Source organism: Zingiber officinale, chromosome 6A, assembly GCF_018446385.1.
Source record: "Zingiber officinale cultivar Zhangliang chromosome 6A, Zo_v1.1, whole genome shotgun sequence".
Classification (NCBI taxonomy): Eukaryota; Viridiplantae; Streptophyta; class Magnoliopsida; order Zingiberales; family Zingiberaceae; genus Zingiber; species Zingiber officinale.
Window position 1 is genome coordinate 11,390,895 of NC_055997.1, and position 72,089 is coordinate 11,462,983.

The 72,089-nt window shown below is 37.9% G+C and overlaps 3 protein-coding genes and 1 long non-coding RNA gene across 6 annotated transcripts; all 4 read left to right on the top strand.

The window, feature by feature from the left end:
* Positions 1-10,507: 10,507 nt before the first annotated feature.
* LOC121995811 lies at positions 10,508-15,443 on the top strand. The gene is made up of 2 exons (XR_006115912.1): positions 10,508-10,651; positions 14,952-15,443. It is a non-coding gene; the product is annotated as an uncharacterized LOC121995811 (long non-coding RNA).
* Positions 15,444-16,377: 934 nt separating this feature from the next.
* Positions 16,378-21,701, top strand: LOC121995812 (SPX domain-containing membrane protein OsI_21475-like). 3 transcript variants are annotated; one of them, XM_042549590.1, is made up of 10 exons: positions 16,378-16,488; positions 17,292-17,359; positions 18,529-18,649; positions 18,964-19,275; positions 19,367-19,471; positions 19,575-20,020; positions 20,189-20,747; positions 20,860-21,050; positions 21,183-21,316; positions 21,429-21,701. In XM_042549590.1, the coding sequence occupies exons 2-10, from the start codon at positions 17,307-17,309 to the stop codon at positions 21,665-21,667; spliced, it is 2,160 nt and encodes a 719-aa protein (XP_042405524.1). In that variant the 5' UTR covers positions 16,378-16,488; positions 17,292-17,306; the 3' UTR covers positions 21,668-21,701. The 3 variants fall into 3 exon arrangements, with proteins under 3 accessions (XP_042405524.1, XP_042405526.1, XP_042405525.1); XM_042549592.1 differs by having other exon boundaries at positions 16,401-17,359; positions 20,189-20,487; positions 20,566-20,747; XM_042549591.1 differs by having other exon boundaries at positions 16,401-16,575.
* A 768-nt stretch (positions 21,702-22,469) lies between these two features.
* On the top strand, positions 22,470-24,057 carry LOC121995814 (transcription factor PCF2-like). Its single transcript, XM_042549593.1, has 2 exons — positions 22,470-23,556; positions 23,630-24,057. Exon 1 carries the CDS (start codon positions 22,606-22,608, stop codon positions 23,554-23,556), a length of 951 nt encoding a protein of 316 aa, XP_042405527.1. The 5' UTR covers positions 22,470-22,605; the 3' UTR covers positions 23,630-24,057.
* Positions 24,058-26,978: 2,921 nt separating this feature from the next.
* LOC121995815 (transcription factor PCF2-like) lies at positions 26,979-28,410 on the top strand. Its single transcript, XM_042549594.1, has one exon. It carries the CDS (start codon positions 27,284-27,286, stop codon positions 28,181-28,183), a length of 900 nt encoding a protein of 299 aa, XP_042405528.1. The 5' UTR covers positions 26,979-27,283; the 3' UTR covers positions 28,184-28,410.
* Positions 28,411-72,089: the final 43,679 nt, after the last annotated feature.

Here is a 72,089-nt window from a genome sequence, read left to right on the forward strand (position 1 = left end):
CGTCGGTGGATGATTCCCCGGAGAACTTCCGGCTAGCTCACGTAGCTCCTTGTGGGTGGAGAAACCTCGCCACAACCTCGTACAAGCACGCTAGATCACTTGGGCACTTGGAGACTCTAATTAGGGTTAACCACCACTAATTTCGTCAACTCAAACCAAGCTCCCAAGCTTTGGTTTTATAGCCCGCGGGTTGAAAACCCCGCCTACCAGTCGACTGCTAAAACATGCAGTCGACTGCCCTCTGTCACGCCCAGTCGATTGCTAAAACATGCAGTCGACTGCTACAGTAACGCTACAGTACTGCTACAGTAAACCCTAATTCTTATATTTTACTCCGAGTACAATCTCTCAGCACTCGTCCCTGCCCGACCAACCTAGACCTAGCCTTCTAGCCTCCTCCATCAGCCTTGCGTCCCTCGGATGCCTCCCCATCCTTCACGTCTTGCCTTCTGGAGCTTCCATCGGCCTTGTCATTGTTGTCGGGTCTTCCTTTGCCAAGAGGTCGCGCCTCCGGGACTTCATCCATTGCCAAGTTACACTTGGACTTACGTTGCCAAGACTACATGCTTGGACTTACACCGCCAAGACTCATCCTTGGACTTTCCTCCTTTGCCAAGATCACACTTGGACTTACGTTGACTGTATCCTGCACACTCACAATGCATATCAAATACAACAATAAAACTAACTTAAACCTTTGCCCAAACATCAAAACCTAGGGTCACTAGATTGCTCCAACAATCTCTCCCTTTTTGATGTTTGGCAAACCGTTTAAGTTAGGGAAATAATATATCAATAATAATGCAAATAAACATGCAATCTACACATGCATAAATCATGGAACCTAATCCTAGGCTCCCCCTTCACCTAAGCTCCCCCTTGAGTTAGGATTTATTGCAGAGGTAAACTTCTCCCCTTTTGCTAATAAATGAGCAATCGCTCCCCCTTCACCTAAGCTCCCCCTTGAGCTAGGATTTCTTGCAAAGGTATGTAAGTTTCCCACTTAAACCTAAACTTCTCCCCCTTTGCCATACATAAAAAAAAACTCCAACAATATCCCAATTATTGGAATCTTTGACCTCTAATGACTATAAACATCATGTATTAATCCCCCATAAGATTACATACATGTTCACCACTCTTTTGGTCATTTTCTAATGCTTGAAAAACATTTTCAGACCGTATCAGTCGACTACAAGAAGTACCAGTCGACTGCCCCCATGAAAACGAGCTTACAGAGACATTCTGTGCTCGTGAACAATGTTATCAGTCGACTGGTAACTGTACCAGTCGACTGGTACACTATTCATGAAAAAATCAGCCTTTTCTGGCCAACTTCAGAAATGCGCCAGAAATTCCACAGACCTCCAAAAATCCCCAAATTTTGTGGAGAGGTCTATTATATCAATATCTACTTGGGAAAAATATATATAAAAATATATCTATCACCAATCCCAAGATTGACACAAAACACAAAACTAGCTAAAAAGTTCAATTGAACCTTGACCTAAAGTCCTAGTTTTGGCTTCCTCTTGATGTATTTGCCCATACTAACCCACAATGCATCCCTAGCATTGGTTTATATGACATCTATACATCCAAAACCAATTATCATGCTATATGACCCCAATGTCATATTTTCAAGCATGAAACACAACCCATGTGTGCCAATTCCCTAGGTTTAAGACTCAAGTCCGTCTCCAAACCTCTTGGCACATTTGATAACCCATCTACCATGGGTCCCAAAGGCTCTTCCTAACCTTAGGATTCTTAACCTTAGTCACCTCCCTTGGTGACTCATCTACTATGGCTAGGCCACTTCGGTGCACCTCGGGTGACACTTGGCCTACAAAACTCACCTTCTTAACCTTAGACATCTTGTCTTTGGTTAGTTTCTTCTTTCCCTTCACCTTGGACACATCATCCTTGCCATAATTATATGCCACCCTAGCATATTCCTTCTTATTGGCCTTGGATGACTCTCTCTTGTCTTTGGTCACACCTCTCTTACCAATGTCATGTGCTACCTTAGCACTTGACCTCCTTTTGGTCTTGGAGGGACCTAATTTGATATTTTTGGGTTTTTGACCACCCAAATACATGTCAAGTCCTTTAGGTCCAATAATGAACCTCTCTAGGATTTTCTCCATTTCCTCAAGCTTTGTCTTCAAGGCTTGATTTTCCAATTCTAAGAAGGTTCTAACCCTAGAATCAACATGTCCATCATGGACATTCCTAGACCTACCCTTCCTAGGCATGTGTCTCCCCTTCTTGGGATTAATGCTTAGGTTTTCACCCACTTTCATTCCCTTAGGAAAAGTGGTTTGGGTCTTATTAGGTCTACCCTTAGTGTATGATTTCTTAGGATTATCTACCATGTTAACCCTATTTCTATCATTATACCTAAATCCATGATTATGCTTAGGTAAATAATCTACATTATTTCTAACAAGCATATAAGAATTGGAGATTGGATTAAACTTCAAAATAGGGATTACCTTCCCTTTTACCTTTGAAGCTCCCCCTTGACTTGTGCTCCTCTTCTTTTCCCATTTCTTCAAGTGCGCCAATTTCTTGAGCTCTCCTCTCCTTGGGCACTTTGTGTGGTAGTAACCCCACTCACCACATGTAAAGCACCTAATGTGCTTCTTCTCCTTCTTCTTCCTATAACTCACATTAGTTTCTAAATTAACTTTAGTGAGTTTAGGGTTTACCTCCTTTACCTTCTTGAGCGAAGGACACCTACTCTTGTAGTGCCCCATCTTACCACACTCAAAGCATTTGATGTGATCCTTTGTGCTCTTCTTGGTAGTTGAGGTGGAGGGTTGAGCTTCCAAGATATCCTCTTCCTTGGATTGCTCTTCTTCCTCTTCACTTGAAGATGTGGGCGGTTCCACTTCTTCCTCCCTTGAAGATGTGTATGATACCTCCTCATCTTCCTTCTCCTCCTCGGATGTTGAGCTCGTGTCAACATTCGATTGATCCTTCTCTTCTTGGATTTGTGTAGGACTCTCATGAAGTGCAATTACCTTTTTCCAAAGGTCACTTGCATTCTCGTATTCACCTACATTCAATATCGCATTAGGAGGTAATAAATTAATTAAAATTCTAGTTACCTCCTTGTCCGTCTCCGATTGCTCCCTTTGCTCATCGGTCCAATATCGACGTCGGAGACGCTTTCCCTTCTTGTCCATTGGAGCTTTAAACGGTTCCTCCAACGCAATCCATTGGTTCCAATTCATTTGGAACCACATCTCCATGCGCTTCCTCCAATAGTCGAACTCCTCGCGCTCGTATGGAGGTGGGATTCGGATGTCCCATCCGAGAGGTCCCTCCGACTCCATCTTCTTCCTCTAGCCGCTCTCTTGGCGATTAGTCCAACAAGAGCTAACCTGGCTCTGATACCACTTGTTGGGACCTTGACGTCCGCTAGAGGGGGGGTGAATAGCGTCTCACCCAAATCGTCACTTCCTACACTTGTTAGTACGCAGCGGAATACAAAAACAAACTAACAAATACGAAAGTTAACCTAAAACAAGAAGGAAGAAGACAACACACCAAACACAAACCCTAACACAAGGCGTTTACGTGGTTCGGAGATAAAGCTCCTACTCCACGGCTGTCCGTAAGGTGGACGATCCCGATCCGTCGGTGGATGATTCCCCGGAGAAATAAAGGAAGAGGGACTTCAGCGCCGAACAAAATACCATCATCCGAGCGGAAGGCCGTCGAGCTCCGACGTTAAAAATCGAGAGTCGATCCGGCGACTATAAACCCTCCGAGTGGAAGACCGTCGAGCTCCGACGTTAAAAATCGAGAGTCGAGCCGGCGACTATAAACCCTCCGAGCGGAAGACCGTCGAGCTCCGACGTTAAAAATCGAGAGTCGAGCCGGCGACTATAAACCCTCCGAGCGGAAGGCCGTCGAGCTCCGACGTTAAAAATCGAGAGTCGAGCCGGCGACTATAAACCCCCCTGAGCGGAAGGCCGTCGAGCTCCGACGTTAAAAATCGAGAGTCGAGCCGGCGATTATAAACCCTCCGAGCGAAAAACCGTCGAGCTCCGACGTTAAAAATTGAGAGTTGAGCCGGCGACTATAAACCCTCTGAGCGGAAGACCGTCGAGCTCCGACGTTAAAAATCGAGAGTCGAACCGGCGACAATAAACCCTCCGAGCGGAAGACCGTCGAGCTCCGACGTTAAAAATCAAGAGTCGAGCCGGCGACTATAAACCCTCCGAGCGGAAGACCGTCGAGCTCCGATGTTAAAAATCGAGAGTCGAGCCGGCGACTATAAACCCTCCGAGCAGAAGACCGTCGAGCTCCGACATTAAAAATCGAGAGTCGAGCCGGCGACTATAAACCCTCCGATCAGACGAAGGCAATATAAAGAGGACTCGTGAGCAAGTACCCAAAAGTACTCGCCGTCAACACCCTTCGACCGTCTATTCTCGCCGATCGGCCAAGTACCCAAAAGTACTTAGTCAACATCCAGCGAACAACCTCTTCTGTCGAAACAAGATATATTCATCCGAGCGGACTAGCTACGCAAAATACTTCGTAAAAATCCCTTTCGAACACAAGAAAGGTGGCAAGAAAGGCGAATAATGAGGAGAATTAAGGAAATACAAACAACGGTAGTTGGAAATCCGAGCGGCCAGCATACATACTGATTAATAAGTGAAAAAGCAAGTGGAAGGATAGCATTTAAGACATTAAGGCCGAGCGCCTGAATTACAAAAAAGTGATCGTTTTTAGCCGAGCGGCTAGATTACATATAAACTCCTATTCTAAATACTCGTAGAGATCCTTCGGGATGTTGTTGAGGAGTGTTGCCTGGTCCTGAGCGGGGATAACGGCGGAATCGGGAAGTTGCCCTTTGGACTTCAAATATTCTGTCGTGGCATTCATGGCAAGTTCAAAGGCCATGTACATTCGCTCACATACTTTCTCCGAAAATTCGGCCGAACGGATGTAATTCTGTCTCAGGGCAGCGACCCGGCTCGGCTCAGCCTCTTGATATTCTTTAAGTGCCGTTCGGGAAGCATCGGCGGCCGCCTGATGTTCTTGTAAAGCAGTCTCGAACTTCGCCACCTCATCCGATCGGGCAATCTTCTCGTTGCCCAGTTGGTCCGTCAACTCTTTAACTTTTTGCTCCAGACCCCGAGCCTCTACGTTCTTCTTCTCCAGATCGGAGATAGCCGTTTTCTTCCGCTCGGTGGCCAGGCTTATCTTGCGATCCAGTGATTTGTTCAGGCAATCAAGTTCGGCTAGATTGTGCGCCTGGTCGGCCGTCTTCTTCCACTCGACCTCCAGTAAATCTTGGGTCTTTTTGAGCTCTTTTTGCAGCTCGGCGTATGATGGACCTTGTGAGCCGGAAGGGCCGCCCGGAGCCTTCAGCCTCTTTAATTCTGCATCCACCATCGCCAGACGACTGCAAACGACGATCTCCTCCACCCATCTCTGTCACGAGCAAAGTTGTTAGAAGCCGATCGGAGAGAATGCGTAAAAGACTAGAGAAAACAAACTTACGCCCGTGGCCTGTTGCATGTGGCTGTTGGGCAGATTACTGAGGGGAATCATTGCGACGCGTGCCCGAGCGTCGGCCCACATTTCAGCTAAGGGCCTTTTCATTGTGATCAAGTGCTCGGGTGTTGTTGGTCGATCGGCTTCAGGCATTAATTCCTCGGTGGGGAGATGCAAGGAAACCCGGATGGTGCGGCGCCGACCGGGCGTGGTCTGGGCGGAAGCCGGAGAAGGATCAGAGGTTGGCGCCGAGAACTGGGACAAAAGTGTTGAACGTCGGACCTGGCGGGGAGCGGGTGGAAGGGCGCTGATCGGAACGGCCTTAAGGGGGTCCGCAAACGCGTCTAGTTGGGAGGGTATCCGATCGGATGAAAGCGCCTCCACCTCTGGCACTTTGCCTCGAGAAGCAGAGGTGGCCCGCTCGAATGGATGAACCGCAGATGTAGCTGAGCGGAGCGGTGTCTCCGTGCGGCGTCGTTTTTGACGAAGGGGACGCTCCTCCTCCTGAGCCGAGCCTTCATCCCGGACGGAAGGCTCTCGACTAGCAGTTGCGCCAGCCACTGGCTCTGGGAGAGAAGCCTGAGCGGCTGACTCCCCAGCATTTGTCTCGCTCTCCCCCTCATTAGAGCTGACCGGCTGGATGCCGAGCGTCTCCATTTCTTTGGCCGTCGCGGCTTCGAGCACCGCCGCCTTTCTCTTCAAAATGTCAGCCATCACCGACTCCATGACAATGTTTGCTGCAAAGGAAAACAGAGAAAATCAGTTAGCAATTAAAACGAATGCACAAAGTAAAATTCTTACCGAAGCCGCTCGGAAGGGGGGTCTTGATTGGACTCAGATCGAATATATACATCACCCCTTCAGGCAGGAATTTGTTGATGTCAAACCTCAGACCGGCCAGCATGTTGGCCGCATGAAGATAGTCCGGTCGGGTTTTGAACCTGTTAAGCTCTGGTGAGGTTGGTGGTCCGATCTGCCACTTCGTTAGGAAGGGGGCCCGCTCGGGCATACGAAGGTAGAAGTAGAATTCTTTCCAATGCTTATTGGAAGAAGGAAGTTTATTGAAGAAAACTAAACCGGGCCGAGCCTGGAACATATATGTGCCCAGCTCAGACTGTTTAGGGTAATAAAAGTAATAGAAAACCTCCGGTCGGAGGGGGATGTGATGGATTTTGAACAGGACAACGACGCCGCATAAAAGGCGGAAAGTATTAGGGACTAGACTTCCGAGCGGAATGCCGAAAAAATTACAGACATCAACGATGAAGGGATGAATGGGAAATCGCAGACCGGCTGTGAATTGGTCGCGGAAAACACAAAAGGCTCCGCGCGGCAGTTTGTGAGGCCGAGCGGAGGAAATGGTAAGATAATTTCGAAGTCAGATGGGATGTCAAAATTATCCATCAAAATATCGGCGTCGCACCGATCGAAGCGCGACTCCATGGTAGTATACCATGGGCCGAGAGCTTGGTCTAGAGGTTGGGAGGAGCTAGCCATTGGCCGAGCGGACGAAACCAAAAAAGACGAAAGGCAGAGGATAAAAGAAAGAAGATGGCAAACAAAATAGTGCCCCGAGAGCCAAAACTCGGGAAAGAAACGCAAAGAAACACGAGCCACAAGAACCAAAGATAGAGCAGAGGAAGAGCCTTACAGAGAACAAGGAGGATCGAAGAAAGATCGTCGGAGAACAGAAGAACAGGGTCGCTAGAATGCTGAGAACGAGAAGCTATAGAGCACGTGAGAGCAGAAATGCGGCGAAGGAAGAAAGCGAAGCCTTTATAGAGTGGAACCCGAGCGGCCTCCACCGTCGGATTCAGGTCGCGAGAACTGGAGCACGCATCGCACCATTCATTTCGAACCGCCTCGATCCCGTCAAAACACCACGCCACCGCCGTACAATGACGGCAGCCTCGACACATGGCATTCGGCCACTGGAGCGCATTTAATGAGCGCGTGCTCGACCTTAATGATGGAGATTGGCGAAAACTTCGAAAAGATACCGAGGAATGTTGGCGTTGACTGGCGTTTTAGCTGTCCCCTGTATCCGAGCGGAAGCAAAGATGCATATGGACGCCGCTCGGCACAACTGATGGTCCAGTCAGTCGGACTAATCGCCTCCTTCGACTAGACTTAAAGGGGAGGCAAGTGATCCGGTAGTAAGGAAGGGGGACCCCCCTTTAAGAAGAGTCAACGCCACGTGGAGGTTGAAAGGTAAAAGGTCAATCAGGGGTTTGGCCGAGCGGATAAAGATAGGGGCGACCGACCGAACGTTCCGAATGGAAGCAAAGACACCCCGGCGGGGAGTCGGGGTTCCGACGCTCATGTTGAACAGGGTTGTATGCCCGAGCGGGTAGCTCACTCGGCCGAAGGCATAAAGTAGTAATACTGCGAACAGTCTCCACAGAGCACACGACCGGGAATCTCCCGAGCGGACCACAGAGCATACGACCGAGAATCTCCCGAGCCGACCAGCACATATGACCGGCCGGACGTGAGGGGACGGTCGACCGGCCGGATGCTCAGCATGTGGTAAGAAGAGGCAAAAGGACAAGGGAACATCTTCTGACAGCGGGTATGTTCGACGACCAGGCCATACGCAAGATCTTACGACAGAGGGTTCCACTGTCCCATCAGAGATGTGCTCGGACTGTAGCAGTATGGTGTCAGGTAAGCTCTTCTAACAAGCCCATACTGAGGTATGGTTAGAAGACACGCATTCGCCTCGGTATGTGTGCGTGAGCCTCTTCACAACCCTATATAAGGAGCCTCACACTTCGCCGGAGGTACGCATTCTCCCGTATTCGAAGCCACTTTCTCGTCTTCCTCTTGCCTGACTTGAGCGTCGGAGGGTCGTCGTCGGGAACCCCCTCCCGGCCCGACTTCCTTGCAGGTTCGTCGGAGGTCCACACGACCGGTCAAAGATCTACGTCAGCAGTTTGGAGAGCGCCACGTGCCCAGCGTCCGTTGATTCATCGTTCGGACAGGATCAGATACTATAACCCAAAGCTTGAACCCTAAATAGTTTTGATACTATAACCCAAAGTCTGAATTCTAGAGGTAAAATCTAAAAAAAAAATAGCTTTGATACTATAATCCAAAACCTGAACCCTAGAAATAAATTTTTTTAAAAATATTTTAATTATTTTTTTTAATTCAAAAATTAATTATAAAAAAAAACAAAACACAGATATTTTGAATTAAAAAAACAATATTTCTTTATATAAGTAGCTATGTTAAGATATCCCCTTAACATATTACAATACTCCATAAATATTTAAATTTATTTCATTTTTAAATTTTTTTAACTAAATATTATAATTCAATTGGAAAATCTAAACCCTAGAGATAAAATCTTAAAAAAAAAATTAACTGAAAAATTATATCCCAATTAGGATGTCTGAACCCTACTAATAAAATCTTAAAAAATATATTTTATTTATTTTTATCAAAATTAATATATTTTAGTTATTTTTTTAATCAAAATTAAAAAAAAAACAAAAAAATCGTGCTATATTGCACGACGCGCACAGTCGCGTACTGTGCGTGTCGCGCAGTATAACAAAATCGTATATATATATATATATATATATATATATATATATATATATATATATATATATATATATATATATATAAGCATCAAGTGATAGTGTCCTTCGTCACTCGCTTGGATATATGGTTGATGCCGATTTGTCGGTGCGTAGGGATGACAATTTCATCCGAATTTGATGGCTAATCCGACATCTGACCTTAATGGAGGATATGGAGGAAATTTTTATATCCGAGTATAGTAAATGGGTATTCGGGTATGAGTATAGAGGCGGATATGATAAACCCTACCCGATATATATATATATATATATATATATATATATATATATATATATACATCTTAAAAAAAACTTGGTTTGTCTCTTTATCCGGTCTTCAACACGTATCTCATCTTTTTTTCCACGGGGAATGTTCATCCGATCGAAGGAGCACGAGCCGAGGAAGAGCTGACAAATACATTGAAATATTTTTTTTTTAAAAAATGAGAATGTTAGGGTGGTAGGGAGTAATAGGATGATGGGTAGGATATGAATACCCGAAACTCCGACAGGTATGGGGATGAGTATGAAAGTTAAATACCCGATTGGTACGAGGATAAGTATGAGTATAGATATAATAAATGAGGATGAGTACGGAGGATATAAAATCCTACCCATTGCCATCCCTATCGGTGCGTCAACTCTCAGTGTCCTATAAATCAAAGTTTGTCAGCTGAGGATTGACATTGTCGATATTACCCTCTTTGATGATCAAGTCAGTGATGAACTGAGATGTGAGACTCGTGTGCATGCATGAGAAAACAAAAGAGCTAGAAAAAATGAAGAAAATTTACCTTCGCATAAGAAAAGAAAACTATACATTCATCTATTTTTACATAACCTTATATAATCGTGGGCAAAGGTGAATCTAAAATTTTAAATTTAGGGGAAGTGAAGAAAATAATCATGATACATTATATTTAAATCGGAACAATGAAAATATATATTTTAAACTATTTAATTTTATTTTATTCCTATAATTAAATATTAATCTTTATATATTTTTGGATGTTACATTTTAATTAGTAAATTAGCAATAATATACATGTTAAAATTATCAATTCAAGCATTGAAAATTAGTTCAGATATCAACAGGAAACAAAGTAAAACTAAATTATCAATAAATTCAATATGATTTTTTTTTTCTTTTTAAGGTTATCAAAAAAAAATCAAAAAGATAAGGATATAATTATTTTTTTTCATATTTAATTTTAGTCAAAGGGGGTTAAATATTATTTTTAAAATATAGAGGGTAAAATACTTGATAGAAAATAGATAAGAGTTAAAGGTATTTTTCCTATGAAAATTTGCAAAACTAAACATTTGAAGCGTGTTTTAGTAAATTGCCCAAAGTATTCGATGGGCTTAATTAGGCCGAGTTGATCTTAATTGGGCCGGCCCGAATCTCTCTCCAGACGTCGGGCGGTAGGTTTAGGATCGGGATGGCGGTGGCGTCGGCGATGGCGATTGCGAGAAGGACGAATCTGGTGGCGAAGCGATCGAGCAAATACCTGGCGGAGGCGCTATACTCACAAGAGGTGCCCTTCTCCATTTCTCTCTCTCTCACACACTCTCTTACTGCGTTTCGAATTACGAATTGCTGGTCCTCTTCTTGTTGCTGTTGATTTGATCGGATGCGCTCGATGGATAGAAATGTTGTTGGTGGGATGGTGAAATATATAAAATAAAAGAGGGATTTTGATCATTGGTTGGCCTGGAATTGATTTCTCCGAACACTCTCAATCCCAATCCGTTGTCGCCTTTGATATTGACTGATCTCTTTAAGGTTATCCAATGTTCTTCGTTCCAGTTAGGTGGTTGATTTGAACTCGATGACAGGTGTTGAGGAGCTTGTTTTCCTCAAGCTCTCCATCCTCAAGTTTGAGATGATGAATTCGTAACTGAATGAGGACTCCAAACAATTGTTACATAATTGATTAGAGGAAAGGTTCATCAATATCGTGGTAGTGAAGCACTCAAACAGAGACGCAGATTGAGTGCATATGCATTCTCAAGAGTTTCTTTGAATTTAAAGGTCATTTGTGTGACTGAAATATTCAACCAATAATTTGATGATATTGTTATTCAAAACCAGTGTTTTACTCCTGCCAAAATGATCTTCCTGGTTATATTTAGTGTCTTCTAAAAAAACTGTAAGGCCCCTAGTTTTTTTTTTAATTTTTTTTATAATACATAAACTATAGACACCACATACTCATACTTCCATAACGGTTCTTGGTTCAAATAATATTACATAAACGACTTGAAGAAAAATAAATATAACTAAATGCGGAATTAATCTAGAAGACCTTCGGGTTGATTCTGGCGCGCTCATCGGGCTTAGGTCCCCGGATCATACCACCATCTTAGAACATATCTTGTTTGATTTTGGTGTACTCACCAGGCTTAGGTCCCCGGATCATACCACTATCCCAGAACATATCTTGTTTGATTTTGGCGCGCTCACCGGACTTAGGTCCCCGAATCATACCACCATCCCAGAACATGATTTGGCAAACTAGCTTAGGTCCCCTGTTCATGACTTAACCTATAACAAGATTTGGTACGCTTTCCCAGGCTTAGGTCTCCGAGTACAAGTAACCACATTTATCTCATAAGCATAGACATAAGTGTAAATATAAACATAAGGATGATCACTGTATAGGCATGAATATAAACATGTACATGAGCATAAACGTAAGAAGGTTCATTTCAGGAGCAATTAAAGTTATCATGATGAAAAGAGGAAACATAAGCCTAACTAAACTAAATTTATAAGTACATATAGCATGTAAAGATATCATGAATGAGGAACATGAATCATCATAAGCCTACTCAAGCATGGAACATAAACACATGCATAAACTTGAATAGGATGGTTAAAATGGGCATAACCAAAAAAAAATATACACTAACATAAACTTGACCACTTCATAAGTATGAACATTAACATAAAAATTTACATAAACATGAACATGATACCTATATAAGCATGAACATAAGCATGTACATAATCATAATCATGATCCCTACAGAGGCATAAATATCAACATGTATATAACCATAATCATAATTCTACATAGGCATGCATGCAACATGATTGTCCATAACCTATAAAACCCCCTTCTTAAGAAAAACATTTTTCATTCAACATGCATATGACATTCTCATAATCCCTATAGCATGCATGATGATTATAAATATAATCCATACGTACACGATCATTAAAGCATGGCATACATGCTCAAACAAAAAAAACTACAACTTATAACCCATCTTTTATATCATGCGTATTTGCAAGCAATAATTCCATATTCCTTAACATACATGGCCATCAAAACATAATTAATGCATACATGATTATTAAAACATACATGCTAAAAACACAACTTATTGAAAAAGGCGAACTAGAAATATTAATCCCATGATATTAATACGTGCATGATGAGGGATTTAAAACGTACAAAAGTGCAACATGGGGGTTTAAAACGTGCATGATCCCATAATATGGTATAGAATAATTATCAAAACATGAAGATTTCAGGACCTCCTAACGCCATTAAAAATCGAACTTTATCTAAACATCCATAAATTTAGGGAACTAAAATAAAACATAATATGAGAAGAACATGCACAATTCATATGGTCCGAAACATGGTATTATAGCAAGGAAAACAAGTTAACCTTACAAGCTTAAAAAAAACACCTCGAAACACACAAGACATAGAAACTAAACTAAAACAATAATATGATTGAGAACATGCCTTAAGTACTTAGCTATTACTCCTTGTCTTCCCTTGAAACTCTAGTACCGGTGGAGAAACAAAGGGTGGGGGAAATCTTCTTAGGGCTGGCGGCAATTGAGAACATGCCTTAAGTACTTAGCTATTACTCCTTGTCTTCCCTTGAAACTCTAGTACCGGTGGAGAAACAAATGGTGGGGGAAATCTTCTTAGGGCCGGCGACAATGAATATCCCACGTTGGGTTCTAGGTGAGGGTTTTTGTATAAAGTGGAGGCGTTAATTTTGTCTAAATTCTATCAACTATGCCGTATAAATCTTAGAGGACGGATCCTCTGGTCCGCAAATTGCGACCAGGGGATGATCCACTTTTTTAGATCGTTGATTTGGATGGACGCTACCTATTTAAAGATGGGATCCATCCAAATCAAGGGTCCTCATGTAGTGGACCATCCCTGTTCCGTAATTTGCGGACCAGAGAAACCCTACTGTAAATCTTATTATATGTATATCATGCCGTCAATTTGATATTGGATAAAATTTCCTATATATATATCCAAATCTATATCATATATACATAGTAATATTTAATTCACATATTAAAATTTATTATATATACGTTTCTTATATAATTTATATTACATATTACATATACATATTTATAAAATATATTTATGATACTATAGTTTACACGTTTCCAACTATATGATTTATTTTATTTCCATTTTAATTAGATATCCATCTATTATCATACATACATAGTAATAGTTAATTCACATATTATAATTTATTAGACATACATTTATGTTACATATTACACGTTATATATTTTATATTTTATAACGTACCAAATATTTTATTTTTATATTCATCTTTAAAATTTCTACATATTAAGTTTTATCCCTAAATGCTAAGTCCTTTAATTCCTATTTATATTTTTATATAAAACCTCATACTAAATTTTTATCTTTATCCTTTATCCACATCATAATTATATAATTTTCCGTATATGCATATATAATTTGTATGTGATGAAATCTTGAAATTCTTAGTTATTATCTACAACATATTTCATTGGTTAGGTGTTTACACATGAGTATTTACTTACTAGTTAGATTTCCTAAATGATAAGTCCTATATATTATTCTTATAGATCTTGATACAAAGTCTAAATAGAAACCTATATCATGGTTCTATAATTCCATTTAATAATTCCATATTTATATAAATCCATATATATATTAGCTATACATGGTAATATTTGTAAGTCATTAATTTGATATTGAATCAAATTATATATTTCCATATATATATATATATATATATACATAATAATTAACATATTATATTTTTCTAAACAAATGCACCTCCATTGCATTACTTTATATATATAATATATCATTTATATTAGTCATTAATTTAATATTGAATCAAATCTCTTATATCTATCCATATATATCATATACATAATTTCAAATCTATCTATATTAATAAATTCTTAATTCAATTGAACGAATCCTCTTAATTAACCATTAGTTTGCGGATATTACAGAAACTATCACCATTGCTTTGAGAGATTCTTTTTATGATTCACCGAGTAAAATGAGTTAGCAATACTTAGCTTCACTTAAGAGCTGTGATGGAACTAATTTCTGAGGCATATAAGCTTCTCAAGTAGGGGTTCAACTATTCTTTTATAGGCACACAGCACAAACATGGACTCGGGTAGAAAAACTCGTTACGAATAGCATGCGACATTGTTTAGGTGTGATGGTTAGGTAAGAGCTAGGAAGTGCTTGTTTCTGTTACTCGTGTTTGATTTTTTGAGAATATGATCTCCATTTTAGTCAAGTGACACCTTTTTTATTTGAACTAAGTAAGAATTATGCTTGATGTTTCAAAGAGGAATATGACGAATCTGATGACTTACAACATGTAAGCATGCTATGCTTAGAATTGGCTGTTGGCACTTTTGTGCCTATGCCATACAACATGGATGTTATGATGAGAAAATGCCACCATCTTCCAAAAAAAATTTCCAACATAGAATGATCATTTATAGAAATGAACTAATTAAGCTCCAATTGGTGTTTACAGTGAGTGAAGAATGTGTCACCTTTGGCACTGAAGCACCCTTCAAAGAATGGGAGCAAACATTCAACCTACGACGTCCATGTTGCTTATGCATCAATAAGAACTTTTCTCGATGAAGGAACGCTAGAAAAAGCTGAAACAAGTAGAGCATGCAAAGGTGCGGCGTAAAAGACTCAATATAATGGCGAATCATGGGAGATCTTCATGGATTATTTGATTGTTCTGAAGAAAAGGGATAAGAAAATGCACATTGATACACTGATGGCACAATGTAGAAAGGGAGAAGCTAAGGAAGAATTTGAATCTTTTATCTCAACCTGATTGTTATTTGGCAGTCTAATTGACTCTTTTTGGAGCTTATATTAAGTAAATGACAACAGCTTGCGATATTTATGTTCCATGTAACATAAAACTTTGAACTCTTAATTTTGCATTTGAACAATCATGTGTAGTTCTTAGTTGTTGAAATCATTCTTAAGTTGGTTTTGTTGCTTATTCTTCGCTAATAGAATAGTTGCTTGTTTAATTATGGTTTTATAATCTTGTCAACTGTGAGAAATCAAATCAGATACAATGTTCATGAAAGCATAATCTTCTAACAGTGATCTTTTGCCCTGAAATGAATAGGAAGGTATGAGGAGGTGGATCACTTAGTGACCGGAAGGACGACGTCGGGTCAGCTCCTTTTTTTTCTCCCCACTACCATCGCTTATCTGCGTCGACAATGCCTACCGATCCGGGATCGGCTAGAAGGTTCTCCTTGAAGTCTCCTTTCGACGAAATTCATAGCTTTCGATGGGCAAAATCACCACCACCAATCACAAGACGGATGCAAGTGGAGAACAACTATCCCAAGAGAGAACTCGTGCTAAATTGATCGAAAATTCAAATATTAACCTAACCAAGATATGGATTGTGACCTTGCAATAGTAATCCAATGTGGACCATATCAATTAAACACCATAAGAAAAAAGAGAAGACATCTACGAGCACTTCATGAACATTCCACATGTTCCAAATTTAAAGTAAGATATGGACTCATCATCTTTCCATCGTTACTTTAATCGTGAACCAAATGATTTTGAAGTATATGCTTTTTGTCATTCGAATATTCTTATAATATTCTCATATTTAGTAGCATTATATTATTTCCATTTACTAAAAAGAATGAATGTTTATCATTGACTTTATGGTAATAATTTATGCCGCTCAATTATTATGAACTTTATGGTAATTTTATTGATTGTATTTTCTTTAATTATTTTTTTTTTAAAATGAACAAAACTTGAAATTCATATAAAATAATATTATAATTTACCAATTAATTTTGCTTTTTTATATAAAAGAATCTTAATAATAATAATAATAATAATAATAATTAATTAACCTTTGAACTTAGTGTGCATGTGACGATATATAACTTGTTATCAAAAACACAAACAAATCGCTTCCACCGCCTTCGAAGACCTCTCTTCGCTCGTCCTCTCCTTCACCGGCGAATCCATTCCCCTCGCCGGCGCATTCTCCTCGCTTCCCTTTGGTGGGTCGCCCCTCGCTCTCCCCCTCTCATCCCCGCCAATGTATTGCTCGGGCATCGATTGCAAAGAGATCCAGTTTTTACCCTTTGGTTTGCACTTTTGTTGTTGTTTTTTTTTTCACCTTTCTTCCGGAGTTTTCAAGAACGGCATTGCTTTGATGTTGTTGTTGTTGAATCGCCGGATTTGTTTTGCGTAGAAAGGAATCGCCCTTTTGTGCCTTCAGTATGGTACTCATTGTGTCCGGAGCAATCATTGTGGTTATTGCAGCTGAAATTTCTCAGAACGAAAAGGGAGTGAATCGCCTGGTTTGGTTTATCTTTATGTGTAGGAATTTTGTGGGCGTTCAATGGCTGCCTTTGATAAGAATAAAATTATGACCTTTGTCGGTCTTTAGTATGGAGGTTGTGGAGGAGTTTCAGGTATGAGAATTGAAGTGAGGTAGAATACTCAGTACATAGTAAATCATGAAGGAGGCCATCCGCTTCTATATCCACCCTTAAGCATGGGAGCTACTAAATTGATATTGCATGCACTTTCTTATTGGATTATTTTTTTCAAGGAAAATTGTTATGTTTTATGGTAATCTGCTAAATTCTGAAAACTGGCCACTTTAATCTTTTGATACTTTGAAGGACTAACTTATTTTGAAAAACTGAAGAAAATTATGAGTTTATGCAATGTTTAGGTTTTCTTTTGGGTCAACGACTGTAATTGAAGTATATCTCGCATAGTTTGATTGTGCTTGAAGGTGAAGATTTGCAAGGTTGTATCATTTCCTGATTCCGTATGTTATTTTATTCAACAGAGTCCATTTGCCAGAATGGTCAACTTTGGGAAGAAGTTGACTGCGAATCGAGTTCAAGAATGGGAGAAGTATGCACTCTTTTGCTAAATTTAACTCTAATTGTCAAGCTTTTTCCTGGAGCTAGATTCTGTAAATTTATTCCTATACCTTTGTTGTTGAGCAAGAAGCATTAGTTAAAAATTTTAATAATCTAACAGTTGTTGGTTTAGATTATTCGATTACACTGTTGATTATTGCACCTGACACTTTGGGTAATAGTTCATTTATATGTATGCACAGATTGTCATGGATTCACAAATGCAGCATCTTGAAATTCATGGGTCATTCTTTTGACCCATCCTTGCTTATTTTCTCGAAACTAGGAGAGATCCATTCAACCTTTTTGAAGCAACAAGCATACATGCAACATTGCATTTGTGCATTCCTTCTAATAACCAGCAGAGTTTAAACTCTCGTGACCTTTTATTCGCTTGGAAACTCAACTTTTGTTCCTTTAGATTGATAAGCTATCTTAACAATGGTGAATTTGAATGCTTATTTTTGACAATTCATTGTTTAGTCAGCAAAAATGAGCAATCAAAATAATAGTCTAGAATCTGTGTTTTGTTACTTTAATAAAAATTTCGAGGCATGTTGCTCATTTCTAAATGTTGTAAAAGTAATCCCTCCTAACCAGCATGAAAGGGAAAAATGTGTTCCACACTTAGAAAAACTGATGTAAAAAAATTTCTGTTTGCTTACTCATGACTATGGATGGCAAAACAGTTAAAACGTATGCATTGCCTCTCTCACATGATAAATTCCCCTGCTCAATGCCTTGTGAATGGTAGTGCCAAGACTCTGGATTCTTTAATTTCTCCATGCAATTCTCAAACAGTTTTTTGCTCGGTAATGTTTTGATCCTAGGAATATGCATCTTTGGTGTTTTCAGCAGATTTGCTATTTATATATCGCATTCCTATGTTAGTATGTCAGTAAAACAGTTCGGTCGGATTAAATTTTTTATTCATTAGTAGAGACCTTTTTGAATCTTCCATCAATTGTTTAACAATCACCGTCATTTATGTACCCGAATCATAACTATACAACTTTATCATATATATGTTGTCGTCGTATTAACTATTTGTTATGTGAATGCATTCAGATGCTGACTTCTAGATTGATTTTTCACTTTAGCTGCTTATGGTTATGCTTTATATGTTTGTCATGAGCTATATGACATTTAGTACTGTTCCAGGTATTATATCAACTACAAATTGATGAAGAAGAAAGTTAAGCAACATGTACAAGAAACTGAACAAGGAGGAAAAGAGCGTCAATGTGTCCTAAAAGAATTTGCAAGGATGCTAGACGATCAAGTATGTAGATGGTGCATAGCTTATTTTTGACACGATTCCTTTACTTCTATCCTTGCAATAGGGGACTTGGATTTTAAAAGTTTCTGATACTTTCTCACATTCAATTGCCACATGTAGTTCTCTCACTGTTCAGTGAGATTATAGCGTCCCTATGTAGACAGGGCATAGTTTTGTAGAAGCTGGTACAAGCATGAGCTACGTCTAAAATCGTAGATGGACTTAGTTTCAGAGAAGTGTTTCTTATTGCTATTGTACTCGGTAAGAAATTCAGTAGACTCCTCTACTTGGTTTTATTAACTTCATTCTATTTGTAGATCGAGAAGACCGTCCTCTTCTTTCTGGAGCAACAAGGGATTATCGCGCACAAGATCCAAGAGCTGGGAGAGGAGCGAACAGTGCTTCTCAAGTCACCAGTTATATCTAAGATATCTGAATTGCGAGAAGCATATATAGCAGTTGGACACGATCTTTTAAAGCTTCTCAAATTTGTAGATATGAATGCTACTGGAATTCGGAAAATACTGAAGAAATTTGATAAACGTTTCGGCTATAAGTTCACTGATTATTATATCAGTACTAGATCAAATCATCCTTATTCTCAGCTACAGCAAGTTTTCAAGCACGTGGTATGTACTCTCTTTCACTTTTGTTCTTGATATTTTTCGTTCTAGCTGTTGTAGTTTCTGTTATAAAAGTCCGCATGATCTGTATTAATAGGGAATAGCAGCGGTTGTAGGAGCTTTGTCTCGCAATCTTGCTGAGCTTCAAGAGCGCCAAGGGAGTTATCCGTCGATTTATGATCAGCCCTCAACAACTCTAGAGGTAGGATATTCAATCTCTATAACTCGAGTACCAAGTGCATATACAATGTGATACTTCTAGTCCCTTTCGCTACATGTTTTAATTCTATTTTCTTTTGCATCAGGTGCAAGACCCTGTGATTTACTTGATACATGCATCGGTAGACAAGTTAACTCGCTCTACGAATTTCCTGCAATTCTTAGGGAAACATGCACTCATACTTGAAGAAGGGGAAGACCAAGTCGACAAGGAAAAATATTATTTTGTGTCTCTTATGTTAAACTTGGTTAATACCTTTCTTTATATGGTCAACACTTATATCATCGTGCCAACCGCTGATGACTACTCGACGATCCTTGGAGCAGCTGCAACAGTTTGTGGGATCATTATTGGGTCTATGGCTGTGGCACAAGTATTTTCTTCAGTTTATTTCAGTGCATGGTCTAATAAGTCATACTTTAAACCTCTGGTATTCAGTAGCATCGTACTCTTTTTGGGCAATACTTTGTACGCGTTGGCTTACGATCTCAACTCCTTGACGGTTCTTCTCATAGGTCGTCTCCTGTGTGGGTAAGTTCAATCTTATAATTTTCTTGGGTGATTATTCTGAGTCTGACAATTTACTAATGCGGTTTGTTAAGCATTATCCATGATATGTTTTGGTTTCTATAATCATTTAACAGAGATACAGAGAAGCTCGGTCACTTACCAATTGAATTGATCGATACTCAAATGCAGGATGGGGTCTGCAAGGGCTGTAAACCGTCGATACATCAGCGACTGTGTACCCCGTGAAATCCGCATGAAAGCTTCGGCAGGTTTTGTCAGTGCTAGTGCTCTTGGAATGGCATGTGGCCCTGCTCTTGCCGGCTTGCTTCAAACTAGGTTCAAGTTATACATGCTGACGATTAATCAAGATACTTTACCTGGCTGGGTTATGGCATTTGCTTGGTTAGCATACTTAATTTGGTTATGGATTTCATTCAAGGAGCCAGTTCATGATGCAGAAGTGAAGCATGTATTTCCAGATGATACCAGTATGTTTACAATTAGATCCATCTTAACTTCACATCAAATACATGTCCTTACAAAGTCTGGTGTTGTTGCGAAATTAGGACGTGCAGATAATGAAGCATTAGAAAGTGGTCTAGTGCAACCTTTGTTGTTAAGTTCAGAGAAGATGCAAAATGATGAAGGAGACGAGGAATGCAACGGTAGCGATGAAGGGCAAGAGGAATCTCATGAGCCCGCGACTTCAATTGCTTCAGCCTATAGATTGCTCACTCCATCAGTAAAGGTAAAAGAAATATCATCAGTAGCATCTATGTTGAAAAATTTCGTACGATTATTGTCTGTGCAAATGATCAAAGAAGTCCAATTTTTGAATTGCTTAAAACTGTGTGCTATAGGTTCAGCTGTTGATATATTTTATGCTCAAATATGCAATGGAGATACTACTGGCTGAGTCGAGTGTCATTACCAGTTTCTACTTCGGATGGTCTACAAGTTCAGTGGCGATATTTCTAGCAGTCCTTGGACTTACAGTTCTTCCAGTTAACGCCGTTGTTGGCACTTACGTCAGCAATTTGTTTGAAGACAGGTACCTATGATCTGGTTTCACCAATTTGACTCTATACGCTCTGTTTGGTTTTGTTAGGATCAAACTCGGTAGCTTCTATCAGTTTCCTATTATTGTTGTTGACCTTGTGATAATGTCAACTTATTTTTGCAGGCAAATTTTGTTAGGATCTGAAATCTTGGTGTTGTTAGGAATACTATTAAGCTTCAAGTTGACATCTACTTATACAATGCCACAATATGTGAGCTCTGCCCTGATCACATTTGTCGCCGCTGAAGTTCTAGAAGGTATTCAGTTAAATTTGTGATGATTACATTCATTACCGACGGCTTTTGATGTCTGTTCTCATCTTGCACAACTATTACCATGATTCTCATGGAACAAAAATGTATATTGCAGGTGTCAACTTAGCACTTCTTGCCCAAGTTATGTCGTCGCGCCTCACACGAGGAACCTACAACGGTGGTCTACTTTCGACCGAAGCAGGAACTCTAGCTCGAGTGGTGGCCGACGGCACAATTACGCTTGCGGGCTATCTCGGTGAAAGCTGGCTCCTGAATGTCACCTTGCTCCCTTCTCTGATCATCTGCTTAGCTTCAATTGCGGCCACTCTCCTGACTTACAACTCTATGTTCTAACCCTTTCGGCCTATGCTCCCCTAACTTTCGCTCTTCGATTGATCGCACACGAGAGATGTATAGCTTCTTTGTCATCCTCGCTTGCAAGATGTATCAAAATTGCCATGTTGCAGAAAGTTCTCTAGTCGATATTTGTAATCGACTTGCATGATGTTGATCTAGGCATGAACTTTAAACTACACTAATCTTAGATTTGTGTTTTGGTTTATCTTAATTTGTAAATCGACTTGAAGGTATTTTAGTAACAACAAAATAGAAAATTTAAGGGATTTTTAATATTGATGAAACCTTTATAATAAGTTTAATATTGAATGAAAAATCTAAATATGCGCAACGTGAAACTAACTGACAGATTCTCATTGGCGGGCTGAGTGGGGACCCATCGTAGACTCCCCGACTCACCATTTACTATGTGGGTGGTCCCGGAGCTTTTGGAGCTGGGTTGTCTCCAGCTGTCCTCTTTATCGCTTGCCACGCGTACCTTTCCAGCCCCACCCGTTTTTATTACGCCTTTCCCTTACCCGTTAAAAACCACTCATCTTTCTGCGTAAAATAATGAACCCACTCATTACCACCAGTAGTCTCGCGACACGTTCTAGAGAGGAGTAACGAACCTGACCAGCCGGAGGACGTTCTGATCCGGGTAGGACACGGAAACGGAATCGACACCGAGTGATGGGGCCCGCACCGTTTGATCGAGGTCATTGAGAGAGATGGAGGACGGAGGAGCCGATTGGATCGGACGGGTCACGGCGCGAGAAGTCGGTGACGGGTGTGGTGATCTTGTTTACTGGCCGTCCGATTTCTGAGGGGGGCCCATGGATGCGACCCAGGAATAAAAGGAGGGTGGTTCCCAGGGTTTAGTTGCTTATCTTCCAACCCCACTTGAGAGAGGAAGGAAGAAGCGACAGATCGCGCGGCCGGCGGCAGTGGCGGCCATGGATTCTCCGGCGAGGGAAAACGAGGACGGGGCGGGGAGAGAGAGTAGTGGCCCAACGGGTGGAAGCGGCGGCGGAGGAGGCGCAGCGCACCGTTTGATCGCGCCTAAACGGGAGCCCATGGCGTTCCTGGGGATCGGTGCGCTGCCCATGGTTCGGCGACCCACAGCGAGGACCAGAGACCGGCACACCAAGGTGGAGGGGAGGGGGCGGCGGATCCGGATGCCGGCCGCCTGCGCTGCTCGGATCTTCCAGCTGACCCGCGAGCTAGGGCACAAGTCGGACGGCGAGACTATCCGGTGGCTCCTGCAGCACGCGGAGCCGGCCATCATCGCCGCCACGGGGACCGGGACCGTCCCCGCCATCGCCACCGTAGTCGACGGTGCGATCAAGATCCCCACCGAGGCTCCTTCCTCGTCCTCGCAGCCGCCTCTGGTATCCACCTCCGGGGAGGAGGAATCCGCCGTGAAGCGGCGCAAGAAGCTCCAGCCAACGCGAGCGTCACCGGCGCAGACGACCAACGCGCCCGCGCTCGCCCCGCTCGCCGCGTTCTATCCGGTGCAAGACCCTCTGCTGCAGGGGGGAGGCGCCATCTCCATATCGACGGGTCTGGCGCCTCTCTCTCCCGCGGGGGTTGTGCCGATGTGGGCGGTCGGCGGCGCGGCCGCTGCGTCCAGCGGAGTGAGGCTGCTACCTCCCGGAGCCCTGTGGATGCTGCCGCAGGCGACTGGGGAGGCGTCCGGGCAGGCACAGATATGGGCGTTCCCTCCCACCTCGCAGTTCATCAACCTGGCCGGGACGCACTCCATAGCAGCGGCGCATCCAGGCGGCATGTTCTTCGCCGGAGACACAGATGGCAAGAAGCAAGAGCTGCATCTGATGGGAGGGGCAGCGCCGGAGGCGGAGGAAGAGGAGGAGGAGGCGCCGTCGGAATCGGAGGACGATGGCTAGGTAGGTATTCGTCCTTTCTCCCCGTCTTAATTTATTCCTAATCAAATTCTGAGTACCGAATTATAATTTGTAGGCTTTGTAATGGGGCTGGATGCAAAAATCCAACCATATTTTTTCACTCTGGAAGGGTGGGTGCGCACGTGCGTGAGGGAGGACAATGTAATTTTGAACTCTTGAAATATTATTTGGGTTATTGCTCGGTGGTCCCACTCCTACACTGGTTGTGCCGTGAGTATGGTCAAAGCTGCTCTGTCGACAACGCTGGTGGACCAACACCTGTGTCTTCACGTGGGTGGCTTAGGTTTGGGCTCCATGTGCTCGGTGGGGCCAGCGGCCACGTCACTAGTAGTTAGATGGACACGAAGAATTACTGATTGTTGAGTTTTTTTTTTTTTTTAGCGATTTACTAAAAAATATATATGCGTTTTGCCACGTGGTTTTGAAAATGCAATCTATCTTCCTTTATAATGTAAAAATTATGATCCTCTCTTTGCCTTTTCATTGTTTATCCGAAAAAATTCTGAACATTTCTCACCTTTATATTTGATATGACGAGTAAGATCAAATCTCTAAAGTTAGATTTGATATTAAGAAAACTGGTTGATAGGTTAAAGTTAAAAAGAGATTAATTCTTGGGTTATATCGATGTTATGTTAAAATAAGTCCAATATCATCATCAAGTGTTATGATTGATCAGACCAAAATGTTGATTGAACATGCTAGGCATTTCGCTCCTTGAAGTTGGATTTAACATCAAGAAAGTCGACTGATATGACGGTCAAAATTAAGAAAAAGTCAATTCTTAAGTTATATTAATGTCATGTCGAAATAAATCTAGTATCATCGTCATGTGCTCTGGTCGATCAGACCAAAAGACGATTAAACAAGCTAGACATATCATTCGGTTGAATCGAATTTTATATTCAAATATAGCGATCGAATGCAAGATGAACTCCGACATAAAGTCCGATCGAACATACTGTTCGAGCGGATTTCAAATTCCCAATATAAACCCGGTCGACTCAAATATTGGTTGGGCCTTGGGGGCTCAGCTTTTTGCTTCGTCAAATGCAAGACTCTCATTTTACATCTGTTCGGTCTCAGAGCTGACTGGACCTCCATGGCTCAACTTCCTACTCATGGGCATGACCCTCAAATTACATGCATCCGCTCAGTCCCAATGCTGATTGGACATCTGAGGCCCAGTTTTCCAAATGAGCATGACTCCTAGTCTATAGTCGGTTGGCCTAGAGATGATTAGACACTCTCTAGGAGATAGCATTGTTAGAGAGTATCGTAACAACCTGTCAGGGATATGTTATTACACTAACATATGCATGCAATGGAGCTTTCCTCCGCCTATAGGAAGATTGTCGTATATACTCCATCACTCGACATTCTCTGACATCAGACATTCTCTATATATCGTATCATTAATGTGGAGGTTATGAGAGGCGGCATAAAAAGGGGTCATATCTGTTGGCTAGGTATGCGCATGAATGCATACGCATCCACACACTCGCACATTTACACTGTTGTTCTACTATTCATCGTCTTCTCCATTTCGCTCGGCTATTGTTTGAACTTGAGCGTCGTAGTACCAATGTCAGGGTCCCCCTCCCTGGTTCTCACTCTACGTTTCCGTTGGCTATGTCTGTGGTGTGCGCAGGTTCGTAGCTCTTAGCTCCAAAATCGCTTAGTGCCATCTTCTTCCAACTTAAAGTCTTCTCTCAGTGAACATATTAAACCACCTCGACGCCACTTATAGCTAATGCGCCACCTCCCTCTCTTTCAGATAGGATCAATATTGTTCATTTGAAAAAAAAATTCCGAACAACTTTTAACTGTGTTGCTTATTTTAGAAAAATTGGCAACATAACAAGTGATTTGAAATTTATACTTAATAATGTTAATGATTTATAAAAATCAACAACATAATATTGTTGCATGGTGTTGCTGAAAATCAGTCACACAGTGAAAATAATGTTGTTGATTTTCGAAAATCAATAATACGGGGTTGATTTTTTGTGTTACTAATTTATTGTGTTTTTTATTTTTAAAAATCATCAACACACAACAACACCGAAAATTAACCACCATGGTGTTAGTTTCAGGTGTTTCTAATTTTTAAAATTCAATAACATTGTAGTGTTGATTTTCCAAATCAACCCCACTGTGTTTGTGATTTATAAAAATTAACAACACAACAACACAAAAAAAAATCAAACTCATATAATATCAGACCCACGTTGGATTTGATATGAATTATATCAGCCTCATGTTGGAATTTAATGTTGATTCGACCGAAAACCATTTATGGACTTAGGCAAGTCCGATTGGATCCATTTAAATTCTTGTGGATTTCTGAGACTATAAGGAGTCCAACGGTGCTCTCCATTGCTCAGCTTCTCCAAAGTTGTTAAAATGTTAGGGGAAGAATTGACATTAAAACCGAACATGAGTAATTCTAAGCATTAAATTACAATGGTTTCATAGCTACTACAACATATATACTAGGTAAATTTTGAGAGATGATAAATTTTGATTCAGATTGAACCATGGAACACACAATATATCAAATCGAAGATATTTGAATGAGTTTCAGTTTGATGTATTGTGCGCCCTGTGATTTAATCTCAATCAAAAGTTATGATCTCTTAAAATTTAAGTTAATAAAAATATTATTGCTGATTTTATGAAAAACAATACTTTTGTGTTGTATTGCTGAATTTTGAAAATTAGAACAACACAATGGTCATGATTTTGAAAATCAATATTATTGTGTTGTTGAATTTTGAAAATTAGTAATACAGTGATATTGATTTTTGAAATTCAACAATACATGATTAATTTTCTATATGGTTGTGTGCTGTTAATTTTTAAAATTTAACACTTTGGTTGATTTTCTATGTTATTGTATGGTGCTGATTTTAATAATTAATAACACAGAAAATCAACAACACAGAAAATCAATATTTTTTAAAATTAGTAATATTATGAAGCATAAATTTCAAATTACTTTTAATGATGATACATATTTTTTGAAACCTATAACATTGTAAAACATAGTTCAAAATATGTTTTGAAACAATAAAAAGGAGAGATAAGTTCAAAAAAAATTCAAATAAATAGTAGAAATAAAAATGAAACATTTGTACCTATGTGATTAGAAAAAATATATATTCATTTAGGTTTGGTAAATCATTTTTTTTATAGAAATATCTTAAATTGAGTGGAAGAAAAACAAGCAAACTACAACTATTTAAGTGAGATTTATCAATTTGGTTCTACTTAATTGGACAAACACACACATTTGAGATCATTAGTAAGGGATTTCTAGGTTAATTGCTTGTGTAATTGTGTATTAATCCATGATTATTGGATGAATTATTGATAAATAAAAGACATGATTTCCCTTGGTGTGGGCTCCTCTCTCACCATTTACTGAGTCGTTGGTCCCTCTTGCTTTGCGGCTCGGTTGGCTCCAGCTGTCTTATTTTCCGCTCGAAACGCGTACGTTTCCGGCCCACTCATCTTTTTTCACCCACTTTCCCTTACCCGTTTAATTATCTACGCACGGAGCGACCAAGTAATGAAAAGTTTCTGGGTCCCACTTGGGCGACCAAGGAATTAATAGACGGTGGTGGTTCCCAGGGTTTACTTTGCTTATTCTGCAACCCCGCTCGAGAGAAAGGAACGATCAAGGGCGGCGGCGGAGGCCGCGGAAATGGATTCTCCGGGCAAGGACGACGCAGAGAGCAGAGGTACGGCGGAAGGAAGCGGCAGAGGATCGGGATACCGTATGATCGCGCCGAAACCAGAGCCCATGGAGTTCCTGGGGACTGGCGCGCTACCCATCATTCGGCGGCAGGAGGCGAGGACCAAGGACCGGCACACTAAGGTGGAAGGGAGGGGGCGGCGGATCCGGATGCCGGCAGCCTGTGCCGCCCGGATCTTCCAGCTCACACGCGAGCTAGGGCACAAGTCGGACGGCGAGACCATCCGGTGGCTCCTCCAGCACGCGGAGCCGGCCATCATCGCCGCCACGGGGTCCGGGACCGTCCCCGCCATCGCGACCGTAGTCGACGGCGCGATCAAGATCCCCACCGCGGCTCCTTCCTCGTCCTCGTCGCCGGCCTTGGCGTCCACATCTGTGGAGGAGTCCGCCGCGAAGTGGCGCAAGAAGCTCCAGCCGACGCGAGCGTTACCGGCGCAAACGACCACCGCGTCCGCGCTCGCCCCACTCGCGGCGTTCTATCCGATCCAAGACCCTCTGCTGCAGGGGGGAGGCGCCATCTCCATATCGACGGGTCTGGCGCCGATCTCTCCGGCGGGGGTGGTGCCGATGTGGGCGGTGGGTGGCACGGCTGCCGTGGCGGCCGGAGGAGGGAAGTTGATACCTCCGGGAGCGCTTTGGATACTGCCGCAACCAACAGGGGAGGCGTCCGGGCAGGCACAGATATGGGCCTTCCCTCCCGCCTCGCAGTTCATCAACGTCGCCGGTACACAACCCGAAGCCGAGGCCGTAGCGATCGCACAGGGGAAGAAGGAAGGACTGCCTCTGACGCGACCGGTAGCGGAGGGCGAGGAGGAGGCGCTTTCGGAGTCAGACGAGGACGATAGATAGGGTTTCTTTCTTCCTCCCACCTTTTTCCCCTTATTTTTTCATAATTAAATTCTGAGTCCGGAATTGTAAGTGGGGCCAGATGCAAAAATCCACCAGCATTTTTCAGTTAGGATGATTCGCAGGTGCGTGAGGAGGGAGGTAGAGTGGGAAGTATTTTTGACTATTTAGAATGCCCTTATAAATAGTCTAATATATATTTTTAATTATTAAGTTAATAATTTTTAATAGATGTCATTCTGTGTGATTAAATTTTATAGAAAATATCCAAATGTCATAATAGATATTTGTTCATACAGCAAGAGCATCCACCTTCAATTTACTATCTAAAATTTAAAATTGAGGCGCTTGTTCATTAAATTTAAATATTTATTTTCCACTAAATAATATATCAATATTTCTATAATTAATAATATATCAATTTTTCTATAATATACTCTATCTTTATATTTTACAATCTAATTCCTTTATTTTTTTTAACCTCTCAAATTAAATGTTATTTTAATATTTAATGAATAAATTTTATTTTATAAATTTAAACAAGTTCTATTTATGATATTTATGAAATTTAAATATTGAAAATAAATAGGATAGTGATGAAGGAATTTTTTTTTTACATAAAATGTAAAATTTAAAATAAATTTTGTATGGAGGAAAATGGGTGTAAATATGTCTTGCGTTTAGGATGGTGGAAAGATTAAAATTAGCTGAGCTTCTTCGGTAGATTGTCGTGCTATAGTGAAAGGGTATATAAGTTGGGACGGATCTAGAAATTAGAGATGGACTGGACTGATCCGAATTGAGTGAGTCCGCCATGCCAAGGATATCATAGAAGAGGTCTGAGTTCATGTGGTCAAGATTCCATCTCGTCTTTCCTATATTTCACTGAATTTTAAATTTTATTAAATTATTTTTTTATTATTTATGAAATTGTAAAGTTAATTTAGTGATAGTAATATCTAATTCGTAGATATTGAAAACTTAGGAGTCATCATAGAAGGTTTGATCGTTGACGTCCGTGTTAAAGAGTGTGTTGTTGACAATGAGGTAGAGGTAGTCTGTTCATGATTGCAGTGCGAGACCATGCTTGAACGTCTCACGTGAGATCTCAATCTATAACTGCTTACCTCCTGCGTCGACGTAAGGGTATGCCGACGTGTAGGACACGTCAATCTAGTCGTGGCGGCCATGGGCGAGAGCGATCGTGTTGACAAATATGCCTCTGGGGTGAGGGCCTGGCCACAAGTAACAACAGTGAAAGGGCATGGGGAAGAGTAAACGAGGGGGAGGAGGGAGGCGATATCGTCAGGGGAGGATAAGCAGAGAACGACAACAGGACGAGTGAGACAAGTGAGGTGAAGTAGGGTTGTAAATGAACCAAGCGTTCGTGAACAAGCTTGGTGTTCGGCTTAGTAAGAATTTGTTTATGTTCGTTCAATATACATAAGATTAATTAAACAAACAAGCTTGAACAGCTCGTTAAGCTAAACAAACAAGCTTGAACACATATGTGTTCAACTCGTTAACGTTCGTGAATAACGTTCGTGAACAATGTTCACGAACCATATTTATTAATAAAACTCTTTTCAATATGCTAAATAAACAATAAAATAAATAAATAAATTTAAATTATCAATCTTAATAACCAATTAAACAATTAAAAGTTTCAAACAATCAAACAAGCTTGAATTGAGAGCTTGATAACATCTAAACGAACCAAGCTCAAACCAAGCTCAAGCCAAGCTCGAACCAAGCTCAAGTCAAGCTTGAATTGAGAGCTTAATAACATCTAAACGAACCAAGCTCAAGCCAAGTTTCAAACAAGTTCAAGCTCATAAAAAATAAACCAAGCCAAACTTGAACACTCATTTCAAAAGCTTGGTTCATTTTAAGCTCGGCTCGGTTATCTTATCAAACAAGCTTGAATACCCCAAAACTCGGCTCGGCTTGACTCGTTTACAACCCTAAGGTGAAGAATTGAACTGTGGTTTCAGAGTCAAAGATGAGGAGGATAGAAATAATGGCTACTGTCCATGGCCGGATTTGGCTGGTAGCTAAAGAAATAATAAATATGTATATTGTAAGTTTAATCTGAATGCATGGGAAAAGAAGAGATCTGTATTTATAATTATAATAAAAATAATTAAATAAATATTTAGTTGAATTAAAAATAAAATTATAAGTGCAAAAAAAAAAAAAATTTGTCACTAACAAAACAACAACATATGCATTTTTTTTTTCTCTTTACTTAGTATTTACTTGATGGCTAAAATTTATTGTTTTTTTTTCCTCTTCACATGATACATGGATGGAGCCACTCAGGAGTGGGCTACAACCCAGGATAACCCCTGAGTGGCTCCGTCTCTATACTAAGGACGAACGAATAGCCTTTTACGGTTTTGTCATCGTGGTATGCAAGGATTGAGAATAAATTAGGCTTTTAATGAATTATAATAAAATATATTTATAATTATTTAATATATATATATTTTTTTCAAATTATATAAATTACAAATGGATTATTAGTTTGTTTAATTTTTTTTGAAATGAATGTAATTTTGTATCAATTTCCGGTGCTACTTCGTATTTATTTTTATTTATAAAAATGTATTTATAAATTTTATTTCTAATTTATTTTAAATTCAAATTTAATTTTTTTATATTATTTTTTAAAGTGAAATGGATTATTAATTCCGTTTCAAATAGGTTTTTGATTTACTAAAATTTAAAATAAATTTTATTTCTATTTTAAAAATTTATTTCTGTATCTTGTAGTCAATTATTCTTTTATTTGATTATGCTAAAAGTTACTTAAATTGCAGACATCTTTTAATGAAAACTTTGGTATTTATGAAAAGTTTTCGAATTATTAGATTATTTTAGAATATAATTATATTATTAAAATCATGCATATTTAAATGTTACGGTCGATCAACTTGTTATTATTTTCATTTTTTGCATTAGTAATTTTTTAAAAGTTAATGTTATAGTTAACCAATATATTCTTATATATATTGTTGATTTTATTTATTATTTCTTATATTCATTTACCACGGGAGCACAGACAATATTTTTTTTTTGTTAATTTACTATTTGATTATAAGACTAAATATTTTTCCCTCTTATTTATTATTGAAGGTATTTATATGATACCTTTTCTTATAGTGATAGGAGCATTACTCTGGAGTGCATTTCAATTGTGTAATACATATTAGTTACAATAACCCTAGATGAAATATTATTAAAAACATCTTCAAGGAGAGTTACATCAAAATATTAGTAAGAGATTTTTTTTCCCTTGAGAGTAGGTACTCGCTTTATTTAAAAGGTGGATTGTCACCTTAGCAGTCCTCTAAAACTGACCTAGTATGGATGGAGATAAATTCAGATATATAAGTAAGAGATAAGTTCCTACGAGATTTGATCCTTGACTATTACATTTTATTTAAAGATAGATTCATTATCTTAGTAACCCTCTAGAGCCGGTCCCATGAATAAAGAGGAAGGTTAATTTAGATACACAAATGAGAGATGTATGATGGGATGAATGTCAGGTCATAAGTTCCTAAAAAAATTTAATCCTACTTATTATGTCAGAAATACTATTCGCCCACTGACAAATTTTATACATCAATTTACTTTATGTTTTATGAGTGTATTTAGATTATTGATAAGTTCCTTTGAATTGATTACATTCCATTTTAATCTATTTATTCATCCTATGTTAATCAACTCAATTCTTATGTATCACTCGTGGCAAAAGATAAAATTATCACCTTAGCGATTCTTTTAAAACGGTCCCATATATTCTAAAAGAGAGTGATAAGGAACCTTGTAAATGGATCGCCTTGAAATTTAGCTTGGGGAAGGGTATTGACGCCACACTCAAGCAAGATGAGAAGGTGAATGATAAGTTATGGGGTTTGATCGCCACAAGTTGCCTTGATAAGATCAGAATTAGTTCTTTGCCTAAGAACCAGAAGGAAGCTCTCACCAAAGAGAAATTAAAATTTTCATTCAAACTTACTTGATTTTCCATACAAGAGTTCTCCTATTTAACATCCCTTAAGATCCACTATGCACTAATTATGTGATCCTGCGGTAAGAATGGGGGACCCACAGATGGGGTCCCGTCCGAGCGGAACCCGAGATTACCCAGCCAAAGGTTTGGGTTTCCGACGCCAAAGGAGAACCGGAGCCGAGTGGCCGAACGGAGGTGTCCGCTCGGCCGGAATCGTGGCAAGGGAACAGTGGTTAGCCGAGCGGCCTATTCGCTCGGCTCGGGATATGGTATGTCAGCAAAGGCATGATGATTAGACTGTACGCAAGATGGCACTATTAAAGACTCCACCATCACGTCACGGAAAGGTTGATACAGTAGTGGTATGGCCTTATGGATGCCCTTCTGACAGGCCCACACCTAGGCATGGTCGAGAGCCGGTGATTGTATCAACAATATGGTCTTATGGATGCCCTTCTGACAGGCCCACACCTGGGCATGGTCGAAAGCAGGTGATTGCTTCGATTGATGTGCCCAGGCTCCTTCGAGAGGTCTATATAAGGCCTCCACTTCTTCAACCGAAGGTACGCGAGTCTTCATCCTGCAGCCACCTTCTTCGCCTATTCCCTTGCCTGACTTGAACGTCGGAGGGTCGTCGCCGGAATCTCCCCGGCCCGACTTCTGTGCAGGTTCGCCGGAGCATTCGAGGATCCAGCAGAGAGCGCCACATCCCTAGCGTCCGTTGACTCCTGGTTCGGACAGGATCATTATGCAATAAATATCATGCTTACATGCATGGTATTTATTATCTACTAATGCAACCACTAACCCCTAATACTAGCTTAATGCAACCATGCATGCATGGTATTTATTATACTAGTTTAGGAACTCTCAAAAATGCATTAAAAACTCACAAAGGACATCAAAAGTCACTTTAGAAAAATCTCCCCAAAAATGCATATGAAAATGGTCCTCATGTTGGTCCAATTTCACTTTCAAATTGAAGGAATGTGATCCCTTTAGTTGTTGCCTCCATTGTGCATTGATCCTCCTTTTCCTTGAGCTCCATTATTAAGCCTTCCAAAGTTTGCTTCATTATCTTAGTCTTGGATCTCGTCATGGGTCCCCCAATTCCCTTCAGTGCCTCTTCTGGGCTCACATCAGAGAGTAAATCACATAGACTTATTTGGCCTTAGCCAAGCGGCCACCTAGACGGGGAGGACACAAGATAATTTAAAAATTATTTACAAAAACCAAATCATGCCTCTCTAATGGCAAGTTGAATATCCACTCGACTCTCCTGAAGGCAATCCTTGCATACCACGGTGTCAAAAGACTATTCGCTTGCCCCTAGTGTCTCAGTCAGTCCGTCCATGCCAATATAGAAAAGTTAAATCACGGACGATCAACTTCTAGTCTTGGAAAGCTAAATAGCGCATGTGGAGGGTAGACATCCGACTATTAGTGTAACGACCCACCTTTTGGGTACTGGCTGTAAGGCCGGTCGCTACAATTTATGCTAAACTATACTGTGCGGAAAGCTGGGCTAATTAAAATTTTACTCTACTAATGACGGATACAACTGATAAGAAAGGTCTAAAGACCTTCTTTGCTGGTATACATATACTAAGGAGGGGAAACTGAACATCCCAACTGAGCTAGGGACTAGAAACTAAACTTCCCAACTACCTACAGACCTGCCGATCGATCCACAGACCGATCGGGGCTACGGTCGTTCTGTTCCCAACTGGATCGGTCGGCAGACCGATCCAGGGATGGCTGGATCGGTCGGCAGACCGATCCAGGTATGTCTGGATTGGTCGACTGACCGATCCAGGCACCCGAAACACCTGGAACTCGCTACTGTATCGTGCTGGATCGGTCGGCTGACCGATCCAGAGGCACAATCTACACTCTGATCGGTCTGTAGACCGACCCTGATCGGTCGGAGACCGATCGGAGTTCGATTTCACCCAACTCGATTTCATCACTTTGGCGTGCCAAAATCTCACACAACAATTCTAAAATCAATGGAAATACATTCTAACAACTATTAACCAGCATTCTAACATAATTACTAACAAACTAAACCTGGCATACTACATAGTGCATGGTTTACTATTTCATAACACTTAACAACCAAAACTGAATAATGAAACTAAAACGCAAAGTGCTAATACTGAAGTAAAACTGTTTAGATCCCAAAGATCTTTATTCCAACTCCTGCCCACACACATCTTGATAGCATTGCCCTCCAGCCTCCGCTACTGATCCACTTTTCCTTTACCTTTATCTGCAGTATAAGAAAAGTAGTATCTATAAGCTAAAAAGCTTAGTAAGAAACCATCTACCTCACAAAAACATGCAACGATGCAAATATGATTTTAAATCATGCTGTTTAAAACATATGCTGGGTATACTGAATAAACTAAGCATGGCATGACATATAAACATACAATCATGGCATATCTAAAGCTGAACATAAAGTCAATCACATATATCAAGGAAAAACTAAGCTGATACTAAGAACTGAGCTACGCTAATATTGATCTAATGCTAGAACTGTACTGAATTCACGAACTAATTTGTGAAAGGTTGAAAACCATATACATATAATAAGTGAAAATACTAAACATGCTGCTGAGGGGCCCGACAACTGTACGTGCTATGCGCGCATCTCTAACTAGACCCGGGGTTGCAAGTCCCGAATTTAGTAGAGCTACTAGGTTATCTAAACCTAGGGACCGACTATGGGAGCCCAGCCCAATGGATATCTAATCCAGTACAGTGCCAACTGAAAAGTAAAATACTGAGTATAGCTAAACTGTTCTAAATTGCTGTTTCTAGGTTATCTGAACCTAGAGCTAGGTTGTCTGAACCTAGAGATGACTGTGGGAGCCCACCCATTGGACCGTAGTCCCATATAAGCTAGAATAAACTGATTTACTAATTTAGATGCTTCTAATGCATTCAACTGTGCTAATAAAAATGCCTAAGTTGCATTCTTTTCTAATCTGGTTATTTAATCGAACACCTAGTGTGCTTTAACTCTCCTCTCTATTAGGAAGACTACCTTTAGGCACCCAACAGCATCTAAACCTCCAACTGAAAGAGAAAAGATGTGTCCGGCCCATCTAAAGGTACTCACTAAATCCCTAAACCTGCGAGGAGGGTTAAATATACCCTATGTGTCGAAAACATACGCATATAACTAAACTAATGCACAGAAAAATCACACGGTAGCTATTATACTGCAGGTGAGGGGTTTCTTACCTTCTATTCGTAATTTCTTACGATTCAAATCGCTAGGTTTCCGGAGAAGACGATCCTTTCGACGATCTTCCTGCGTCTATGCGTTCCTCTCGCGGAGGGGAGCGTCCTCGTGTCGAAATCGTCGCCGGAAGATGTCTTTGGGGCCTAGCCTTGGTGCGCCGAGAGAAAGGGGAGGAAGAGAGGTTGGCGTCGGTGAGGGTTTGGAGAAAAAGTGGCGTGAGGTTTTTGTGAGGAGAGGGCTGCCGAACCAAATTAAAAACCAAACCCACACTTAAGTTTTTCCTATTTATATTAAGTGGATAACCCGATCCAACTCTAATATAAATATAATTGGCTCTCCTTTCTTTCAGCACGGCCCTGCTGGGTTCACCGGTTACTAAGGCTAACTAAAGGTTTAGCGGACCCGAGAGGTTCCGGGTTCGATTCCCGCTTAAGCCTTTTTATTATTCTAATTATTTTTGCTACTTCCGCTACTCGGAAAATTCCGGAAAAATATCTAAAAATTCCAGAAAAATCATAGAATATTTATGAAAGTGTTTTGAGAATTTTCGGGCGTTATAATCCCCCATACCTTATAAAAAGTTCGTCCTCGAACTTAGAACAATTCTGGGTACTTCTGTCTCATGCTGGCTTCTGTCTCCCAAGTTGCCTCTTCTGCTGTATGACTGTGCCAAATGACTTTGACTAATGGTACTTCCTTGTTTCGCAATTTCTTAACTGCTCGGTCTATTATCTGAATAGGCCGACTATCATAGCTGAGGTCTTCGCGGATCCTTACCGACTGGGGCTCAATCACCTGGGTGACATCTAGGGTATGCTTCTTCAGCATAGAGACATGAAATACGTTGTGGACAGCTGACATTTCCTGGGGTAGCTCTAGCTCATATGCTACCTTGCCCACTCTCCTGCTGATAAGGTATGATCCCACATATTTGGGACTAAGTTTGCCCTTCTTCCCAAAACGCATTACTCCCTTCATGGGAGCTACTCTGAGGAACACTGAATCCCCAACTGAAAACTCTAAGGGTCTGCGCTGTGTATCAGCATAGCTCTTCTGGCGGCTCTGAGCTGTCTCTATCCTCTGGCGGATCTGCTGTATAGCTGCCGTGGTATCTGCTACTAGATCTGTCTGAAGCTCTAGTTCCTTCTGTTCACCACTCTCATACACGCAGATTGGAGATCTACACCTCCGCCCATAAAGAGCCTCGTAAGGTGCCATGCCGATAGTGGCCTGATAGCTGTTGTTGTATGCAAATTCTGCTAAGCTCAGATATTTGTACCAACTTCCCTTGAAATCTAGGGCACACGCTCGGAGCATATCTTCGAGTACCTGATTTACTCGCTCCGTCTGACCATCTGTCTGAGGATGGAATGCTGTGCTGAACTTTAACTTCGTGCCCAATGCTGACTGTACACACTCCCAGAAGTGTGATGTAAATCTGTTGTCTCTGTCTGAAATAATGGTACGTGGGACTCCATGAAGTCTGACGATCTCCTGGAGATACAACTGAGCTAGCTTCTCCATGGAGTAGGATATCTTGATAGCTAAAAAGTGGGCTGATTTAGTCAACCTGTCGACTATTACCCAGATGGCGTCAAAACCATTCGTGGTTCTGGGCAGTCCCACTATGAAATCCATAGAGATATCCTCCCACTTCCATTCTGGAATCTGTATAGGCTGCAGAACTCCCCCTGGTCGCTGATGTTCTGCCTTGACCCTCTGACAGGTGAGGCAGATGCTAACATATCTGGCGATGTCTCGCTTCATCCCGGGCCACCAAAAACGTTTCTTCAGGTCTTGATACATTTTGGTGGAACCTGGATGCATCGCATAGGGAGTCCTGTGAGCCTCATCTAAAATCTGTCTCCGTAGTTCCTCCTGATCTGGAACACAGAGTCTGTCACCAAAATACAACACCCCTCTATCGGACACTCTGAATTCTCTACTTTCTGATTCTGCTATTTTCTGAATTTCAGGGTCCTGCTCCTGCGCTGACTGAATATCACCAAGCAAGGTAGACTCTAAGGTCATAGTAGAGAGCTGTCCAACGATGAGTTCAAGACCGAAATCTACGATCTCCTTCTGTAGGGTTGGTGACATGGCTGCTAGAGATAATAAGGTAGCACTGGACTTTCTGCTAAGTGCATCTGCTACCTTATTTGCTTTCCCTGGATGGTAGAGGATGTCTATATCGTAGTCTTTGACCAGCTCTAACCATCTGCGTTGTCGCATATTCAGATCCTTCTGAGTGAAGAAGTACTTCAGACTCTGATGATCTGTATACACTCTGTACTGAGCTCCATACAAATAATGTCTCCAAATTTTTAGAGCGAACACCACTGCTGCAAGCTCAAGGTCATGAGTAGGATAATTCTTCTCATAATCCTTGAGTTGTCTGGAGGCATAGGCGATCACCTTGTCGTTTTGCATCAGCACTGCTCCTAGTCCCAACTTAGAGGCATCACTATAGATGTCAAAGCTGCTGGTGTTGTCTGGTAGAGCCAAAATGGGAGCACTGGTCAATCTCCTTTTCACCATTTTTACTCCTTCAAGCGATACTTTCATGTCTTTATGGTACAATGCTGGGGAGGCTATCTGAAGTCCTTTACAAACTTTCTGAATATCCTACTAATCCAGAAAGCTCCTGATTTCACCGGCGTTCTTAGGTCTCTTCCAGTTTTACCGCTTCTATCTTGCTGGATCTACCATAATACCATCCTTTGAGATGATGTGACCGGGGACACTGATCTAACCAAAATTCACATTTCGTGAACTTGGCGTATAGCTGGTTTCTGATGAAGGGTCTGCAATACTAGTTTTAGGTGCTCGAATGTTCTTCCCGAGTTCTGAATAGATAAGAATGTCATTGATAAACACAATAACAAACTTATCTAAATACTCCCTGAACTCTGCTCATGAGATCCATGAATGTAGCGGAGCATTGGTCACGCAAAGGGCATGACTACGAACTCGTAGTGTCCGTATTCGGTTACGAATGTTTTGGGTATATCCTTCTTTAACCTTCACCGATGATAACTCGATCGAGATCTATCTTAGAGAACACTGCTGCTCCCTTTAGCTGGTCGAACAGGCCATCGATTCTGGGAAGGGGATACCTGTTCTTGATCGTGACTTGGTTCAGTGATCTGTAGTCTATGCACAGTCGCATGCTTCCATCCTTCTGGTTCACGAATAATACAGGCGCTCCCCATGGTGAGTGACTCGGGCGTATGAAACCCTTGTCGAGCAGCTCCTGTAATTGCTCCTGAAGTTCCTTCAGTTCTGTTGGAGCCATGCGATAAGGCGCTTTGGAGATAGGATTTGTACCGTGAATGAGCTCTATCTCAAAGTCAATCTCCCTGTCTGGTGCTAAGCCTGGTAACTCTTCAGGGAAGACTGCTGGGTAGTCACATACGACTCGAACCTCTGCTAGCTGTTGGTTCTTGTCCTGGCTGGCGTTGACTACATGTGCTAGGAATCCTGTACATCCTGAATCCAGTAGCTTCTGTGCTTTCATAGCTGAGAGAAGCTTCTTGGCCTTTCTCTTTGGTTCCCCGCTGTATTCAAATTGCACTGCCGCTTCAGGTTGGAAGATGACTTTCTGTTTACGGCACTCTATGGTAGCACCGTACTTGATCAGAAAGTCCATTCCAAAGATCACATCATAGTCGGTCATCTCTAGCACTATCAGATCACAAAAGAGCTCTCTGTCTGCTATAATGACCGGCACTGCTCTGAGCCAGTGCGTGGATGTCATGATCTCTCCTGAAGGTAGTGCCGTCAAAAACTGACCACTGAGTACCTCTGAGGGTCTTTCTAATTTTTCGGAGAACATCCGGGCTATATATGAATGGGTTGCCCCAGTATCAAATAGAACAGTAGCATTATACTGAAAAATGCTAATCTGACCTATGACAACTGTCGAGGCATTGGCTACGTCCTCTCTGGTGAGTGAGTAGATTCTCGCATTCGCCATAGTTGGAGGGACTTCTAATCTACCCTGGCTGATAAGTGGACCTTCTAGAGCGGCCTGCATCTGATATAACTGAGCTGGCTGGCCTGCATACTGAATCTGCTGTGGATGAGGAAGACCGGTCTTGTTCGGGCACTGCTTGGCCATGTGCCCTTCTTGTCCACATTCAAAGCATTCTCGTGTGCCCTTGCGACAAACCCCTGGGTGGAATTTCCCACAAGTAGCACACTTTGGATAACTGGGTCGCTTGCTAGATGGTCCTCCTTTTGGGTCACTCCCTGATTTGCGCTTGCTGTTGGAGTTCCCTTTCCAGTTAGAGCTGTGGTCTTGCTGTTTCTGAGTGTGAGAGTTTCCTTGGCCTTTGGACTCTGAGGAGACTTGCTTCTGCTGCTTTATGATGTTCTGGTAATGCTCTGTGGTCAAGGCACTGCTCACTAACTCCTCTGTAGTTTGTGGCCTATGTATGCCACCAGCCACGTTCACTGCTATCTCTGGCCTCAGCATCTTGAGCATCAACCGAATTCGTTCCTTCTTTGTGCTAACTAGCTCCGGGCATAGACGAGCCAACCTGTTGAATAGGCATATAAACATGAACTGTAATAACAAAACAAGGAGCATAAATAAAGTAGAGGTATTCTTACTTGGAAGCTGCAGGTTCAATGCTGATGTGTGTGTAGGAAGTATGGAACACTGCTCTGATACCACTCTGTAACGACCCACCTTCTGGGTACTGGCTGTAAGGCCGGTCGCTACAATTTATGCTAAACTATACTGTGCGGAAAGCTGGGCTAATTAAAATTTTACTCTACTAATGACGGATACAACTGATAAGAAAGGTCTAAAGACCTTCTTTGCTGGTATACATATACTAAGGAGGGGAAACTGAACATCCCAACTGAGCTAGGGACTAGAAACTAAACTTCCCAACTACCTACAGACCTGCCGATCGATCCACAGATCGATCGGAGCTGCGGTCGTTCTGTTCCCAACTGGATCGGTCTGCCGACCGATCCAGGTATGTCTGGATCGGTCGGCTGACCGATCCAGGCACGCGAAACTCTCATCGGTCGGCTGACCGATCCAGGAGGATACAGTAGCATACTGTATCTGTCCGGATCGGTCGGCTGACCGATCCAGCGGCACAATCTACACTCTGATCGGTCTGTAGACCGATCAGAGTTCTGATTTCAGCCCTGAACTCTGATTTCATCACTTTGGCGTGCCAAAATCTCACACAACAATTCTAAAATCAATGGAAATACATTCTAACAACTATTAACCAGCATTCTAACATAATTACTAACAAACTAAACCTGGCATACTACATAGTGCATGATTTACTATTTCATAACACTTAATAACCAAAACTGAATAATGAAACTAAAAACGCAAAGTGTTAATACTGAAGTAAAACTGTTTAGATCCCAAAGATCTTTATTCCAACTCCTGCCCACACACATCTTGATAGCATTGCCCTCTAGCCTCCGCTACTGATCCACTTTTCCCTTACCTTTATCTGCAGTATAAGAAAAGTAGTATCTATAAGCTAAAAAGCTTAGTAAGAAACCATCTACCTCACAAAAACATGCAACGATGCAAATATGATTTTAAATCATGCTGTTTAAAACATATGCTGGGTATACTGAATAAACTAAGCATGACATGACATATAAACATACAATCATGGCATATCTAAAGCTGAACATAAAGTCATCATGCATATTCACAGGGAAAAACTAAGCTGATACTAAGAACTGAGCTACGCTAATACTGATCTACTGCTAGAACTGTACTGAATTCACGAACTAATTTCTGAAAGGTTGAAAACCATATACATATAGTAAGTGAAAATACTAAACATGCTGCTGAGGGGCCCGACAACTATACGTGCTATGCGCGCATCTCTAACTAGACCCGGGGTTGCAAGTCCCGAATTTAGTAGAGCTACTAGGTTATCTAAACCTAGGGACCGACTATGCGAGCCCAGTCCAACGGATATCTAATCCAGTACAGTGCCAACTGAAAAGTAAAATACTGAGTATAGCTAAACTGTTCTAAATTGCTGTTTCTAGGTTATCTGAACCTAGAGCTAGGTTGTCTGAACCTAGAGGCGACTGTGGGAGCCCACCCATTGGACCGTAGTCCCATATAAGCTAGAATAAACTGATTTACTAATTTAGATGCTTCTAATGCATTCAACTGTGCTAATAAAAATGCCTAAGTTGCATTCTTTTCTAATCTGGTTATTTAATCGAACACCTAGTGTGCTTTAACTCTCCTCTCTATTAGGAAGACTACCTTTAGGCACCCAACAGCATCTAAACCTCCAACTAAAAGAGAAAAGATGTGTCCGGCCCATCTAAAGGTACTCACTAAATCCCTAAACCTGCGAGGAGGGTTAAATACACCATATGTGTCGAAAACATACGCATATAACTAAACTAATGCACAGAAAAATCACACGGTAGCTATTATACTGCAGGTGAGGGGTTTCTTACCTTCTATTCGTAATTTCTTACGATTCAAATCGCTAGGTTTCCGGAGAAGACGATCCTTTCGACGATCTTCCTGCGTCTATGCGTTCCTCTCGCGGAGGGGAGCGTCCTCGTGTCGAAGTCGTCGCTGGAAGATGTCTTTGGGGCCTAGCCTTGGTGCGCCGAGAGAAAGGGGAGGAAGAGAGGTTGGCGTCGATGAGGGTTTGGAGAAAAAGTGGCGTGAGGTTTTTGTGAGGAGAGGGCTGCCGAACCAAATTAAAAACCAAACCCACACTTAAGTTTTTCCTATTTATATTAAGTGGATAACCCGATCCAACTCTAATATAAATATAATTGGCTCTCCTTTCTTTCAGCACGGCCCTGCTGGGTTCACCGGTTACTAAGGCTAACTAAAGGTTTAGTGGACCCGAGAGGTTCCGGGTTCGATTCCCGCTTAAGCCTTTTTATTATTCTAATTATTTTTGCTACTTCCGCTACTCGGAAAATTCCGGAAAAATATCTAAAAATTCCAGAGAAATCATAGAATATTTATGAAAGTGTTTTGAGAATTTTCAGACGTTACAATTAGCTAAAATTTAACACCCAAATCTCATAATAACAATACCATTATGTGCTAGTCAATTGCCCCTCCTGAGAGGACACAGTCCTTGCGTATTATGATTACATTGAAAGTGCTTAGGTATGTTATGCTTTTCAATTATTTTTTTAAAATTGATTTTTACCTCAAACTTTAGCAAAATGCAGTGATATTAATATAAAAAATTATATTTTCTGAGATCCATTCCTAAGGTGGGATGGAGAGGGAACAAGTATCGACGCCAACGCAACCTCTAACCGTAGCCATTGGAAATGCCGATGTGAGTACTGAGTAGTTAGGTATTTGAGCCGAATGCACACAATTAAATCATTAATCTTAATTGGATATGAACCCAACGCAACTAGTTCTGACCCTAGGCCGCCTAATCCACAATTCACCTTGAATAGGGTTAGATTGGGAATTTTTTAATCCGCATTGATCCGTCAAATGATGGGATTTTGACCGATTGACCCGCTCCACCAAAGGCTATTCCGCCTTATCGCTTTGAAACGAGCTCTAACGGGTATAAGCAACAAGAAAATGTAGATGGGCCAACTAAACAAATATTAGATATTTGGGTTGAATGCATAAAATTACACCATTAGTTTTAATGGGTCAGAAGCCCAATTTTTCAATTATAAGAGTTGACGCTAACACAAATAGCTCCGAGAAATGTCAATATGTGTAATAGATTTAGAGGATGTTTGGCTGAGCTTATAAGCTCTCTAAAATAGTTTATAAGTTGTTTTGGAGCTTATAAGCTTTTCAAATTTATTTGGTAAAATTTTTTTCGAACAGTTTATAAACTGTCAAAATAAGTTGTTTTGGAGCTTATAAGCTGTTTTTTAAAAAAGTATGGAAGACTCTACTATTTTTTAAAAGATCTTATTTTAATAATTTTTTTTTCTAAAATATCCTTATATAATTTCATAAATCATCATCTTATCCTCCATAAATTTTTATAAGCCTAATATCTTTTTATCTCCACCGACTTTTCTTCCAACGCGTGTCATTTTCTTGGCCAATGCCTCTTTCCAATTTTCTCTCCCCCGATGCAAAAAATTCGCCCAAAACCCTCTATTAATAAAAATCTCAAAATCTTCTATTAATAGTATTATATCCTTTTTTGATAATTTTATTAATAAAAAGATCTTATAATATCAAACACATCAATACCTTTAAGTTGATTGTAATAAGTTCACCCAAACACTTTAACAACTTATTTTTAAAATAAGATCTAATAACTTATAAACTCCTAAAACAACTTAAAGTTGTGCGAGCTTATAAGCTATTTTTAATAAGTTTATCCAAAACACTCCCAGACACAAATATAATTTGCAAAAGGAAAATATTTAATATTTGGTCCAAATGTAAAAATTAGTCTAGATCCAGAAGCTCAATTTGCGGGCAGGAATGGTCAGTGCCAGCACAAAGCCACTGGAATTGTCAATGCATCAATTAGATTTAGGCATGAATATAAATTGTAGAAAGAAAATATTATTATAGTAAAATTGATTATGTTCATCCCAGATATTTTTATATCTTGTTCTTAGATTAATATGAAAGAAAATAAATTATGGAATCAACTTATAATCGACCCAAATAGTAGAAAAAAAAATACTAATGGACCAAAAACCCAATTGGCTAGCAAGATGGGTCGGAAAAAGCGAAAACATTAATTAGATTTGGGCATGAATATAATTTGTAAAAAGGTAATATTAGATATATTGATTGAATGAATGTAAAAAAATAAAATAAAATAAAATAAAGCCAGAAGCCAATTTGTCAACAAGAAGGGTTGCCCTAACACAACTAGCTCCGCTTACTATCGGTTGGAAACGTTACTGCAACAACTAGCAGATTTAGAGGGCACATGAATTTAATTTAAAGAAAGAAAATATAGTATACAATTCGGTGTTAAAAGCCCAATTTACCAGCAAGAAGGCTGATCAAGCTACAAATAACTGGAAATGGGGATGTATCAACCAGATTTAGAACAAACCATGGATCAATAATTTCAAATTGTGAATTGAAACTATATTAGACGGTTAAAATTAAGAGTCGATCTCATAATTTTGAACCGTGGTCAGAGCTAGTATGGAGTTGCAGTCCCTAAAACATGTTCACTATTTATCCATTACAATCCAATTTCCTACCTGCTACCTACTATTAGGGGTGAGTATTCGGTTAAAATCGAATCGAATCGAACTGAATTAACCGAATCAATTTTTTTTCAAACAAACTGAACCGATTTGATTTTTGATAAAAATCGAACTGAACCGAACCGAATTTTCAATAAAATCGAACAAACCGAACCGAACAAACCAAATAAATCGTTTTTTTTAATTTGATTTGGCTTAATAAAAATTTGATCCGGTCTAAAATTTATAGTGTAAAAAATCGATTTGGTTAAAAAATTTGGTCTATTCAGTCAATTCGGTATAACTGAATAAAAAAATTCAAAACCGAACCCAAACAGAATTAATCGATTTTTTTAAGAAAAAAACTGGAATTTTCGAATAAACCGAACCGAACTTTTAAATTCGATCAAAAATTCAGTTCAGTTTGATCAATTTATTCTATTTAACCGAACTTTTGCTCACCCCAACCTGCTACACTAAGTGGTCAATGTCAAGGTTGGCTTGTCATACTTTCCTTCTGTCTTCCACTTGAGGCTAATTCTAACGTTTAAGATGAAAATAGAATTTTAAAATCGAAAGCATTTTCTGGTCTCTAAAGAATATTTAAGACTAAAAATTTCAATGATTTTGAAATAGAAATATTAAGTTACTTATAGATTTAATTTTAATTTATCAAACAATATGACATTCAAATTTCATTCCTACTTATAAACCGACCCATTATAAATTTATCTTTAAAATTTGTATTATAATCTTTTTTAATATTTTCATGAACATATTACTTTACAAAAAAACAATAATTCATTTCAAATAAATTAAAAAAATAATTTATCAATAAAAACTAATATACAATTAAATAAATATTCTCATTATCCAAATAAATTTAACCATTAATCAAATAAATTTTAAATCATTTAAAAAATCAAATCTTTGAACCATTTATCAAAATAATAAGCAGAATTATCAAAATACGCCCACACAAAACTAACTAAGCTTATAAGAAGGAAAGTTTCAGTCCGATATGTTAGGTCAAATTATAAGCATTATTAAAAAATTATATTCTATAACAATATATATCAAGACTAAATCAATGGTTAAAGGAGTTAAGAAGTTACTTAGCTCACAAAGGAATTTGCATTAAATCTAAAACTTACCTGAGGTTTGTTTTCTGACTATAAAAATAACAGACACTACTACTGGACGTCAAGGCTCCAAAATGGAGTGTAGTTTGTTCCTCTGCCTTATCAATAAAATCCTAAAAAGAAAACGGTCATCAGATAACTCACTGCGAGTGATAGAAATAAGAAATCTAAAGAAAGAAAACGATCATTTTATTTTATGTTTTATTAGTGACTTTTAGATTATTGGTAAGTTCCAATTCTTTGAATGGACCATGTTCCATTTTAATCTACTTCTCGTTTACTTTAGTTAATTTTCTTAATATTTCATCCTATGTTAATCAACTCAATCCTTGCATATCACTTGCGGCAAAAGATAAAACTATCACCTTAGCGATTCTTTTAAGACAGTCTCACATATTTTGAAAGGGAGTAAATCACGAAGACTTATTCAGCCTTAGCCGAGCGGCCTCCTAGTTAGGGAGGGCACGAGATAATTGAAACATTATTTACAAAAATCAAATCATGCCTCTCTAATGGCAAATTGAATATCCACTCGATTATTCCGGGGGCTATCCTTGCATATCACGGTGGTAAAAAACGATTCGCTCACCTCAGTGTCTCCGTTAGCTCGTTCCCAGGTCAATACGGAAGAGGTAAATCACGAGTGACTACTAAACTTGGTTAGTTAAATAGCTCTTGGAGATGATAGATACCCGGCTACTATCTGAGATTTGACCCGACCCCAAACCTTATAATGATAATACTACCATATATTAGCTAACTCTCTATCTCGAAAGGACACTGTCATTGTGTATCACAATTGTATTGAAAGTGCTTAGGTATGTTATACTTTAGCAAAATGCAGTGATATTAATATAATAATTATATTTCTTGATATTCATTCCTAGAGTGGGGGTGTAGAGGGAACAAGTGTTCATGCCAACACAACCACTAACAGTAGGCGTTGGAAATGCCGGTGTGAGTACTGAGTAGTTAGCTATTTGAACCGAATAAACATAATTGAATCATTAATCTTAATTGGATGTGAAGATCAGTCCATCTAATCCACAATTCATTTTGAATGGGTTAGATTGAAAATTTTTTAACATGCTTTGATCAGTCAAATGAAAGAGAGATTCGACGCAACGGTAAAATTATGATTTTGTGACATAAAGATCACAGGTTTAAATCCTTGAAACAACCTCTTATAAAAAATAGAGTAAGACTATGTACAATAAATCCTTCTCTAAAACTGCGCACGGAGGAAACTTCATGTATCGATTTTTTTTTTTTAATTTTGACCAATTGTCCTGTATCGATTTTTTTTTTTTTTTTTTTTAATTTTGACCAATTGTCCCGCTCCAGGCTAATCCGCCGCTTTGAAAATGTATGTCAATTTTATTTTGACGTGACTATAAATTTTAGAAAGAAAATATTAGATATTTAAACTGAATGAATAAAATTGGGTCATTTCCCAAGATTCTAGTTATAAGAATTGATGCCGGCCCAAATAACTCCGAGAAATGTCAATGTGTGTATTGGATCTAGACACAAATATAATTTGTCGAAGGAAAAGCTTTAGTATTTGGTCCAATGCATCAATTAAATTTAGGCATAAATATAAATTGTAGAAAAAAAAATACTATTACAGTAAAAGATGATTACGCTCATCCCAGACGTCTTTCACATTCCATTTCCAATTATGTGAAGAGAAATAAATTACGAGATCAACATATTGTTTATAATCAATCACAAGTGATAGAAAAAAAAATACTAAGTAATTGAGCATTTGTCTTAATGGACCAAAAGCCCAATTGACCAGCAAGATGGGTCGGATGAAACTTAATTTAAAGAAAGAAAATCTAGAAGGCCCAAAGCCCAATTTACCAACAAGAAGGCCCATGACGCTACGATCTAACATAGTTTATAGGAATAATATATTTGTTATTTAGGCCAAATGCACAAAATTAGACCATTAATATTAATTAAGTATAGAGCTTGTCTTGTGTTTACATCATCTAGTGTATAAATATTTGACTGCATATTTGTTTTCTTGTGTGAACTTTTGACCCAACTTTTGCATTCTTAATTGTTGTTATTTGTTATACATAGTTCCTTCTAAGTTCTAATTTAGTCCATGTCTTCATCAAATGTCCTCCTCCCTTTATTAATAAACTCAAATTGTTGCATGCTTAAGCTGAGCCCAATCTCCCTTGAAGCCGATCAGGCTACAAGTCGTTGGAAATACAGATGCATCAACCAGATTTAGAGGTGAACATAATTTAAAACTAGAACCGTGACAAACCATGAGCTAATAATTTCAAACTGTGAATTGCAAACCGTGGTCAGGGTCAAGTATGGAGTTGCAGTTCACTATTTATCTATTACAATTCAATTTCCTACCTACTACACTAATTAGTGTGCAACATAGGATGTCTTTAAGTGGCCAATGCCAAGTTTGGCTTGTCATACTTTACTTCTGCTGTCCACTTGAGTTGAGGCTAGTTCTAACGTTTAAGATGAAAGTAGAATTTTAAAAACCAAAACATTTTCTGGTCTCTAAAGAAAATTTAAGACTAAAAATTTCAATGATTTTGAAAAAGAAATATTAAGTTAATTATAGATTTAATTTTAATTTATCAAACAATATGAAATTCAAATTTCATTACTAATTTTATCTTAAATTCATCAATATCTATTAAATATAATTCTACTTATAAATTGATCCATTATAAATTTATCATTAAAATTTAGATTATAATCTTTTTTTTAAAAAATATTTTTCATGAACATATTACTTTACAAAAAATAATAATTCATTTCAAATAAAATTTTTTAAAAAATAATTTATCAATAAAAACTAATATACAATTAAATAAATATTCCCATTATCCAAATAAATTTAACCATTAGGCAAATGAATTTTTAAATCATTTAAAAAATCAAATGTTTGCACCATTTATCAAAATAATAAGCATTATTATCAAAATACGCCCGCACAAAACTAACTAAGCTTATAAGAGGAAAGTTTGAATCCGATATGTTAGGTCAAATTATAAGCATTATTAAAAAATTATATTCTAAAACAAAACATGCCAAAGACTAAATCAAAAATGGACTGGAATAACTAAGATAATAAAAAAGTAATGAATAGGTTGGAACATCTACTTGTAGTGATTAGGAGTTAAGAAGTCACTTAGCTCACAAAGGAATTTGCATTAAGACAAAAGATAAATACAAAACTTAGCGGAGGTTTGTTTTCCGAATATAACAGAAACAGATACTACTATTGGAAATCAAGGCTCCAAAATGTAAGTGTGGTTTGTTCCTCTGACTTATCAATGAAATCCTAAAAATAAATCTATCATCAGATAACTCAATACGAGTGATTAATATAGGAAATCTAAAGAAAGAAACTTGGAGCAATGAAAACAGAAAAAAATAAACAATTTAAGGGAACTCTCAGCCCCATATTTAGGGTTCCACCCCAGTAAAACTTTGCTTTGTTCACCCAGTGCTTCCCTAATTTCCTTCCCGAGCAGCTTTAAAGCACTTCTTCACCAGTGCGCAACAGTGCTTTGCCATCTTCACCGGTCTCGCCGCCTCCAGCAGTGCTTCGTCTTCTGTGTGCGCCTTCTTCACTAGTGCGGACTCACCCCAGGAATCCCCTACAGCCGCCTCGCCCGGCGCCCTAGATCTGGGCAGCCGTCTCGCCCGGCGCCCTAGATATGGGCAGCCGTCTCGCCCGAAGCCCTAGTTATGGGCAGCCGTCTCGCCCGGCGCCCAAGATCTGGGAAGTCGTCTCGCCCGGCGCCCTAGATCTGGGCAGGCGTCTCGCCCGGGCCCCTATTGTAGTTCTGGGAGGCCGCGAGATCGCCTGCCACCGCCTCGCCCGGCCGCAAGGTCAGTGGCTCGCAGTGGCACGCGGACGCCCGAGCAGCGCGAGATCAAGTCGCCGCAAGAGAAGGGAATTTAGGGCGAGGAAGGGAATTAGGGCAGTTGTGTACTTGTGTGTGCGTGTGTGTTTTGTTAGAGTTAAATTTTTTAATATCCATTAAAATATAAGTTATTTAGGTTGAATATATAAAATTAGGCTAGTAATTTATCTGGATCCAACCCAATTGACTAGCAACATTAGATAAATAAATCTTTTTTAAATTTTTTAGGAAATAAACAAATCTTAACTTTAATAGTTAGTAAACGGGGCCCAACAAAGAATTTAGGATCTCTTTTATTTTAACAATAAAAAATTTATTTATTTTAATATTATAATCTAGGTTTATAATAGTTGTTCTTTTGTTAATTAGAGTTAATTTTACTTTCACATTTATTAGTATTTATTCGTTGTTTTAAAAAACTCATTTGATAATTTATTTATTCAGAGTTCATATTCATTTTTCATGATATTTATAATTATATGGTTTCAGGTCACTCATCATCTCATTGATTCTGATTCGGTTGTTGGCCGACGTCCTAGGTCGACACCGCAGATCGAGCATGAAGTTAACTATAAGGTCCCCCTCATATTGACTATTGTAGTCATTATCTCAGTATTACTTCTGGTGATTGCTTGGATATATTTTTGAAGACGAAGACGTAGTAGAGATGCAGCCCCAGCTCAGTAGGATTGCACGTTCCACATCAATCAGATGAATTATCGAGAGAATGTACAATTTACTTTGAAAATATGACAAATTATCGACAAATTAGAGTTCTTTCTTGTATGCATGTTTTTCATGCTGAGTGTATCGACTCTTGGTTTAGGGAACAAAGAAGTTGTCTGATCTGTAGGATGAATGTACAAGATTGAGTTTGTAGTTCTACTAGTATTTAGATGATTGTATTTAAACAACTTTATCATGTATTTTACTTTATGATTAGAGTTTTTATATTAGAGTTTTTAGCAAATTAGAATTTGATTCTTTGAATTTGACAACCTCAATTCCTTTAGTTAGAGTTAGAGCTGGAAAAAAATATCGAAATACCGAAATACCGATAAATCGTATCGAAAAAATATCGTATATATCAAAATTTTCGGTATACCGAAAAATTCGGTAAGGTATCATACCGTATCGAATTTGTCGGTAACGGTAACGATTTAAAATATTTCGGTGTACCAAAATACCGAGTAACTATAGATTAAATGATTAATTTAGAGTTGAATCTTTTAATACCCATTAAAATATAAGTTATTTAGATTTAATATACAAAATTAGGCTAATAATTTATCTGGATCCAGCCCAATTGACTAGCAACATTAGAACAATAAATCTTTTTTTAATTTTTTAGGAAATAAACACACCTTACCTTTAATAGTTAGTAAACGGGGCCAACAAAGAATTTAGGATCTCTTTTAGTTTAACAATAAAAAATTTATTTATTTTAATATTATAATCTAGGTTTATAATAGTTGTTATTTTGTTAATTAGAGTTAATTTTACTTTCACATTTATTAGTATTTATTCTTTGTTTTAAAAATCTCATTTGATAATTTATTTATTCAGAGTTCATATTCATTTTTCATGATATTTATGATTATATGGTTTCAGGTCACTCATCATCTCATTGATTCTGATTCTGTTGTTGGCCGACGTACTAGGTCGACACCGCAGATCGAGCATGAAGTTAACTATAAGGTCCCCCTCATAGTGACTATTGTAGTCATTATCTCAGTATTACTTTTGGTGGTTGCTTGGATATATTTTCGAAGACGAAGACATAGTAGAGATGCAGCCCCAGCTCAGTAGGATTGCACGTTCCACATCAATCAGATGAATTAATAAGAGAATGTACAATTTACATTGAAAATATGACAAATGATCGACAAATTAGAGTTCTTTCTTGTATGCATGTTTTTCATGCTGAGTGTATCGACTCTTGGTTTAGGGAACAAAGAAGTTATCTGATCTGTAGGATGAATGTACAAGATTGAGTTTGTAGTTCTACTAGTATTTAGAAAATTGTATTTAAACAACTTTATCATGTATTTTACTTTATTAGAGTTTTTATGTTAGAGTTTTTAGCAAATTAGAATTTGATTCTTTGAATTTGGCAACCTCAATTCCTTTAGTTAGAGTTAGGGCTGGAAAAAAATATCGAAATACCGAAAAATCGTATTGAAAAAATACCGTATATATTGAAATTTTTGGTATACCGAAAAATTCGGTACGGTATCATACCGTATCTAATTTGTCGGTAACGGTAACGGTAACGATTTAAAATATTTCAGTATACCGAAATACCGAGTAACTATAGATTAAATGATTAATTTAGAGTTGAATCTTTTAATACCCATTAAAATACAAGTTATTTAGGTTTAATATACAAAATTAGGCTAATAATTTATCTGATCCAGCCCAATTGTCTAGCAACATTAGAACAATAAATCTTTTTTTAATTTTTTAGGAAATAAACACACCTTAATTTTAATAGTTAGTAAACGGGGCCAACAAAGAATTTAGGATCTCTTTTAGTTTAACAATAAAAAATTTATTTATTTTAATATTATAATCTAGGTTTATAATAGTTGTTCTTTTGTTAATTAGAGTTAATTTTACTTTCACATTTATTAGTATTTATTCGTTGTTTTAAAAAACTCATTTGATAATTTATTTATTCAGAGTTCATATTCATTTTTCATGATATTTATAATTATATGGTTTCAGGTCACTCATTATCTCATTTATTCTGATTCTGTTGTTGGCCGACGTCCTAGGTCGACACCACAGATTGAGCATGAAGTTAACTATAAGGTCCCCCTCATAGTGACTATTGTAGTCATTATCTCAGTATTACTTCTGGTGGTTGCTTGGATATATTTTCGAAGACGAAGACATAGTAGAGATGCAGCCCCGGCTCAGTAGGATTGCACGTTCCACATCAATCAGATGAATTTTCGTGAGAATGTATAATTTACTTTGAAAATATGACAAATGATCGACAAATTAAAGTTCTTTCTTGTATGCATGTTTTTTATGCTGAGTGTATCAACTCTTGGTTTAGGGAACAAAAGAGTTGTCCGATCTGTAGGATGAATGTGCAAGATTGAGTTTGTAGTTCTACTAGTATTTAGATGATTGTATTTAAAAAACTTTATCATGTATTTTACTTTATGATTAGTGTTTTTATATTAGAGTTTTTAGCAAATTAGAATTTGATTCTTTGAATTTGGCAACCTCAATTCCTTTAGTTAGAGTTAGGGCTAGAAAAAAATATCGAAATATCGAAAAATCGTATCGAAAAACTACCGTATAAACCGAAATTTTCGGTATACCGAAAAATTTGATACGGTATCATACCGTATCGAATTTGTCGGTAATGATAACGGTAACGATTTAAAATATTTCGGTATACTGAAATACCGAGTAACTATAGATTAAATGATTAATTTAGAGTTAAATCTTTTAATACCCATTAAAATATAAGTTATTTAGGTTTAATATACAAAATTAGGCTAATAATTTATCTGGATCTAGCCCAATTCACTAGCAACATTAGAACAATAAATCTTTTTTTAATTTTTTAGGAAATAAACACACCTTAACTTTAATAGTTAGTAAACGTGGCCAACAAAGAATTTAGGATCTCTTTTAGTTTAACAATAAAAAATTTATTTATTTTAATATTATAATCTAGGTTTATAATAGTTGTTCTTTTATTAATTATAGATAATTTTATTTTCACATTTATTAGTATTTATTCCTTGTTTTAAAAAACTCATTTGATAATTTATTTATTCAGAGTTCATATTCATTTTTTATGATATTTATAGTTATATGGTTTCAGGTCATTCATCATCACATTGATTCTGATTCTGTTGTTGGCCGACGTCCGAGGTCGACACCGCAGATCGAGCATGAAGTTAACTATAAGGTCCCCCTCATATTGACTATTGTAGTCATTATCTCAGTATTACTTCTGGTGGTTGCTTGGATATATTTTCGAAAACGAAGACGTAGTAGAGATACAGCCCCAGGTCAGTAGGATTGCACGTTCCACATCAATTAGAAGAATTATCGAGAGAATATACAATTTACTTTCAAAATATGACAAATGATCGACAAATTAGAGTTCTTTCTTGTATGCATGTTTTTCATGCTGAGTGTATCGACTCTTGGTTTAGGGAACAAAGAAGTTGTCCGATTTGTAGGATGAATGTGCAAGATTGAGTTTGTCGTTCTACTAGTATTTAGATGATTGTATTTAAACAACTTTATCATGTATTTTACTTTATGATTAGAGTTTTTATATTAAAGTTTTTAGCAAATTAAAATTTGATTTTTGAATTTGGCAACCTCAATTCCATTAGTTAGAGTTAGGGTTGGAAAAAAATATAGAAATACCGAAATACCGAAAAATCGAATCGAAAAAATACCGTATATACCGAAATTTTCGATATACCGAAAAATTCGGTACGGTATCATACCGTATCGAATTTTTCGGTAACAGTATCGGTAACGATTTAAAATATTTCGGTATACCGAATACCGAGTAACTATAGATTAAATGACTAATTTAGAGTTAAATCTTTTAATACCCATTAAAATATAAGTTATTTAGGTTTAATATACAAAATTAGGCAAATAATTTATCTGGATCCATCCCAATTGACTAGCAACATTAGAACAAAAAATCTTTTTTAATTTTTTTAGGAAATAAACACACCTTAACTTTAATAGTTAGTAAACGGGGCCATCAAAGAATTTATGATCCCTTTTAGTTTAACAATAAAAAATTTATTAATTTTAATATTATAATCTAGGTTTATAATAGTTGTTCTTTTGTTAATTAGAGTTAATTTTACTTTCACATTTATTAGTATTTATTCGTTGTTTTAGAAAACTCATTTGATAATTTATTTATTCAGAGTTCATATTCATTTTTCATGATATTTATAATTATATGATTTCAGGTCACTCATCATGTCATTGATTCTGATTCTGTTGTTGGCCGACGTCCTAGGTCAACACCGCAGATCGAGCATGAAGTTAACTATAAGGTCCCCCTCATAGTGACTATTGTAGTCATTATCTCAGTATTACTTCTGGTGGTTGCTTGGATATATTTTCGGAGACGAAGACGTAGTAGAGATGCAGCCCCAGCTCAGTAGGATTGCACGTTCCACATCAATCGGATGAATTATCGAGAGAATGTACAATTTACTTTGAAAATATGACAAATGATCGACAAATTAGAGTTTTTTCTTGTATGCATGTTTTTCATGCTGAGTGTATCGACTCTTGGTTTAGGGAACAAAGAAGTTGTCCGATCTGTAGGATGAATGTGCAAGATTGAGTTTGTAGTTCTACTAGTATTTAGAAGATTGTATTTAAACAACTTTATCATGTATTTAACTTTATGATTAGAGTTTTTATATTAGAGTTTTTCGCAAATTAGAATTTGATTCTTTGAATTTGGCAACCTCAATTCCTTTAGTTAAAGTTTGGGCTGGAAAAAAATATCGAAATACCGAAATTCCGAAATACCGAAAAATATATCGAAAAAATACCGTATATACCAAAATTTTTGGTATACCGAAAAATTCTGTACGGTATCATACCGTATCGAATTTGTCAGTAACGGTAACGATTTAAAATATTTCGGTATACCGAAATACTTAGTTCATATTCATTAGTTAGAGTTAGGGATGGAAAAAAATATCGAAATATCGAAATACCGAAAAATCGTATCGAAAAAATATTGTATATACCCAAATTTTCGATATACCGAAAAATTCGGTACTGTATCAAACCGTATCAAATTTGTCGGTAACAATAATGGTAACGATTTAAAATATTTCGGTATACCGAAATACCGAGTAACTATAGATTAAATGATTAATTTAGAGTTAAATCTTTTAATAGCCATTAAAATATAAGTTATTTAGGTTTAATATACAAAATTAGCAAATAATTTATTTGGATCCAGCCCAATTGACTAGCAACATTAGAATAATAAATCTTTTTTTAATTTTTTAGGAAATAAACACACCTTAACTTTAATAATTAGTAAACGGGGCCATCAAAGAATTAAGGATCTCTTTTAGTTTAACAATAAAAATTTATTTATTTTAATATTATAATCTAGGTTTATAATAGTTGTTCTTTGGTTAATTAGAGTTAATTTTACTTTCACATTTATTAGTATTTATTCATGGTTTTAAAAAACTCATTTGATAATTTATTTATTCAGAGTTCTTATTCATTTTTCATGATATTTATAATTATATTATTTCAGGTCACTAATCATGTCATTGATTCTGATTCTGTTGTTGGCCGACGTCCTAGGTCGACACCGCAGATCGAGCATGAAGTTAACTATAAGGTCCCCCTCATTGTGACTATTGTAGTCATTATCTCAGTATTACTTCTGGTGGTTGCTTGGATATATTTTCGAAGACGAAGACGTAGTAGAGATGCATCCCCAGCTCAGTAGGATTGCACGTTCCACATCAATCAGATGAATTATCGAGAGAATGTACAATTTACTTTGAAAATATGACAAATTATCGACAAATTAGAGTTCTTTCTTGTATGCATGTTTTTCATGCTGAGTGTATCGACTCTTGGTTTAGGGAACAAAGAAGTTATCCGATTTATAAGATGAATGTGCAAGATTGAGTTTGCAGTTCTACTAGTATTTAGATGATTGTATTTAAACAAATTTATCATGTATTTTACTTTATGATTAAAGTTTTTATATTAAAGTTTTTAGCAAATTAAAATTTGGTTCTTTGAATTTGGCAACCTCAATTCCTTTAGTTAGAGTTAGGGCTGGAAAAAAATATCGAAATACCGTAATATCGAAAAATCGTATCGAAAAAATACCATATATACCGAAATTTTCGGTATACCAAAAAATTCGGTATAGTATCATACCGTATCGAATTTGTCGGTAACGGTAAAGATTTAAAATATTTCGGTATACCGAAATACCGAGTTCTTATTCATTAGTTAGAGTTAGGGCTGGAAAAAAATATCGAAATATCGAAATATCGAAAAATCGTATCGAAAAAATACTGTATATACCGAAATTTTTGGTATACTGAAAAATTCGGTACGGTATCATACCGTATCGAATTTGTCGGTAACAGAAACTGTAATGATTTAAAACAGAAAAAATAAATTTAAGGGAAACAAAAAAAATAGAACAATTTAAGGGAACTCTCAGCCCCATATTTAGGGTTCCACCCCAGTAAAGCTTTGCTTTGTTCACCCAGTGCTTCCCTAATTCCCTTCCCGAGCAGCTTTAAAGCACTTCTTCACCAGTGCGCAGCAGTGCTTTGCCTTCTTCACCGGTCTCGCCGCCTCCAGCAGTGCTTCGTCTTCTGCGTGCTCCTTCTTCACCAGTGCGGACTCACCCCAGGTATCCCCTACAGCCGCCTCTCTCGGCGCCCTAGATCTGGGCAGTCGTCTCGCCCGGCGCCCTAGATATGGGCAGCCGTCTCGCCCGAAGCCCTAGATATGGGCAGCCGTCTCGCCCGGCGCCCAAGATCTGGGCAGCCGTCTCGCCCGGCGCCCTAGATCTGGGCAGCCGTCTCGCCCTGGCCCCTATTGTAGTTCTGGGAGGCCGCGAGATCGCCTGCCACCGCCTCGCCCGGCCGCAAGGTCAGTGGCTCGCAGTGGCTCGCGGACGCCCGAGCAGCGCGAGATCAAGTCGCCGCAAGAGAAGGGAATTTAGGGCGAGGAAGGGAATTAGGGCAGTTGTGTACTTGTGTGTGCGCGTGTGTTTTTTTAGAGTTAAATCTTTTAATATCCATTAAAATATAAGTTATTTAGGTTGAATATATAAAATTAGGCTAGTAATTTATCTGGATCCAGCCCAATTGACTAGCAACATTAGATAAATAAATCTTTTTTAAATTTTTTAGGAAATAAACACTTCTTAACTTTAATAGTTAGTAAACGGGGCCCAACAAAGAATTTAGGATCTCTTTTAGTTTAACAATAAAAAATTTATTTATTTTAATATTATAATCTAGGTTTATAATAATTGTTTTTTTGTTAATTAGAGTAAATTTTACTTTCACATTTATTAGTATTTATTCTTTGTTCTAAAAAACTCATTTGATAATTTATTTATTCAGAGTTCATATTCATTTTTCATGATATTTATAATTATATGGTTTCATGTCACTCATCATCTCATTGATTCTGATCCTGTTGTTGGCCGACGTCCAAGGTCGACACCGCAGATCGAGCATGAAGTTAACTATAAGGTCCCTCTCATAGTAACTATTGTAGTCATTATCTCAGTATTACTTCTGGTGGTTGCTTGGATATATTTTCGAAAACGAAAACGTAGTAGAGATGCAGCCCCAGCTCAGTAAGATTGCACGTTCCACATCAATCAGATGAATTATCGAGAGAATGTACAATTACTTTGAAAATATGACAAATGATCGACAAATTAGAGTTCCTTCTTGTATACATGTTTTACATGCTGAGTGTATCGACTCTTGGTTTAGGGAGCAAAGAAGTTGTCCGATCTGTAGGATGAATGTGCAAGATTGAGTTTGTAGTTCTACTAGTATTTAGATGTTTGTATTTAAACAACTTTATCATGTATTTAACTTTATGATTAGAGTTTTTATATTAGAGATTTTAGCAAATTAGAATTTGATTCTTTGAATTTAGCAACCTCAATTCCTTTAGTTAAAGTTAGGGCGGGAAAAAATATCGAAATACCGAAAAATCATATCAAAAAAATACCGTATATATCGAAATTTTTGGTATACCGAAAAATTCAGTACGGTATCATACCGTATCGAATTTATCAGTAACAATAACGATTTATAATATTTCGGTATACCGAAATACTTAGTTCATATTCATTAGTTAGAGTTAGGGATGGAAAAAATATCGAAATATCGAAATACCGAAAAATCGTATCGAAAAAATACCGTATATACCAAAATTTTCGGTATACTGAAAAATTCGATACGGTATCAAACCGTATCGAATTTGTAGGTAACAGTAATGGTAACGATTTAAAATATTTCGGTATACCGAAATACCGAGTAAATATATATTAAATGATTAATTTAGAGTTAAATCTTTTACTATCCATTAAAATATAAGTTATTTAGGTTTAATATACAAAATTAGCAAATAATTTATTTGGATCCAGTCCAATTGACTAGCAACATTAGAAGAATAAATCTTTTTTTAATTTTTTAGGAAATAAATACACCTTAACATTAATAATTAGTAAACGCAAAGAATTTAGGATCTCTTTTAGTTTAACAATAAAAATTTATTTATTTTAATATTATAATATAGGTTTATAATAGTTGTTCTTTTGTTAATTAGAGTTAATTTTACTTTCACATTTATTAGTATTCATTCATTGTTTTAAAAAACTCATTTGATAATTTATTTATTCAGAGTTCATATTCATTTTTCATGATATTTATAATTATATGATTTCAGGTCACTCATCATGTCATTGATTCTGATTCAGTTGTTGGCCGACGTCTTAGGTCGACACCGCAGATCGAGCATGAAGTTAACTATAAGGTCCCCCTCATAGTGACTATTGTAGTCATTATCTCAGTATTACTTCTGGTGGTTGCTTGGATATATTTTTGAAGTCGAAGACGTAGTAGAGATGTAGCCACAGCTCAGTAGGATTGCACGTTCCACATCAATCAGATGAATTATCGAGAGAATGTACAATTTACTTTGAAAATATGACAAATGATCGACAAATTAGAGTTCTTTCTTGTATGCATGTTTTTCATGTTGAGTGTATCGACTCTTGGTTTAGGGAACAAAGAAGTTGTCCGATCTATAGGATGAATATGCAAGATTGAGTTTGTAGTTCTACTAGTATTTAGATGATTGTATTTAAACAAATTTATCATGTATTTTACTTTATGATTAGAGTTTTTATATTAAAGTTTTTAGCAAATTAAAATTTGGTTCTTTGAATTTGCCAACCTCAATTCCTTTAGTTAGAGTTAGGGCTGGAAAAAAATATCGAAATACCGTAATACCGAAAAATCGTTTCGAAAAAATACCATATATACCGAAATTTTCGATATACCGAAAAATTCGGTACGGTATCATACCGTATCGAATTTGTCGATAACGGTAACGATAACGATTTAAAATATTTCGGTATACCAAAATACCGAGTTCATATTCATTAGTAAGAGTTAGGGCTGGAAAAAAAATATCGAAATATCGAAATTATGAAATATCGAAAAATCATATCAAAAAAATACCATATATACCGAAATTTTCGGTATACCGAAAAATTCGGTACGGTTTCATACCGTATCGAATTTGTCGGTAACAGTAACGGTAATGATTTAAAACAGAAAAAATAAATTTAAGGGAAACAAAAAAAATAGAACAATTTAAGGGAACTCTCAGCCCCATATTTAGGGTTCCACCCCAATAAAGCTTTGCTTTGTTCACCCAGTGCTTACGTAATTCCCTTCCCGAGCAGCTTTAAAGCACTTCTTCACCAGTGCGCAGCAGTGCTTTGCCTTCTTCACCGGTCTCGCCGCCTCCAGCAGTGCTTCGTCTTCTGCGTGAACCTTCTTCACCAGTGCAGACTCACCCCAGGTATCCCCTACAGCCGCCTCGCCCGGCGCCCTAAATCTGGGCAGCCGTCTCGCCCGGTGCCCTAGATATGGGCAGCCGTCTCGCTCGAAGCCCTAGATATGGGTAGCCGTCTCGCCCGGCGCCCAAGATCTGGGCAGCCGTCTCGCCCGGCGCCCAAGATCTGGGCAGCCGTCACGCCCGGCGCCCTATATCTGGGCAGCCGTCTCGCCCGGGCCCCTATTGTAGTTTTGGGAGGCCGCGAGATCGCCTGCCACCGCCTCGCCCGGCCGCAAGGTCAGTGGCTCGCAGTGGCTCGCGGACGCCCGAGCAGCGCGAGATCAAGTCGCCGCAAGAGAAGGGAATTTAGGGCTAGGAAGGGAATTAGGGCAGTTGTGTACTTGTGTGTGCGCGTGTGTTTTTTTAGAGTTAAATCTTTTAATATCCATTAAAATATAAGTTATTTAGGTTGAATATATAAAATTAGGCTAGTAATTTATCTGGATCCAGCGACTAGCAACATTAGATAAATAAATCTTTTTTAAATTTTTTAGGAAATAAACACATCTTAACTTTAATAGTTAGTAAACGGGGCCCAACAAAGTATTTAGGATTCTTTTAGTTTAACAATAAAAAATTTATTTATTTTAATATTATAACCTAGGTTTATAATAGTTGTTTTTTTTGTTAATTAGAGTCAATTTTACTTTCACATTTATTAGTATTTATTCGTTGTTTTAAAAAACTCATTTGATAATTTATTTATTCAGAGTTCATATTCATTTTTCATGATATTTATAATTATATGGTTTCAGGTCACTCATTATCTCATTGATTCTGATTCTGTTGTTGGCCGACGTCCAAGGTCGACATCGCAGATCGAGCATGAAGTTAACTATAAGGTCCCCCTCATAGTGACTATTGTAGTCATTATCTCAGTATTACTTCTGGTGGTTGCTTGGATATATTTTCGAAAACGAAGACGTAGTAGAGATGCAGCCCCAGCTCAGTAGGATTGCACGTTCCACATCAATCAGATGAATTATTAAGAGAATGTACAATTTACATTGAAAATATGACAAACGATCGACAAATTAGAATTGTTTCTTGTATGCATGTTTTTCATGCTGAGTGTATCGACTCTTGGTTTAGGGAACAAAGAAGTTGTCCGATCTGTAGGATGAATGTACAAGATTGAGTTTGTAGTTCTACTAGTATTTAGATAATTGTATTTAAACAACTTTTTCATGTATTTTACTTTATGATTAGAGTTTTTATATTAACGTTTTTAGCAAATTAGAATTTGATTTTTTGAATTTGGCAACCTCAATTCCTTTAGTTAAAGTTAGGGATGGAAAAAAATATCGAAATACCGAAATACCGAAAAATCATATCGAAAAAAAACCGTATAAACCAAAATTTTTGGTATACCGAAAAATTCGGTACAGTATCTTACCGTATCGAATTTGTCAGTAACGATAACGGTAACGATTTAAAATATTTCGATATACCGAAATACCTAGTTCATATTCATTAGTTAGAGTTAGAGCTGGAAAAAAATATCGAAATATCGAAATACCGAAAAATCGTATCGAAAAAATATCGCATATACCGAAATTTTCGGTATACCGAAAAATTCGGTACGATATCATACCGTATCGAATTTGTCGGTAATAGTTACGGTAACGATTTAAAATATTTTGGTATACCGAAATACCAAGTAACTATAGATTAAATGATTAATATAGAGTCAAATCTTTTAATACCCATTAAAATATAAGTTATTTAGGTTTAATATACAAAATTAGGCAAATAATATATCTGGATCCAGCCACTAGAAACATTAGAACAATAAATCTTTTTTTTAAATTTTTTAGGAAATAAACACACTGAACTTTAATAGTTAGTAAACGGGGCCATCAAAGAAATTAGTGTTGGAACCCCATGGTTGTTTTGGTGTGATCAACAAGTTAAGTTAGGTCCTGTGTATTTAACCTTGTGTCTAAGTGTGCAGGAGGTTAGGAACATAGGTACTCGAGTGGAAGACGCAGCTAGCGAGAAGGACGGCACGCTGTGCGTCCGAGGGACGAGGCGCTGCGGAAGAGTACACCGGCGGACGAGAAGGAAGCGCGCGGTGTTTCCGAGGGACGAAAGCCGGAGCGGAAGATTGCTCGGGGAGCAAGAGACCCAGCTAACGAAGTGCATCGGAGGGACGAAGCTGCGGATGAGTACGGCGGACGAGAAGGAAACACGCGAGAGTTCGAGGAAGCACGCCCGAGAAGACCGGAAGTTGGGTTGGGTGAGCCCTTTTCCGCGGAGATCACCCAAGCGGATCCGAGCGGAAGAACCGGACCGGCGGGCTGAACGAGAAGCGGTCCGGATGAAAAGTCAATGTTGACTTTGGTCGGCGCCCCGACCGGGCGCCGGACCCATCCGGCGCCGGAACCTTCCGGCGCGGGCGAATGTTGACCAGATCGAGAATTATCTCGATCAACGCTGGGGATAAATTTATCCCCAGGCGCCGGAACCTTTCAGCGCCCGACCAAGGCTATCATCAACCTTGGTCCGAGCTTACATCAGTTCAGAAATTGTAACAACACTTGTGTGCTTCCATTGCTTTGATTAGCTTCTTTCTTTTTGTGCCTACACTGCTGTAAACGAGGCTTCTCCGCCTGAAGGAGTTTTTAGTGCAACAATCTTCCTTGGATTAACAATCTCCCCGGTTGTAACCAAGTCAAATCCGGTGCCTCGTTTTTATGCTTTATTTTCTGCTTAATCTATTTTTTTTTAAGTGTTAGCTTAATTGTCCGAGAAAGGGTTGTGTTTTACTCAGGGCTATTCAACCCCCCCTTCTAGCCGGCCGCATCGGTCTAACAATTAGGATCTCTTTTAGTTTAACAATAAAAAATTTATTTATTTTAATATTATAATCTAGGTTTATAATAGTTGTTCTTTTGTTAATTAGAGTTAATTTTACTTTCACATTTATTAGTATTTATTCGTTGTTTTAAAAAACTCATTTGATAATTTATTTATTCAGAGTTCATATTCATTTTTCATGATATTTGTAATTATATGATTTCAGGTCACTCATCATGTCATTGATTCTGATTCTGTTGTTGGCCGACGTCCTAGGTCGACACCGCAGATCGAGCATGAAGTTAACTATAAGGTCCCTCTCATAGTGACTATTGTAGTCATTATCTCAGTATTACTTCTGGTGGTTGCTTGGATATATTTTCGAAAACGAAAACGTAGTAGAGATGCAGCCCCAGCTCAGTAAGATTGCACGTTCCACATCAATCAGATGAATTATCGAGAGAATGTACAATTACTTTGAAAATATGACAAATGATCGACAAATTAGAGTTCCTTCTTGTATACATGTTTTACATGCTGAGTGTATCGACTCTTGGTTTAGGGAGCAAAGAAGTTGTCCGATCTGTAGGATGAATGTGCAAGATTGAGTTTGTAGTTCTACTAGTATTTAGATGATTGTATTTAAACAACTTTATCATGTATTTAACTTTATGATTAGAGTTTTTATATTAGAGATTTTAGCAAATTAGAATTTGATTCTTTGAATTTAGCAACCTCAATTCCTTTAGTTAAAGTTAGGGCGGAAAAAAATATCGAAATACCGAAAAATCATATCGATAAAATACCGTATATATCAAAATTTTTGGTATACCGAAAAATTCAGTACGGTATCATACCGTATCGAATTTATCAGTAACAATAACGATTTATAATATTTCGGTATACCGAAATACTTAGTTCATATTCATTAGTTAGAGTTAGGGATGGAAAAAATATCGAAATATCGAAATACCGAAAAATCGTATCGAAAAAATACCGTATATACCAAAATTTTCGGTATACTGAAAAATTCGATACGGTATCAAACCGTATCGAATTTGTAGGTAACAGTAATGGTAACGATTTAAAATATTTCGGTATACCGAAATACCGAGTAAATATATATTAAATGATTAATTTAGAGTTAAATCTTTTACTATCCATTAAAATATAAGTTATTTAGGTTTAATATACAAAATTAGCAAATAATTTATTTGGATCCAGTCCAATTGACTAGCAACATTAGAAGAATAAATCTTTTTTTAATTTTTTAAGAAATAAATACACCTTAACATTAATAATTAGTAAACGCAAAGAATTTAGGATCTCTTTTAGTTTAACAATAAAAATTTATTTATTTTAATATTATAATATAGGTTTATAATAGTTGTTCTTTTGTTAATTAGAGTTAATTTTACTTTCACATTTATTAGTATTCATTCATTGTTTTAAAAAACTCATTTGATAATTTATTTATTCAGAGTTCATATTCATTTTTCATGATATTTATAATTATATAATTTCAGGTCACTCATCATGTCATTGATTCTGATTCAGTTGTTGGCCGACGTCTTAGGTCGACACCGCAGATCGAGCATGAAGTTAACTATAAGGTCCCCCTCATAGTGACTATTGTAGTCATTATCTCAGTATTACTTCTGGTGGTTGCTTGGATATATTTTCGAAGTCGAAGACGTAGTAGAGATGTAGCCCCAGCTCAGTAGGATTGCACGTTCCACATCAATCAGATGAATTATCGAGAGAATGTACAATTTACTTTGAAAATATGACAAATGATCGACAAATTAGAGTTTTTTCTTGTATGCATGTTTTTCATGTTGAGTGTATCGACTCTTGGTTTAGGGAACAAAGAAGTTTTCCGATCTATAGGATGAATGTGCAAGATTGAGTTTGTAGTTCTACTAGTATTTAGATGATTGTATTTAAACAAATTTATCATGTATTTTACTTTATGATTAGAGTTTTTATATTAAAGTTTTTAGCAAATTAAAATTTGGTTCTTTGAATTTGCCAACCTCAATTCCTTTAGTTAGAGTTAGGGCTGGAAAAAAATATCGAAATACCGTAATACCGAAAAATCGTATCGAAAAAATACCATATATACCGAAATTTTCGATATACCGAAAAATTCGTTACGGTATCATACCGTATCGAATTTGTCGATAACGGTAACGATAACGATTTAAAATATTTCGGTATACCGAAATACCGAGTTCATATTCATTAGTAAGAGTTAGGGCTGGAAAAAAATATCGAAATATCGAAATTCTGAAATATCGAAAAATCGTATCAAAAAAATACCATATATTCCGAAATTTTCGGTATACCGAAAAATTCGGTACGGTATCATACCGTATCGAATTTGTCGGTAACAGTAACGGTAATGATTTAAAACAGAAAAAATAAATTTAAGGGAAACAAAAAAAATAGAACAATTTAAGGGAACTCTCAGCCCCATATTTAGGGTTCCACCCCAATAAAGCATTGCTTTGTTCACCCAGTGCTTCCGTAATTCCCTTCCCGAGCAGCTTTAAAGCACTTCTTCACCAGTGCGCAGCAGTGCTTTGCCTTCTTCACCGGTCTCGCCGCCTCCAGCAGTGCTTCGTCTTCTGCGTGCACCTTCTTCACCAGTGCGGACTCACCCCAGGTATCCCCTACAGCCGCCTCGCCCGGCGCCCTAAATCTGGGCAGCCGTCTCGCCCGGCGCCCAAGATCTGGGCAGCCGTCACGCCCGGCGCCCTATATCTGGGCAGCCGTCTCGCCCGAGTCCCTATTGTAGTTTTGGGAGGCCGCGAGATCGCCTTCCACCGCCTCGCCCGGCCGCAAGGTCAGTGGCTCGCAGTGGCTCGCGGACGCCCGAGCAGCGCGAGATCAAGTCGCCGCAAGAGAAGGGAATTTAGGGCTAGGAAGGGAATTAGGGCAGTTGTGTACTTGTGTGTGCGCGTGTGTTTTTTTAGAGTTAAATCTTTTAATATCCTTTAAAATATAAGTTATTTAGGTTGAATATATAAAATTAGGCTAGTAATTTATCTGGATCCAGCCCAATTGACTAGCAACATTAGATAAATAAATCTTTTTTAAATTTTTTAGGAAATAAACACATCTTAACTTTAATAGTTAGTAAACGGGGCCCAACAAAGAATTTAGGATTCTTTTAGTTTAACAATAAAAAATTTATTTATTTTAATATTATAATCTAGGTTTATAATAGTTGTTTTTTTGTTAATTTGAGTCAATTTTACTTTCACATTTATTAGTATTTATTCGTTGTTTTAAAAAACTCATTTGATAATTTATTTATTCAGAGTTCATATTCATTTTTCATGATATTTATAATTATATGGTTTCAGGTCACTCATTATCTCATTGATTCTGATTCTGTTGTTGGCCGACGTCCAAGGTCGACACCGCAGATCGAGCATAAAGTTAACTATAAGGTCCCCCTCATAGTGATTATTGTAGTCATTATCTCAGTATTATTTCTGGTGGTTGCTTGGATATATTTTCGAAAACGAAGACGTAGTAGAGATGCAGCCCCAGGTCAGTAGGATTGCACGTTCCACATCAATCAGATGAATTATTAAGAGAATGTACAATTTACATTGAAAATATGACAAATGATCGACAAATTAGAATTTTTTCTTGTATGCATATTTTTCATGCTGAGTGTATCGACTGTTGGTTTAGGGAACAAAGAAGTTGTCCGATCTATAGGATGAATGTACAAGATTGAGTTTGTAGTTCTACTAGTATTTAGATAATTGTATTTAAACAATTTTATCATGTATTTTACTTTATGATTAGAGTTTTTATATTAACGTTTTTAGCAAATTAGAATTTGATTTTTTTAATTTGGCAACTTCAATTCCTTTAGTTAAAGTTAGGGATGGAAAAAAATATCGAAATACCGAAATACCGAAAAATCATATCGAAAAAAAACCGTATAAACCAAAATTTTCGGTAAACCGAAAAATTCGGTACGGTATCATACCGTATCGAATTCGTCAGTAACGATAACGGTAACGATTTAAAATATTTCGGTATACCGAAATACCTAGTTCATATTCATTAGTTAGAGTTAGGGCTGGAAAAAAATTTCGAAATACCGAAAAATCGTATCGAAAAAATATCGTATATACCGAAATTTTCGGTATACCGATAAATTCGGTACGATATTATACCGTATCGAATTTGTCGGTAATAGTTACGGTAACGATTTAAAATATTTCGGTATACCGAAAAACAGAGTAACTATAGATTAAATGATTAATATAGAGTTAAATCTTTTAATACCCATTAAAATATAAGTTATTTAGGTTTAATATACAAAATTAGGCAAATAATATATCTGGATCCAGCCACTAGAAACATTAGAACAATAAATCTTTTTTTTTAAATTTTTTAGGAAATAAACACACCTGAACTTTAATAGTTAGTAAACGGGGCCATCAAAGAAATTAGGATCTCTTTTAGTTTAACAATAAAAAATTTATTTATTTTAATATTATAATCTTGGTTTATAGTAGTTGTTCTTTTGTTAATTAGAGTTAATTTTACTTTCACATTTATTAGTATTTATTCGTTGTTTTAAAAAACTCATTTGATAATTTATTTATTCAGAGTTCATATTCATTTTTCATGATATTTATAATTATATGATTTCAGGTCACTCATCATGTCATTGATTCTGATTCTGTTGTTGGCCGACGTCCTAGGTCGACACCGCAGATCGAGCATGAAGTTAACTATACAGTACCCCTCATAGTGACTATTGTAGTCATTATCTCAGTATTACTTCTGGTGGTTGCTTGGATATATTTTCGAAGACGAAGACGTAGTAGAGATGTAGCCCCAGCTCAGTAGGATTGCACGTTCCACATCAATCAGATGAATTATCGAGAGAATGTACAATTTACATTGAAAATATGACAAATGATCGACAAATTAGAGTTCTTTCTTGTATGCATGTTTTTCATGTTGAGTGTATCGACTCTTGGTTTAGGGAACAAAGAAGTTGTCCGATCTATAGGATGAATGTGCAAGATTGAGTTTGTAGTTCTACTAGTATTTAGATGATTGTATTTAAATAAATTTATCATGTATTTTACTTTATGATTAGAGTTTTTATATTAAAGTTTATAGCAAATTAAAATTTGGTTATTTGAATTTGCCAACCTCAATTCCTTTAGTTAGAGTTAGGGCTGTAAAAAAATATCGAAATACCGTAATATCGAAAAAATACCATATATACCGAAATTTTCGGTATATCGAAAAATTCGGTACGGAATTATACTATATCGAATTTGTCGATAACGGTAACGATAACGATTTAAAATATTTCGGTATACCGAAATACTGAGTTCATATTCATTAGTAAGAGTTAGGGCTGGAAAAAAATATCGAAAAATTGAAATTCCAAAATATCGGAAAATCGTATCAAAAAAATACCATATATACCGAAATTTTCGGTATACAGAAAAATTCGGTACGGTATCATACCGTATCGAATTTGTCGGTAACAGTAACGGTAATGATTTAAAACAGAAAAAATAAATTTAAGGGAAACAAAAAAAATAGAACAATTTAAGGGAACTCTCAGCCCCATATTTAGGGTTCCACCCCAGTAAAGCTTTGCTTTGTTCACCCAGTGCTTCCGTAATTCTCTTCCCGAGCAGCTTTAAAACACTTCTTCACCAGTGCGCAGCAGTGCTTTGCCTTCTACACCGGTCTCGCCTCCTCCAGCAGTGCTTCGTCTTCTGCGTGCACCTTCTTCACCAGTGCGGACTCACCCCAGGTATCCCCTACAGCCGCCTCGCCCGGCGCCCTAAATCTGGGCAGCCGTCTCGCCCGGTGCCCTAGATATGGGCAGCCGTCTCGCTCGAAGCCCTAGATATGGGTAGCCGTCTCGCCCGGCGCCCAAGATCTGGGCAGCCGTCTCGCCCGGCGCCCAAGATCTGGGCAGCCGTCACGACCGGCGCCCTATATCTGGGCAGCCGTCTCGCCCGGGCCCCTATTGTAGTTTTGGGAGGCCGCGAGATCGCCTGCCACCGCCTCGCCCGGCCGCAAGGTCAGTGGCTCGCAGTGGCTCGCGGACGCCCGAGCAGCGCGCGATCAAGTCGCCGCAAGAGAAGGGAATTTAGGGCTTGGAAGGGAATTAGGGCAGTTGTGTACTTGTGTGTGCGCGTGTGTTTTTTTAGAGTTAAATCTTTTAATATCCATTAAAATATAAGTTATTTAGGTTGAATATATAAAATTAGGCTAGTAATTTATCTGGATCCAGCCCAATTGACTAGCAACATTAGATAAATAAATCTTTTTTAAATTTTTTAGGAAATAAACACATCTTAACTTTAATAGTTAGTAAACGGGGCCCAACAAAGAATTTAGGATTCTTTTAGTTTAACAATAAAAAATTTATTTATTTTAATATTATAATCTAGGTTTATAATAGTTGTTTTTTTGTTAATTAGTGTTAATTTTACTTTCACATTTATTAGTATTTATTCGTTGTTTTAAAAAACTCATTTGATAATTTATTTATTCAGAGTTCATATTCATTTTTCATGATATTTATAATTATATGGTTTCAGGTCACTCATTATCTCATTGATTCTGATTCTGTTGTTGGCCGACGTCCAAGGTCGACATCGCAGATCGAGCATGAAGTTAACTATAAGGTCCCCCTCATAGTGACTATTGTAGTCATTATCTGAGTATTACTTCTGGTGGTTGCTTGGATATATTTTCGAAAACGAAGACGTAGTAGAGATGCAACCCCAGCTCAGTAGGATTGCACGTTCCACATCAATCAGATGAATTATTAAGAGAATGTACAATTTACATTGAAAATATGACAAATGATCGACAAATTAGAATTGTTTCTTGTATGCATGTTTTTCATGCTGAGTGTATCGACTCTTGGTTTAGAGAACAAAGAAGTTGTCCGATCTGTAGGATGAATGTACAAGATTGAGTTTGTAGTTCTACTAGTATTTAGATAATTGTATTTAAACAACTTTATCATGTATTTTACTTTATGATTAGAGTTTTCATATTAACATTTTTAGCAAATTAGAATTTGTTTTCTTGAATTTGGCAACCTCAATTCCTTTAGTTAAAGTTAGGGATGGAAAAAAATATCGAAATAACGAAAAATCATATCGAAAAAAAATCGTATAAACCAAAATTTTCGGTATACCGAAAAATTCGGTACTGTATGAAATTCGGTACGGTATCATCCCGTATCGAATTTGTCAGTAACGATAACGGTAACTATTTAAAATATTTCGGTATACCGAAATACCTAGTTCATATTCATTAGTTAGAGTTAGGGCTGGAAAAAATATCGAAATATCGAAATACCGAAAAATCGTATCAAAAAAATATCGTATATACCGAAATTTTCGGTAAACCGAAAAATTCGGTGCGATATCATACCGTATCGAATTTGTCGGTAATAGTTACGGTAACAATTTAAAACATTTCGGTATACCGAAATACCGAGTAACTATAGATTAAATGATTAATATAGAGTTAAATCTTTTAATACCCATTAAAATATATGTTATTTATGTTTAATATACAAAATTAGGCAAATAATATATCTGGATCCAGCCACTAGCAACATTAGAACAATAAATCTTTTTTTTTTAATTTTTTAGGAAATAAACACACCTGAACTTTAATAGTCAGTAAACGGGGCCATCAAAGAATTTTGGATCTCTTTTAGTTTAACAATAAAAATTTTATTTATTTTAATATTATAATCTAGGTTTATAATAGTTGTTATTTTGTTAATTAGAGTTAATTTTACTTTCACATTTATTAGTATTTATTCGTTGTTTTAAAAAACTCATTTGATAATTTATTTATTCAGAGTTCATATTCATTTTTCATGATATTTATAATTATATGATTTCAGGTCACTCATAATGTCATTGATTCTGATTCGGTTGTTGGCCGACGTCCTAGGTCGACACCGCAGATTGAGCATGAAGTTAACTATAAGCTCCCCCTCATAGTGATTATTGTAGTCATTATCTCAGTATTATTTCTGGTGGTTGCTTGGATATATTTTCGAAGACGAAGACGTAGTAGAGATGTAGCCCCAGCTCAGTAGGATTGCACGTTCCACATCAATCAGATGAATTATCGAGAGAATGTACAATTTACTTTGAAAATATGACAAATGATCGACAAATTAGAGTTCTTTCTTGTATGCATGTTTTTCATGTTGAGTGTATCGACTCTTGGTTTAGGGAACAAAGAAGTTGTCCGACCTATAGGATGAATGTGCAAGATTGAGTTTGTAGTTCTACTAGTATTTAGATGATTGTATTTAAACAAATTTATCATGTATTTTACTTTATGATTAGAGTTTTTATATTAAAGTTTTTAGCAAATTAAAATTTGGTTCTTTGAATTTGGCAACCTCAATTCTTTTAGTTAGAGTTAGGGCTGGAAAAAAATATCGAAATACCGTAATACCGAAAAATCGTATCGAAAAATTACCATATATACCAAAATTTTCGTTATACCGAAAAATTCGGTACGGTATCATACCGTATCGAATTTGTCGGTAACGGTAACGATAACGATTTAAAATATTTCGGTATACCGAAATACCGAGTTCATATTCATTAGTTAGAGTTAGGGCTGGAAAAAAATATCGAAATATCAAAATTCCGAAATATCGAAAAATCGTATCAAAAAAATATCGTATATAACGAAATTTTCGGTATACCTAAAAATTCGGTACGGTATCATACCGTATCGAATTTGTTGGTAACAGTAACGGTAATGATTTAAAACAGAAAAAATAAATTTAAGGGAAACAAAAAAAATAGAACAATTTAAGGGAACTCTCAGCCCCATATTTAGGGTTCCACCCCAGTAAAGC

Bases quoted from the DNA above. Each gene is read 5' to 3' on its own strand.
- LOC121995812 (XM_042549590.1), top strand. From the start codon at position 17,307: ATGGTCAACTTTGGGAAGAAGTTGACTGCGAATCGAGTTCAAGAATGG. The intron at 18,650-18,963 runs GTATGTAGATGG...TTCTATTTGTAG, and splicing joins CAAGGATGCTAGACGATCAA to ATCGAGAAGACCGTCCTCTT. The intron at 21,051-21,182 runs GTACCTATGATC...TTATTTTTGCAG, and splicing joins AGCAATTTGTTTGAAGACAG to GCAAATTTTGTTAGGATCTG.
- LOC121995814 (XM_042549593.1), top strand. From the start codon at position 22,606: ATGGATTCTCCGGCGAGGGAAAACGAGGACGGGGCGGGGAGAGAGAGT.
- LOC121995815 (XM_042549594.1), top strand. From the start codon at position 27,284: ATGGATTCTCCGGGCAAGGACGACGCAGAGAGCAGAGGTACGGCGGAA.